Raw genomic sequence first — 72,089 nt, forward strand, 5'->3', positions numbered from 1 at the left:
AATCATGGTGTTTCCAGGAACGGAATACATAGGAAGCCTACTGCATATTTATTTTATCTGTATAAGCAGAAAAAAATCTGTCTCGAAAAACCAAAACCAAAACAAACAAAAAACAAAACAAAACAAAAAAAACAAACAAACAAAAATCTCAAACAAATGAGAGAAAGGCTACATTAGATGGTAAACGGCAATCTCGGCCAGTGAATAAATTTCCAGATTTGAATCAGTTTGCAGATCCAGAAATCCTTGAATGCAGGGGTGGCCAGGTTCCACTGAGGAAGTATCTTGATAAGACACCTAAAGGTTATGCTGTTACCTTTCTCCAGTTCTTCCCCAGAGGGACCTTTTACAAGGGTAACTGTACAATGGGGAAAAAGAAATAATCAGACTTTTCAGGGTCTATTGGATACTGGTTCTAAATTGACACTGATCCCAGGAGATCCCAAGAAACATTGTGGCCCTCCAGTTAAAGTAGGGGCTTATGGATGGCAGGTGATTAATGGAGTTTTGACTGATGTCTGACTCACAGTAGGTCCAGTAGGTCACCGAAAACATCCTGTGTTCATTTCCCCAGTTCTAGAATGTATAATTGGGATAGATATACTCCGAAATTGTCAGAATTCTCATACTGGTCCTCTGAACTGTAGAGCAAGGGCTATTATGGTTGGAAAGGCTAGATGGAAGCCTTTAGAGTTGCCTCTGCCAAAGAAAATAGTGAATCAAAAACAGTATTGTATTCCTGGAGACATTGCAGATATTACTGCCACTATCAAGGACTTGAAAGATGCAGGGGTAGTAGGTCCCACCACATCTCCCTTTAAGTCTCCTATCTGCCCAGTGCAGAAAACAGATGGATCATGGAGAATGACAGTTGACTATTGAAAACTAAATCAGGGAGTAACTCCAATTGCAGCTGCTGTACCAGATGTAGTTTCGTTACTTGAGCAAATTAACACATCTCCTGGCACCTGGTATGAGGCTATTTATTTGGCAAATGCCTTCTTCTCAGTACCTGTCCATAAGGACAACTAGAAGCAATTTGCTTTCATTTGGCAAGGCCAACAGTAAACCTTCACAGTTTTGCCTCAAGGATATATTAACTCTCCTGCCCTGTGTTATAATTTAGTTAGAAGGGATCTTGATTGTTTGGCTCTTCCAGAAAATGTCACATTGGTGCACTATATGATTGGACCAAGTGAGCAGGAAGTAGCAACCACTTTGGACTCATTGGTAACACATATGCGTATCAGAGGATGGGAAATAAATCCAACCAAAATTCAAGGACCATCTAACTCAGTGAAATTCTTAGGAGTCCAGTGGTGTGGAGCATGTAGAGATATTCCTTTTAAGGTGAAAGATAAGTTATTGCACCTGGCCCCTCCTACAACCAAGAAAGAAGCACAACGTTTAGTGGGTCTATTTGGATTCTGGAGACAGCACATCCCTCACTTGGGTATGTTACTTAGGCCTATTTACCAAGTGACTCGGAAAGCTGCTAGCATTGTGTGGGGCCTGGAACAGGAGAAGGCCCTTCAACAAGTCCAGGCTGGTGTGCAGGCTGCTCTACCACTTGAACCATATGACCCAGCAGACCTGATGATACTTGAGGTGTCTGTGGCTGATAGAGATGGTGTTTGGAGCCTCTGGCAGGCCCCTGTAGTTGAATCACAGAAAAGACCTTTGGGACTTTGGAGCAAAGCTCTCCCATCATCTGCAGACAACTATTCTCCCTTTGAAAAACAGCTCTTGGCCTGCTATTGGGTCTTAGTGGAAACTGAACGTTTGACAATAGGACACAAAGTTACTATGCAACCTGAACTACCCATTATAAGCTGGGTACTATCAGACCCTGCAAGTCATAAAGTGGGATGCGCACAGCAGCAGTCTATTATTAAATGGAAGTGGTATATACGTGATCAGGCCAGAGTAGGTCCTCAAGGCACAAGCAAATTACATGAAGAAATTGTTCAAGTATCTATGGTTTCTACTCCTGTTACAATGCCATCTGCTGCCAAGCTTGCGCCTATAGCCTCATGGGGAGTTCCCTAAGATCGGCTGACCGAAGAGGAGAAGACTGGGCCTGGTTTACTGATGGCTCTGCAGGTTATGCAGGCACCACCCAGAAGTAGACAGCTGCAGCATTACAACCCCTTTCTGGGACAACCCTGAAAGACACAGGTGAAGGGAAATATTCACAGTGGGCAGAATTTCGGGCAGTACACGTGGTATTATAGTTTGTTTGTAAGAAGAAATGGCCAGATGTACGATTATTCACTGACTCATGGGCTGTAGCCAATAAATTGGCTGGATGGTCAGGGAGTTGGAAAGATCACAATTGGAAAATTGGTGAGAAAGACATCTGGGGAAGAAGTATGCGGATAGATCTCTCCAAATGGGCAAAAGATGTGAAGATATTTGTGTCCCATGTAAATGCTCACCAAAAGGTGACTTCAGCCGAGGAGGAGTTCAATAATCAAGTGGATAAGATGATACGTTCTGTGGACAGTTAGCCTCTCTCTCCAGCCATCCCTGTCATTGCTCAATGGGCACATGAACAAAGTGGTCATGGTGGTCGAGATGGAGGTTATGCTTGGGCTCAGCAATATGGACTTCCACTTACCAAGGCTGACCTGACTACAGTTGCTGCTGAATGCCAGATCTGCCAACAGCAGAAACCAACATTGAACCCCAGATATGGCACCATTACTCGAGGTGACCAGCCAGCAACCTGGTAGCAGGTTGACTACATTGGACCACTTCCTTCGTGGAAAGGACAGCGTTGTATTCTTACTGGAGTAGATGCTTATTATGGTTATGGATTTGCCTTTCCTGCACGTAATGCCTCTGCTAAAACCACCATCCACGGATTGACAGAATGCCTTATCTGTCGTCATGGTATTCCACACAGTATTGCTTCTGACCAAGGAACTCACTTCACAGCCAGAGAAGTGAGACAGTGGGCCCACGATCATGGAATTCACTGGTCTTACCACGTTCCCCATCATCCTGAAGCAGCTGGTCTGATAGAAAGATGGAATGGTCCTTTGAAGACACAGTTACAGCGCCAATTAGGTGGTAATACCATGAACGGCTAGGGCAGAGTTCTTCAGAAGGCAGTATATGCTTTGAATTAGCGTTTGATATATGGTACGGTTTCCCCCATAGACAGGATCCATGGGTCCAGGAATCAAGGGGTGGAAAAGGGAATAGTTCCACTCACTATCACTCCTAGTGACACTCTAGGAAAATTTTTGCTTCCTGTTCCCATAACTCTAGGTTCTGCAGGCCTAGAAGTTTTTGCTCCAGAGAGGGGAGTGCTCCTACCAGGAGCTACAACAAACATTCCATTGAACTGGAAGCTCAGACTTCCCCCTGGTCATTTTGGGCTTCTAATGCCCTTAAGCCAACAGGCTAAGAAAGGAATAACAGTGTTAGGAGGGGTGATAGATCCAGATTACCATGGGGAAATTGGATTACCTCTTCACAATGGAGGTAAGCAAGATTATATCTGGAATGCAGGAGATCCCTTAGGGCATCTCTTAGTACTACCATGTCCTGTGATTAAAGCCAATGGGAAACTACAACAGCCTAATCCAAGCAGGATGACAAAGGATGCAGACCCATCAGGTATGGGTCAATCCTCCAGGAAAAGAGCCAAGACCTGCTGAGGTGCTTGCCTATGGTGAAGGAAATACAGAATGGGTAGTAAAAGAAGGTATTTATAAATATCAATTAAGGCCACGTAACCATCTGCAGAAACGAGGATTATAAAGTAATATGAATGCCCCATCATAAATTTACAAATGCCTTTGCGATTGTATGAGAGATAGTTATATCATGTTAGGCATATTCACAACCTTGTTATTGTTTCATGTGAACATGAGATATTACTTGTGTCAAGTTGAGAAGGGGTGGATTGTAGTGGCTACTCCTGGTTGTCAACTTGACTATATTTGGAATGAACTACAATCCAGATTGGAAGGCTCACCAGTGATCCTTATCTGTAGGCTTGGAGATAGAAGTTTCTGATCTGGATCTTGGTATGGAGATGAGGCATAGTGGCTATGGATTCCAGAAGATTAAATCTCTGAGTTTTCAACTTGGGAAGGTTATTGACTCACTATTTCCTAAGTCTGCAACATCCCCCATCCCTGAATTTCTTGTAAACAGGATAAATTTAGGGTAAAAAGTTTTGTATTACACAACATGCCAAGACATAATTTACAAGTAATAGGAATTGAGGTAGAAGTGTCTTAGCTCCAAGACTAAAAAAATATTTTCAGCAAAATCAGGGAATAAAACTTTTCCAACTTAAAGAAAGAGATACCTATATACATTGTTTTCTAGAAGACTAATTAGGATGGACCAGAAAATACAACCTCCCACAACATAAAAATAACAACATAAAATTTACACAACAAAGTAAAAATATTAAAAGAGACATGGGAAAATGCCAGGTCACATACAAAGGCACCTCTATCAGAATTAAACACAAGTTTTAAACAGATATTCCAAACTCTAGAAGTGCCTGAATAGATTCTTTGAAGTATCTAATAATCCACATGTGTTATACTAGAATACTATACCTAGTAAAATTCTCAATCACCATACATGGAGAATACAAGATATTTCAAAAGAAATCCCAATTCAAATAATATTAATCCAGCCCTAAAGAAAATACTCAAAGGAAAATTCCAGCCCAACAAAGATAACTACATCTAAGACAATCTAGAAAATAAGAAATTTCATACAATGAAATTCAAGGGAAGCATGCCTGCACACACACACACACACACACACACACACACACACACACACACTTAAATTGACAATAACCGGTCATTGATATCTTTGAACATTAATGGACTTTATTCCCCCAGTTAAAAGATACAGGCTTAAACAGCAGATATGAAAGCAGGAACCTTCACTCTGATACATATAAACAACAGTAACAAAAAGTAGACATTACTTCAGAGTAAATGGGGCTGAACTTTTTTTTCCAAGCAAAAGGCACAAGAAGCAGGCTGAGGTAGCCATTCTTTTATCTAATAAAATAGATTTTCAACAAAAAGTTAATTAGAAGAGATAAGGAAGGAGACTTCATACCTATCAAAGTATTAATCTACCAAGAGTATATCTCAATTATGAACATCTATGCCCATAACACAAGGAAACCCACAATTATAATAGAAACATTCCTAAAATTAAAATTGTACATATAACCCCACACATTAGTAATGGGAGGCTTCAACACCACATTTTGACCTATTGACACATCCTCTTGAAAAATGCTAAAGAAAAATAATGAAATTAACAGACATCATGAATCAGAAGGACCTAAGAATATCTATAGAAAGTTTTATCCAAGCACAAAAGGATATACCTTTTTCTCAGCACCTCATAATTTTTCCCAAAAGTTGACCATATAGTCAGTCACTAAACAAGCCTCAACAAATACAAGAGATTTAATATAATGTCTTATGTTTTATCAGAACCCCTTGGATTAAAGTTGGACTCCAATAACAAAAGAAACATGTGTAAACCTAAAAACTAATTGGAAGATATTTTTACCAGCTACATGTTGTGGATTGCCCTGGTGTTGCCTGTATTTTGATGTCAATTTCTTTTCAGAGGAGGGGTTGTTTTGAATAAGGAGTGAATCACAGATAGAGGTGATTTCTTGTGAACCTTCCTCAGAATGAAAAAAAGAACCAATCACTGTGAAAGTAGGTAGGACTTCTGGGTTGGATGAAAGAAGAGTAGAAGCAGGAGAGAGTTATGGACTTTTAGACAGGGATAGCATAAGGACAAGATGTTCCTGATAGTGTCTCCAGATTTCAATGGGGGATCTGCTAGGATTCACCACTGTAAAATATAGATTTAATGTGACTTAAAAGATTAGATTCTAGTTGTTGGGCCCAGTGACTGAGTTTCCATTATTTCTAAACTAAGTTTGTGTGTGTGTGTTTACTATTTTTGGTTTCACTGGGTTCCAGAGAGAAAGGTGTGTTGGAAAAGCATTGATTTTCCAGGTTTGCACCACAAAAGCCATGGGTGTTTTGTAGTTTGGGGCTTGAATGGCAGCTACTCACAAGTGGGAACTTAGCTAGGTGGGTGGAGAGATTTCTGGAGCTGGGCCAGGGCATCTGCCTAGATGGGAACACTACACTGGTGGCAGGTAGCCTGCTTGTGCTAGGCAAAGTGCAGGATATTGCCATTCTTTTTGATATTTCCAGCAACAGCTAAACACATGACCAAGTGATAATTTCCAAAATATATAATGAAGTCAAGAACCCAGAAACCAATAAACCAAATAACTCGATTTCTAAACAAAAAATTTAGAGTGAACTACCCTCTGGATAAAAAGATAGAAAGGGAATATAAATGACAAACTGAAATTGTTTGAAAACTCTCACAAAAAATTCCCCATTTTTAAAAGCTACCAAAAATTTTCTAAAATTGACAGGAATGGCCAACCAGATGTCTTATCTAGTTAGAACAATTGTTTCCAGTACAATGGTTGCAACATTTACCAGTCATCATTTTTTAAAATTAACCATTCAACTCCATTATATCTAAAATGATATTTCCCTTCAAAGTTAGCCCTTCCACCAATCCCCCGTCCCATATCTGCCCTTTTCCTATGTGTTTGCCTTCATGAAAGTGCTTCCATACCCACCCACACTCTCCAGCCCCACATCACCATCATTTCCCTTCTCTGGGGCATCAGATCATAAGGTTCAGACCATAAACACTGAGTCCGGGCCACCTCCTGTGCTGCTTTTCATCACTCCCCTTTGATGTTACACTGCCTGCTACCTGCCATGAGGCCAAACCAGATTTTCCGGAGTTAACTCTGAATTTGGGGAGTTTCTCCTAAAAGACTGTTCTGACAACTTCACATCTCTACATCAGGAAACTTAGCATGACTGGGGATGGGTTTCCCTCTTTATAAGTGCAGATTTTATTATTATACATTTGAACCTTGAACAGACTAGCATGTCTTGATTCCATTATTTCTCGACCCACGTAGATTCCTTCTTCTCTTTCAGGTCCAGGATGCCACCCAGGCTCAAACCCGGACAAGAGAGCTGCAGGCCGGCCCCATCAATTTGGTGTCCGACTCGGGGCCTGGGAATGACAGAAGAAGCTGGAAGAAACACTGCTGGTATGGAGCTCCACAGGTAGGAAATAATTAGAAAATTTGTACAGGGACAGGGAGAAGCAATGGGCAAAAGGTTGCTAAGGTATGGTACGGACTGAGCTGGAACAGTGTGCTGACCCGTGCGCTAGATTCGCTCAGGTTCAGCAGTGATATCAGGATCTAGGAACATAACAGGCAGTCGGCCACAGCTTCCAGTAGCTGCTTTTTAGGCGAGAGAAATAAAAGAGTTTGGATTAAATAATCAGGCGGATGGCCGCAGTCGGAAACTGCATCAGGCGGGAGGAAAATGGATTTTGAAATTCTCCCAAAGGCAGAGAGAAATCTTGTGGGACGCCCTGCCTTTTTCTCTCTAGCCCTTACAGCAGAAGTTCTCTGCTCTCTTTGTTTTCTTTAAAGTCTAATGTCTGGTGCACCGGTCTGTTAATGTGTTCAATTCATGTGAGTTCATGTCTGGTCATCTGAATGACTGAATGTTCTGTGTTTCATGTTGGAAAATAAAAGATGGCTAAAACTTTCTCTGCTGGTATAGCAAAGCTGAGAGTGAGAGTGGCTCACACTTTGATTGAGAATCAGGCACAGCAGGAGGGCCCCTGCTTGGAAACACTGTTTTTTTAAGAAAAGGAGTCTGCAGCCTCATAGTTTTTGGGAAAAAAAAAAAAAAAAAAAACAAAAAAAAAAACAAAAAAAAAAAAAACAAACAAACAAAAAAAACTGATAGATGGATTTTTTTTTCCTAAGAAAGTTCTCTGCAATCATGATTATTGGGTTTAGCTAATGACAAAGTGCCACAGACCCTCTGGGTCCCTGAATCTGTGTAGAAAGGGTTCTCTTAAGCAGATGGGCAAAGAGTTGGATGAAGTGACAGACAAACACGCAAGAGTGGTGTTGGATCTGAATGGAATTTTCTAGTCGAGCCTCAGACTTTTTATAATACAGAGTAAATTGCAAATCATAACAGAATAAGGCACATTTTTCCAGGTGCAAAAGAAGTGACTTCAAAAGGAACCAGATAAATGTTTAACACTAGAGATTAGCACAGATGCAAGGGGAGTGACTTCAAAGGGAATTTGTAGGGACCAGATAAATGTTTACATTTGAGATTAGCACCTTCTGCCAGGCAAGAGTTTTACACTTAGTGTTAATAGCACCAGGGTTGTTAACTCTTGACACGCCTCAAGAATAATGTAGTGTCACTGACCCCAAAATTCTCTAGGCCTTGTTAAATTATCTTGTCTGAAGGATCCTCATTTATCAGTATAGTATATTAATTTGCTCTTGGCATGGAATGTAGTCTGTAATATGAATTTCTATCTCAGTGAGAATTTTAGACTCTTTCTGCAGACAACTGAATTAATGGCTAGTGCTTTATTGTTTTATGGTAGTGCTTAATTAGTTACTGAAAAGGTTAAACTCCTTGCTGCTAACTGGAATCTAAGAACACTGGGAAAAGGCTTTAGCTATGTTAGAATACAATCTTAAAAGGCATTACAATAAGGTAATACTATGTAGAGTCCATACACTAGACTAATGTGGATTTGGAAAATTAATTTTATGGGTTAGGGGAATAGCCAAAGATCCAGGAGTAAGTTTCCTTGAAACTCTTTCCTCATGAGAAAGCTTTCAGACTTTCATCTGTCAAGCTGACTCCACTGGAGTCCCGTGGCAACAAAGTGCTTTTTATTTTTATAATTATAAGTAGAAAAATTAAAATTCTCTGATTGGTGTAAGTGTAGCCACTTCATTTGGTTTTTTACTGGTAATGTGCTCTGCATGTCTTCACAAGAGTATCAGCTCATAAATTATTAGTTAGGATTAAATTATTATAACATTGGTAACAGAAGGTTAGCTTTAAATTGGCAACTCAGGAGACTTTTCAAACATGTGACATAAGCAAGCCAAAAGTCTGGGCCTCCTAAGATACTTCTAGCTGAGATAATATTTAATGTGATTCTTATCCTAGAAAGTAGAATTAAGATAAGATTTAAAGCAATGTCTCTTTGATGAAGCATTAAAGCTTGCACTGTCATGCATTCATAGGTATAAATTGACAGCCAAATCTCGCAATGTGGTAGTGAAGATTTGATGTTGATTTTAAAGTGATATATTGCTTTGAAATTGGGTATTATTTTCCCAAGGCTGTAGATGTTATTCTAATGTTGCACAAGAAACTTTAAAAATCATGGTTAAAACTTGCCAGTGTTCCTTTAACTGCAGCTGGCAGTTTGATTGCAAATTTAAGATTTTATACTCACCCATATATTGTTAATTAAGATAATTACAAGAGTAATCATCTTATGAGAGCACTAACACAGCTCTCTGTGGCTATACAGCAATACAAAGCTCAGGGCAGCCTCAGTGAGGTTTGTGTGACTTTCTTTTGTTTTGCAAACGGTGTGCCTAAGGAAGTTCTTGAAACTTGCCTCTCCTTGTCTCTCAAGGGATGTTTACTTTAAATCTTTGCTCTCACACAAGGAGCTTTTAAGTTCTGGGGAGTAGCTGTTGCTCCAGAAAAGATTCAGAAGCAATATCTTTTTAATACTTAGGGTTTTAATTTACTACAGAAGACTTTGCAGAAAATAAAGAAAGCTTTTATAATTGCTATCAATTATAATCAATGATAATTAAATATTAAATGTGCCCACAGCATTTCTTTAGTAGGCTGCATTGCATACTTGCAGCGAGTTGGTGAATTCTCTGACATTGGAGATTCTCCACAGATACTTAAAAGTTATGCTCATACAGGAATTTATCAAAGCCTAGGAAAGATTGAGGTTGTGGTATTGCATTATTAGTCACAAGTTCTGCTAGAGCAGAACCCCCGGTGCTAGCTTTCACAAGGCTCACAGGAGTAGCACAAAATTGTGACTAGGGTGTGAAAACCTTAGCTGTCATTAAGCTGACCTTAAGCAGAGCCACTTTATCTTTATTGTAAACATTTATCTGGTTTCTGTAAGTCCTTTTGTAGTCATTCCTTTGTTTTGTGTCAGGTAACTTCAATGTACTTTGCCTGCTGTGACTTCCTACTCCCTTTATTTTCTGTATTCTTTGACAAGAGAAAACATTATCCTTCTGGCCAGCCAGCTTCTGGCTGCTGCTGGGTAGGGCCTTGGGGCCCTGAGCTTTCCCTGAGTATGGTGGTGCGGGAGGCCTCCAGAAAGTATGCGGCTTTGTAGCTAACTCAGGGAAGGGACATGCTCACCATTGTCCCCATGAGCATCAGCCTGTCCCCGCCTGGATAGCCATATTTTTCCAGCTAAGACTCGGGGTTCTCTGCTGCCCTCAGTTGGGCATTTTGGCCTAAAACAGATTGGGCCACCTTCAGCTTCTTCCAACTGAGAGGAAGGCCAATGGTGGGTGAGGCTGAGGTGGTGCTCACCTCAAAGCACAGTTTCAGCATCCTATTAAAACTACTGTGGTGCTAATAAAGAATTATAAGATATATTCGTGTATGTTGGAAAACCCATAACAAAAATTGTGTCTTAAGAACCTGACAAAGTGTCTGTTACTTGTTCTAAACAACAATTAATTTGGTTATTACAGACTATTAATAATTGATCTATTGCATACCATCATTTTAAATAAAATTGACAATCAATATCCCAAAGATAAGTTAAAAAATTGATTTAATGCATGCTTTTGTGTCTTCTATAAACTCATGCGTGCGTGCATCCCAATTATTGTGCTTAAAAACAACACCTCTATGGGAAATAAGTAGATGTGAATTAGATCACATGTTTATTCCTTTGAGTTTCCTCCTGTTTCAGCACAGAAAATTAAGTTCTGTGCTGTGGATGATGTTTTAAAATGCTGAACAATCAAACATTAATTAGTATATTAATAGTCAATGTTATATCTCAGAGCTTACAATTGCTTAAGATTGTTCGTCCCTCTGATGCTATTAATTCTTGAATTTGCAATTGCTTATGCATATACAACTCATAAGTAAAATTGGTGGATTTATATATCAGGTAGTCTATAGGTCCTACATATAAGATGGATAGGATATATAATCTTGTTCTTTATATAATCAAAACAGTTATGGTTTAAGATAATATTTTAGTATTCTTAGAAATTGTGCATGTCAAATTGTAAAAAAAAAAATTTGCTCTTAGTGTCCTCAGTTACTACTTGTTTCCACATAATAGTGTTAATTCTTGAGGAATTATACTTAATAAATTGCTGCAAATAAATATTCTTACTTCTGACTTAATAAATAAATAAAATATACACTTGATTATTAATAACTTTTTAAGCTTTCCGGTTACAACCACTTTTTAAGAGAAACAATTGAAAGTACCATTAGTCACTGCCCATGTTACATTAATACTGACTATAACAGTCAAGTATTTTAGATGTTTTGTCAACAAATTATTAATTCTCAAGGACAAGGTATTGTGAAACTTTAAAACTTTAGATTCTTAAAAGGCAAAGAAGGGGAAAATTATATCCCCATGCGTATTATTTAATGTATTCCCATGCACATTATTTAAATCATACTTGTATTTTAGAATTTTGAAATTTAGATGTCATAGAACTTAATAAATGCCTTATAGTGTCTTAAAAGGATCTACTTATTGGCATATGGCTTGATCCTGAACAGCTACCTTATTAGGAAAGGGAGAAGCATAGGTTCTCTCCACAGAATGCTGCAGAAGCATGATGGCTAATTTGTGTGACAAGCTGAAAGGTGAGTTTGCTCATTGTCCTGACTGTAGTGACAAAGAAGCTGAATTGGGTACATGTTTTTGACCCATCCTTGCTTGCCATTTTTCCAGTTTTGACAAGCGAAGCTGCCTTGCTTCAAGCTTTTTAACCTTATGGTAAAAAGAACATCAGAGACTGTGTAATCTGACTTAGAAAGATTAGTCATATAAAAGAGTTATTGTGATTCTTCTCTTTCCATCTTCTGACCAGGTATTCTAACTCAATCTTAGACTGGTCTAGTAATAATTCCAATATTAGAGATTCCTATTGAAGATAGCTAAGAATCTTAATTACCTAGCAAAGCTAATTTGGAGCACAGCCTCCACTTCCAGAGAATCTCTGACTTTTCTGCTAATTCTCAAAGCCAGCTCCCCCACAACGGGAGGCCAGAGCCTGAGCTTGATCATTGCTAACTTGCAACTGAATAAAGTACCTAGGTTTCCACAAAGAAGCTTTTATACTGTTGCTTTTCACTGGCCCACCTTTGTTTCTCAAGCAGGTCAGCCACACCGCCGTTCAGCCTGACTGCAGCAGATGTAAAGCCTCGCCTCCAACAGTGCAGGTGGCATTTATTAATCTTCATCAAGAAGCATTTTAAGTATATATTGTGGCCTTTGTCTGATTTGGGAATAAGGTGTGCTATGAGGGCCAGTTAGTCAATGACAGGCAACCAGATTCCGGAGCCATACCAATCTAAGAGAGACGTACATGCCAAAAGGCCTTGGCTGTTGATAATACACCACAGAGCCATGTCTTGTGTGAAATATAACACAAACTAGCTGCACGTAGCCTCCAAGACAGAATTGGATGATACGGAAAAATCTGAGATCCAAGGACAGGCACAGCCGCTTGCCACCATAACTCCCAGGCAGGACTATAGAGCATAAATAAATTTTATGCCTCAGTCCATTTTTGTTTATTATTTAAAGGGGGCAAAATGTAACCTCCTACAGCCTAGGCAGGCTGATTCAGACTGTAAGCCACTGAGTCCAGGACACCTGCTATGCTGCTTCTTATTACACTCCTTTGATATTACACTGCCTGCCACCTGCCATGGAGCCAAACCAGTTCTCCAAAATTTTCCGGAGTTAACTGCAAACTCTGAATTTGGCGAGTTTCTGCTAAAAGGCTGTTCTGACAACTTCATATCTCTACATCAAGAAACTTAGCATGACTCGGGATGGGTTTCCCTCTTTATAAGCACAGATTTTATTATTAAACATTTGAACCTTGTACAGACTAGCATGTCTTTGTTCCATTATTTCTCGACTCTCCCAGATTCCCTCTTCTCTTTCAGCTCCAGGATGCCTCCTAGGCTCAAACCCGGATATGAGAGCCACAGGCAGGCCCCACAAGACTTCCTCAGTACCTCTCTCATATCTCTAGTATCTGATATTGCCACACTTACTTCCTGCCCCTCCATTCACTCTCCTAGTCTCCATTCCTTCTACTTTCCATAATTGTCCTATTCTCCACTCAGTGCAAGAATGAAGCATCTACTCACTGGACTTCTTTCAACACTCCATATGGTCTCTAGATTGAATCATAGGCATTGTGAGCTTTTGGGTTGGTATCCACTTATTAGTGAGTACATATTCACAACTATTGTTATTTCTTTAAGATCAGTCTATCTCTTTCTTTATATTATGGGGACATATTACATGCCTGTATACTTGTCTATTGTGAGGGGAGAAGAATAAGTTAGTGATGATGGATGATATGCAGTCTTGATGGGGGGGGTAAAATTTGTCATACATTTACACTATTATCTCAGATTAGCTTGATAGGTAAGTGTCTAATTTTTTGTTTTTATGAAAAAAAGATTCTCACTAAAGAAGAAGGGAGAAAAGTGATTATTGGGTTTAGAATTGCATGTTGTTATACGTCATGACAAATAGGTTAAGGATGAAGGTCCTTAAACATATCAACAGTTAAGAGGACACAGAGATCACTGTCCTACCACAGTATTCTTCACTTTTGCCTTAGACAGAAAATTTGTTGTAGACTGTCTTCCTTCCTATGTTACTCATCATCAATAGACCTACCACAGTTTGTTATCAATGACTCTGTAGCCAAAACAGTTGACTTTGGTTAGTGTATAATACTCATTACTTCTTCCCTCTATTCAGATGTACTGTAATGATATATCTTGCCTCAGACAGTCCCAGTCTATCTGCACATCTCCCTCTAGTTCCATAACCAGCTGTAAACTTCCATAAGAAAGTATGTATTGGACAAATGTCATAGGATGAAATAATGAAACTAAAGTTTAAATTTGTCATCTCCCCTATATGCTGCTGTGTGCTATTTTGAAACACACAATTTATATCTTATTGCACTGTGATAAATGTTAGTAATAGATGTGAATCCCACCCCAGTGGATAGAAAATGAGATTCAAAGACAATGTTTCCTGGAATATGTAAGAGATGTGAAAAGAGCACACAGAACTTATGAATGTAGTTCATCAGAGAAATATTAGGAAATTCATTTCTTACTATTACCAGACTGTGAGACTTGCTCTGGACCCCACAAAAATGAAATGAGCTATTTATTCTGTCAGTCATGGGGAGACTATTCTAGAGAACAACTTGAAAAATTAATGCCTGATATGACAGAGTGATATACTCTAAATTTAACTGCACGTAACACTTTAAAAGGAGCAATTCTAATGAGTGAAACAAGATTTCCAATGTATCGGGAAAAAAAAATTTGGTGAACTATAAGAGGTATAAATGCTAAAATGGGATCTGGGACCAAAATTAAAATTAGAATTATCTGGAGTTGGGATTGAGAACATACTAAATACCAGGACTGATGTAATAATAATTTCACATGACTCAGGGAATTCAACTTATCCACCTCATAAAGTGTCTGCATTTCTGATGAGAATTGGGATATTCCCTCACATAAAACAAAGATTAAAATATATTAAATGTATTGGTCCAGAAGGTCAGGTTTTGAGATGAAATTTATATGTGGCAGATATACCCTTGGAATTAGGTGGAAGGAATCTATCTACAATAGGAGAAACATACCAATGTTTCCTCAACTTCATATAGAAGCCACAAAGTGGGGAATCGAGATTGTTCCTAATAGAGATAGTTCCTAATAGAGATTGAAATCTGTTATCCAAAACAATTAAACACAGTCCATCGGAAGGATAAGGCATGTTTCGACTCTTCAAATGTTTGAAGTGGGTCATTGACCAATAACATTAAAGTGGGTACCTAACAAATATGGTCATATAGAATAATGACCCTTAAGTAAGAAAAAGTTTTCGGCCCTAGAAGAGCTGGGCCAAGAAGAGCAGAAAACTTAACGTATAGGTGCTTAGAAGTCTCCTGTATTTAACATTAAAACTGTTTCATAAAATGATGAATTAAATTAGAAGTTATAAATAAATTCATCCTATTTTTATATGCAATATGATTCATCTTTAACTTTTTTGGTGTCTAAATTATGGTTTATTTCAGGGATTAAGTTAAAAGATTGATTAAAAAAAACGTATCTTTAAGAGACCAGGACAAATAAAAATACTCTTAACTGTGCCCACAAAATAAAGTGATACAAATGAAAAGTTTTAGCATAAGATTTTTTTAATCATTTAGCCATTCTTTTTATAACAATTTTTAAAGCAGATATTGGGAATAATAATAAAAAGTTTTCCAGATCTATATCTTATCATGCAATGGATAAGATACTATAGGATAATTAAAATAATGATACCTTTAAAATTACTAATTGAAGTAAAATAATTTTGTCTTTCTTAAGATTGCAATTGTTTTCCTAAAAAAATAAAGCTGCTTAGCATATACGACATGTCTTCAGAAAATTCAATAACATAAAATACAGATTAGACAAGATTACAGGGCTCCCAATGGAGGAGCTAGAGAAAGTACCCAAGGAGCTAAAGGGATCTTCAACCCTATAGGTGGAACAACATTATGAACTAACCAGTACCCCTGAGCTCTTGACTCTAGCTGCATATGTATCAAAAGATGGCCTAGTCGGCCATCACTGGAAAGAGAGGCCCATTGGACACGCAGACTTTGTGTGCCCCGGTACAGGGGAACGCCAGGGCCAAAGGGGGGGAGTGGGTGGGTAGGGGAGTGGGGGTGGGTGGGTAAGGGGGACTTTTGGTATAGCATTGGAAATGTAAATGAGCTAAATACCTAATAAAAAATGGAAAAAAAAAAGATTAATTATAAACTGTTAATTATTTTAGAAAATTACTGGAAGATATTAATTGGTTTCGGCTCAACTTTGAATTAAATCCTTAAGAATTAGTGATGGCTATAGTGAGAATACCTTTACACATTAAACCTGACAGTGCTCTGGTTTATGTATGTGGTAAAATTAAACAATATTTAAATATTATAACATAAATCATATTATGGTGATTCTGTACAATCCTACAGAGCAAACTATTGTAGAAAAATCTAATTGTACCATAAGTGAGATAATAATAAAAGTAAACAGGGATATGAGATCTCTTAGAGATTCATTTCATAATTATTTATTAACCTAAAAACTTTTGAATGTCAGTGAGAGAGTCTTAAAGCTCTTGAATCCTACCATGGAAAGTACAAAGGGGAAGACAAAGAAGACAGCAAAGCAGATGAAAATCTGAAAGTTCAACCCATTACATGGGAGTAGCTCAAAAGAAAAAGAGGTGAAAAACCTTTAAATGCTTAAAACTTTATCCTGGTTATGGTATTTATATTAACTATACATGTCATAATGCTTTTTTTGTCCAGAACACCTCCAACTATCATTGGAAGGAAACATAACCATCTCTACAGTAGCTAATGAAGCTTCTTGATAACCTGTTTTTCTTGATTTACTGTTGCATGTCATTCATTCATAAGGCACATTTGGGGATATGACCCACTATTACAGTTTCTTTATGCAGTCAAAAATGGCTTAAAAAGATGTACAGATGCCATTCACATGCTCATGCATAGAGCATAGCTATCATTAGTTTCTTTGCCCATACCACACTTTTCATAAATATGTAAATACAAAAAAAGTCCAATAATGTTACTTTTAAAACATTGTTGATTTTCAAAACAAAACCACCAGACAACAAGAAAGTTAATATCATCCTGACAATATTCTCTTCTAAGATGGTAAGACCAACATCTCTTCCAGAGTTCTGCCTGGTAGAGGTGTTTCCTCAAAATCTGCATCCAAGACCATTTCAAAGACACTAGCCATAGATGTTCCAGACTTAATGACTGCATCAGGTAGGCTTTTTGATTTTCTGTTACAGATGTTCCCAAAAGGCTTGTACACTGAATGAAGGAGCTAGCTCTCCCAAGAGTTGGCCAATATCCTTATTTTTCTTAGTGTCTACAAATATGTTTTTGGTGTTGTTGACACCTAAGAGGAATCTTTCTGTGGAGAACAATTCTTTCATTACTATGAGACGTGTTGAGGATGGTTGCTGTTGCCAGATTTTGGTCATATAGGAAGGTTGGTTGCAGTTTTCAGATGGTGAAGGCTGAAAAAAAATATTCATGGATCTCTTTGTGTGTGTGTGTCTCTCTCTTCTCTCTCCTTTCTCTTCTGTCTAGTGTTAGGGTGTGAAACTAAGGATAATCATGTGGGTCAAAGGAAAAAAAATGTAGAATGTTTTATCTCCTTTTAAAATATAAAATAAAAGTGATATAAGTCTGAAATATCTTAGGTTAGTAATGATTTTGTAAGATGATTGAAAAGTTATTGTCATAAAATTCTAACTGAATTAACAATAATTGATTTAAGATGTATGTTTAACTACTTATGTCTTTGAGATCTGTTAATCAACAAGCTGTTAAATATGTTACATGAATAAAAACATAGGGTTGTTTTTTGTTTGTTTGTTTGTTTGTTTGTTTTGTTTGTTTGTTTGGTTTTTTTTTTTGGTTCCCAAGAAAATCCATTCCCAAATCAGTGATTTAGACAGGAGACCCAATCCATCAGAAGGTTTAAGGAGGTAGCTTCTGCTAAAATGAGAGTAATTCTCATTATCTCTGGGAAGAGAAACTTGTGTCCCTTCAACTAATATAGGACTTGTACTTATTGCCATGTCAAAGTCAAATCTGGATACAAGAATTTATGTATAATTTCCTGGAAGAGAGTTTTGGCAAATTAGAATTTCCCTTTTCCATTTAACACATGAAGTGACTATTTTGGTTTCTTCCTTCCTTCCTTCCTTCCTTCCTTCCTTCCTTCCTTCCTTCCTTCCTTCCTTCCTTTCTTTCTTTCTTTCTCTCTCTCTCTCTCTCTCTCTCTCTCTCTCTCTCTCTCTCTCTCTCTCTCTCTCTCTTTTGCTTTTTGAGACAGGGTTTCTCTGTGTAGCCCTGGGTGTCCTGGAACTCATTCTGTAGTCCGGGCTGGCCTCGAACTCAGAAATATGCTTGCCTCTGCCTCCCAAGTGCTGGTATTAAAGGTGTGAGCCACCATGCCCGGTTATTTTGGTTTCTTTATTGTGCCTGTTTTCATGTTCATTTAAGTGACCTGTGTCCTTATAGGTTTTGTCTATGATTACATGGTTAAAGTGATAATAAAAGAGCTTGAATTTAAAATCGTTAAAAAGCTACAATTATAAACTGTTAGTAATAACTAAGAAATTCTTGTTTCAAGTCAGTTATCTTACAAATGATAAAATCCTTTATTGCATTAAGAACAAACACTGTGGGCTGGAGAGATGGCTCAGCGGGTAAGAGCACTGACTGATCTTCCGAAGGTCCTGAGTTCAAATCCCAGCAACCACATGGTGGCTCACCACCATCCGTAATGAGATCTGGCTCCCTCTTCTGGAGTGTCTGAAGACGGCTACAGTGTACTTATAATAAATAAAATAAATGTTTAAAAAACAAACGAACAAACAAACAAACACTGTGACCATGCTCAGAATTGAAACACTTAAATATGTGGATAAGCCTAAAATTATCTGCTGTACATATAATGCGGCTTAAGCTTAGAATAACTAACAAGCAAAAAGCAAAGGGTTTTTTTTTTTGTTTGTTTGTTTTTTGTTTTTTGGTTTTTTTGTTTTTTGTTTTTTGTTTTGATAGACATTATAAAGATAGGTAGTTCTCACACACTCAGAGACCTTGAGAATGTGGCATTTAAGATATTTTAATACACTCAGGATGCAGAGGCAGACAGATTTCTGAGTTTGAGGCCAGCCAGGTCTACAAAGTGAGTTCTAGGACAGCCAAGGCTATACAGAGAAACCAAAAAACAAAAGAAAACAAAACAAAAGCAAAAACATAAAAACAAACAAAAAACCAACCAAACAAAAAAGATATTTTAATAAAAGAGCTTTTTGTGATAGCCAAATCAAATGAGGCAGCATTCTGTATCTGCTCCAAACAAAATTATGGGCCAAGTTCAATTTTCTCTTGAGTTTGCTACAAATGTGTGAAAACTAGCCACTAGGCTATAAAGTGCCCTTTATCTTGACTAATGAAAGTATACAGTCCAAATTGTGGACAAGCAATTTGCAGTTACCCCCATATTTCCTAGAAAACGTAGGTGATTCCTAAAAATGTCTGCTTCACAGTCCGAAGTTCTGGGCATGGCTGCCAAAATGGATGTCTGCACTGACACAGATAAACTTTGGGTGACTGTCCCAGGAGTCATTATGTCTCTTTCTGTTTATATAAAACAGAAGCTACTTGGTCAAAACATCCTTCTTACTCAGGTGAAAATTTTCCCTCACAGGTATTTGATGGGTTTGAAAAGTAGATACATGATAAAGATTCCTAAATCCAGAGTTAACATTATTCAGTGAAGTTCTGATAATATCATGCTCACAGACCTAAAAACTAACATTTCCTTAGGTTGTCTTCTAAGTATGAACTTGAAATGCAGTTTAATTTTGATCATTTTCCATAATCCCTTTTCAGAGCTTTGAACCAAATAAGATAGAATAGAATTAATTTACTGAAAGTTATAAATACAAATCAAGTAGACATTGTAATCGTAATTCTTACCTTGACAATTCTCATAAGTTTAATTATTGTGTAAAATTTAAAGGTATTAGAGATAAATTCCCTTTCTTGGACTAAAAGGAGAAAAAGTTGGGAAAACATAAAACAATGCATATTGTACCAAATGTCTTGGAAGTTGTTTCCTATAATTCACACTTTTTTGTTGCCACCAAAAGCTCTGCAATGTATTAATTTTGAGTGGTTATACCTGCAATGCTTTCTTTTAGCCTTTTCATTTTTCAGTTAGTTGGCTTCCTATGAGGTAACCTGTGGGGAACAGCTTAAATTGTTTTTCATATTAAAGGTTTCTTGATTCATATGTTTCCCCAATTCATCCCAAGAGAAGATCAACCCTGAGCTCTTGCTGTCTGTAGTCTTTGCTGAAGTCATAGTGCCTTTGGCTAGTGAAGAATGTGAACAAACATAATTCCAAACTTTTTTTGCAGGTAAATAGAAGGACTCAGCAGCAGAGTCCACGTGAAAAAACAGTTTCAAAATTCCCAAAGTCATTCTAAATCCAATGGAATAATTAGTGTCCCAGACTGAGTCATCAACAAACACAAAACATACATAGTTACAAAAACATGAACCAAGCATATATGTACTGGACACTATTTGGTCTCCATGAAGCAGACCCATGAACTAAGAGGATGTTCTCTTGGATTTTTATCTTCTGGTTCTTGCAAATAAACAAATTTGTCTCTGCTGCTAACTACATTATAAGTAGTTGTTATTACAAAATCTCTGAAGAATTTCACCATGAAGGAGATGTTGTGATTGGAGCATTTTTACCACTTCACACATTCCACACTGGGAAGAAAAAGCCACATTCAACTATCCCATATTACTATTTGGACAATAAAATACAGTAAGTTAAATTATTTATTTTCGACCTCACAATGCTTATATCTTAGATGGTATAGTCATTAAAATTTACTAATCTTTTATATTTTATTTTGACAAATTCACTCTTAAAATTTCTAAAATCTTTTCATAAGTTTTCTTTTCTTTTCAGATTATTTTCCTTACTCAGTGGGATCGGAAATGGTAACTTCAACTGTGTTCACGTTAGTTTCTTCTTTGATTGTTAGCCATAATCTCTTATTTGTTATTGTTTTTATGCTTCAATGACTGAAGAATTTTCATTGTTATCAATTCAAGTAAAAATGATTTATTCTAAGCCTGTCCTTCTTGTTCTTAGCATTTTGGAAGTACTGATTGTACCAGTGGTATTAGATGATGTCACTAAATGCTCTAAGTTCTATGTGAATGTTGTAAAACTTGGGTGAAGAGGTTATGTGTATTACATGCAGCTGATTCCAGAGTTAACAGCATCACATTTAGAAGTGGCAAATACTTCTATGCTACATACATATTTCATCTATCTCATGATTTTTTTATAAGTGTTTGTTTGATAATTTAAATTTTAATCTCAGAGAGCTTACCTGTGTTTACCTGTTTACTCCATTGGTTTGCAGCATTTATTCTCATTTTTATACATGTGTCTACCAAGACTTTGTGACTATAAGAGTTTCATCTTGGTGCTATTTCTTAGCTTTAGTTAAATAATCCAGGTTAATGGATAATGTCAGACAGGTATTGCTGAGTTGGTCAAAAACATTCTTGTATGTTTCTTAATAAATTAAATAAGATGTTTTTATCCTAGCCAGAATTCCTTTCCTAAGAATACATTCTTATGTATGTATGGAATAGTTAGTGTTGCATGGAAATAGAACAAGACTTCTTATGTATCTCTGTGAACACAAGAAGAAATATGTTAGAAATCGAGAAGCAGAAAATGACCAAAAGAAATACAGGAAAGATTTTAGAATCACTAAAAGAGAGTTTGTCAAAATAACAATTAAAAACATCAAATAAAGTGTAAAGGTGAATTATGCTCTATGAGACAATACTCTGTGCTTGGTAAAATCCTTTGAGGTATTAAGCTATTAAATCAAAGACAGTGGAGAGAAAAAAATGTTTAAATATAAATTAAAACTTAATTGTTTTTTTTTGTTGGACACATTAATTTTGAATCATTTAAACATATCAAATATGGGTACATAAAATGTGTTATTTGGATAAAATATTTAATGGTATTTCTAAGTTTTTAGGGAATCATATGTTGACTCAAAAGAAATCATACTATTTTCTCATATACTTAGTTAATGGGGAAACTTTAGTTGTTTGTTAGGCCCTTTTCTATTTAGTCATATTTAATGCTCCTTATAAATCCACGTTTCTGGTGCCCATTACTCTCAGCAGTTTAGGTATCAATGTATATGGTTATCCATTTCTCATATTTGGTGCAGCAGCAAGCACTTCACTGAAAAGGCTGTACTTCTGGATATGTGAGCAACTAGTCTGGTTTTACTCTTCATAGTTTGATAACATTCTAGGCAATATTGTTTTTAAACGATTTTATTATTTTACTGGTTCTATGCATCATTGTGTGCAATTTTCATATAAAAGACAAGCCCATTTTCTTGAACATTTCTCATGTAGGTAATGTCATTCTGGGTTTTCTACCCTGTATTTTCTCATGTATATGAGCAGTAAATATAGCCCCATTCCTAAATATGTTGTGATTCTGAAATGGCTTTATAATTGATTTCACTCTACCTATGAATTTCAGAAATGCAGTTTTTCAGTACAAAACATTGATTTTTAATGCAAACACAATTCCTTCATGGCCTCATTTTATTTGAATTAACTACAAAAGTTCTTTCTTGGTGCCTACCCTGTTGTAACCTCTTGCCTTCATTCATTGCATTTGTACTTGTCCTTGGCAGTAATATCTTCTTTATGCGATTTCTTTTTCTCTGTGTGTAGTCTAAGGAAGACATAATCTGCACTGTTATAGTCAATCAGGTTTAAAAATACAAACAAAAGCAGCTCATAGCATATATTTCAGGCTTGTGGCATACATTTGTGTGTCAAGTTCTCGTTGTGGTAAGGAGTGATGGCTCTTTTTGCCAGCACTGTAAGGTTTATTTTACCATTCATCTTCTAGAAGTGGGTGTGTGCTTCTAACTAAAACATTCTCAATCTGTATCTAATAAGACAGATGTGGAGTGATTTTACATAAAGTCTTTCATGGGGAAAATTATAGTCTTTCCTGTGGAAGAATATTAAACATTGTATAAACTATTTCACAGCATTCATTAGCTACCTACAATTGTCTGTGTGTGTGTGTGTGTGTATGCAGTCAAAGGGATGCTTCTGTTTGTTTGTGTGTGTGTGAGGATACATGTATATTTGTGTGTATGTTTAAGTTTGTGTGGGTATACATGTGAGTGGGCATTTGCATGTATGTGTATGCATGAGTAGTAAGTTCAAGTCCTCTTGGGCAGTTAATGGAATAAGACTCCATGAAATTAAAATGAAAAAGGAAATGTATAATAATTTGCATAAAGAGAATAAAAGGGGGAAATTATGCAATAATTTTATAATCCCAAGAATATAAATGATAAAAATAGTTTTCATTTTGAAAATATATTTATGATAAAGTATGTGATTTAAAAATTAGGTGTGCAAAAGTGAGTGATCACGTCTGTTTTACTGAAGTTGACTCTAATCATTGTCCTGCGACTGTAGATATTGAGTTAATCTGCTCAATTTGTAGTGATTGTTATTTAATTCTCTGCATATATACCGAATTCTGAAAAATAATATGTATCTTTAAATTTTTATATGTATTCATTTGAATATATAGAGTTTCTACATGAGAAAATGTCATTGATCTGGTTTCTCAAAGTAAACATCCCAATTATCAATTCCTCCCTCCAGAATATATAACTTCATTTACATTTTAACTGTCTGCTTTCTTTTAAAATTTACATTTGTTAATTTTTATCATTTTAGATTTTTTTATTTTTATTATGTTTTTCCTCATTTACATTTCCAATGCTATCGCCCATACCCTCCCCCCTACTCCCCTACCCACCAACTCCCACTTTTTGGCCCTGGTGTTCCCCTGTACTGGGGCATATAAAGTTTGCAAGTCCAATGGGCCTCTCTTCCCAGTGATGGCCGACTAGGCCATCTTTTGATACATATGTAGCTAGAGTCAAGAGCTCCGGGGTACTGGTTAGTTTATAATGTTGTTCCAATTATAGGGTTGCAGATCCCTTTAGCTCCTTGGGTACTTTCTCTAGCTTTTCCATTGGGGACCCTGTAATATATCCAATAGATGACTGTGAGCATCCACTTCTGTGTTTGCTAGACCCCGGCATAGTCTCATAAGAGACAGCTCTATCTGGGTGCTTTCAGCAAAATCTTCCTAGTGTATGCAATGGTGTGAGCGTTTGGAAGGTGATTATGGATTGGATCCCCGGATATGACAGTCTCTAGATGGTTCACCCTTTCGTGACAGCTCCAAAATTTGTATCTGTAACTCCTTCCATGGGTGTTTTGTTCCCAATTCTAAGAAGGGGCAAAGTGTCCACACTTTGGTCTTCGTTCTTCTTGAGTTTCATGCATTTAGCAAATTGTATCTTATATCTTGGGTATCCTAAGTTTCTGGGCTAATATCCACTTATCAGTGAGTACATATTGTGCGAGTTCTTTTGTGATTGGGTTACCTCACTCAGGATGATGCCCTCCAGGTCCATCCATTTGGCTAGGAATTTCATAAATTCATTCTTTTTAATAGCTGAGTAGTACTCCATTGTGTAGATGTACCACATTTTCTGTATCCATTCCTCTGTTGAGGGGCATCTGGGTTCTTTCCAGCTTTTGGCTATTATAAATAAGGTTGCTATGAACATAGTGGAGCATGAGTCCTTCTTACCGGTTCGAGCATCTTCTGGATATATGCCCAGGAGAGGTATTGTGGGATCCTCCAGTAGTACTATGTCCAATTTTCTGAGGAACCGCCAGACTGATTTCCAGAGTGGTTGTACAAGCTTGCAATCCCACCACCAATGGAGGAGTGTTCCTCTTTCTCCACATCTTTGCCAGAATCTGCTGTCACCTGAATTTTTGATCTTAGCCATTCTGACTGTTGTGAGGAGGAATCTCAAGGTTATTTTGATTTGCATTTCCCTGATGATTAAGGATGTTGAACATATTTCAGGTGCTTCTCTGCCATTCAGTATTCCTCTGGTGAGAATTCTTTGTTCAGCTCTGAGCCCCATTTTTAAGGGGGTTATTTGATTTTCTGGAGTCCACCTTCTTGAGTTCTTTTTATATATTGGATATTAGTCCCCTATCTGATTTAGGATAAGTAAAGATTCTTTCCAATCTGTTGGTGGTCTTTTTGTCTTATTGACGGTGTCTTTTGCATTGCAGAAGCTTTGAAATTTTATGAGGTCCCATTTGTTGTGCTTACAGCACAAGCCATTGATGTTCTATTCAGGAATTTTTCCCCTGTACCCATATCTTCAAGGCTTTTCCCTACTTTCTCCTCTATAAGTTTCAGTGTCTCTGGTTTTATGTGGAGTTTTTTAATCCACTTGTTTTTCCTGGTATTAGTAAGCATACATAACAATCAATATATATTTGCACATTTCTGTGAGCAGATCTGTACAGATCTAGGAATGTGGACTGTCTTGCAGTGATGCTATATATAATCAAATGGATGATGTCTTAATTCTTTACAATGATCCTATTAAAATTCTTAGAATTAAATTTGCCTTTATCAATTTTTTTTATAGTTGGACTTTTATTCAGTCCATTTCTGATACTCATAAGTGCAAGGAGCTTCTACATAGTAACTAGACTTGCTTTTACTCAGAGCACATTCCAAGAGTTTGTAAAACAGTTAAGCAGCTGGGCTGTGGTGGCACATGCCTTTAATCCCAGCACTTGGGAGTCAGAGGCAGGCAGATTTCTGACGCCGAGGCCAGCCTGGTCTACAAAGTGAGTGTCAGGACACCCAGGGCTACACAGAGAAACCCTGTCTTGAAAACAAACGAAGAAACAAACAAACAAACAAACAAAAAAAAAACCAAAAAAAAAAAAAAACAAACAAAGAAACAAACAAAAACAAAAGCAAAAGCAAAAAAAAAAAAAAAGTTTAGCAAAGGTCATAAAAAGGGAACTATGTTTTAGTATAGGTGCTAGGACAGAAGATAAAATATTTACTGAATTTATCTATGCAAAACTTTACTAATAAATTAGCTATGTTTTTTTAAAATTTTCATAAGGTGTGACAGATGATTCTGACAGAGAGTTCTTTGCAGATGTTATTAAGCATACTCTTAAAGAAAATGGACATTAACTTTAGAACTAGCCAGGTGATTGACTTTCTTCAGTTTGTACAAATGGTTAGTACTTGGTTTCCAGGAAGGAAACTTTAGATGTGAATGTTTAGTCAGATAAATATTCCTAATGGAGATGCATGTAAAATATGCTCTGTTGTGAACTTCTGATTGCATTTATTATTTGATTTTATGTGAGAACATATGCTGGAAATTTTAACATGTGCTCATGTACTTTGAAAGATGTATAACTGCTGAGGACCAAGAGAAGTGTCAGAGGAACTGAGGAGATTTTTGTTTTGTGTTTTTGTTGTTGTTGTTGTTGTTGTTGTTTTTTGACAGAACACTTCTTAGACAAAGAAGAGAAGGAATAAAATTTTTTTTTACATCTGCCCACTTCGGATCTTTATGCTTTTCTCTATTTTTTAGATAATTTTCATCAGAAATGTTTTACAATGTAGAAATAAAAATATCTAAAATCACTTTTCAACATGTCCCTTTTTCTTCCTGAGACATCCAACTAGCAGACTAAAAGTTAGAGCTATGTAGTTCCTGCGGAGATAGACCAAAGTCCTCATTACTTAACCATTTGGGGCCAGACTACAGATGCCATTCTTCTAAAAATACAGCCTTTTACCCTCAGAAAGAGCAAGAAAGATTTTTAGGACTTTTAAGAAGTTATCATCTGCATTTCAGCATAGATGGAAAGCTACAATGTCCAGATACCCTCAGCTTTAAAACCACACTAGAGTCCTACTTTGTACCCTGTCTACACCCTCTCTAGTTCAAGATGTTCCATAATCTAAATTGGCTCCTTGGAGCAAGAATTTTGAGGAAGGTATGTCAACACAGATAGGACTCTCAACTGGAACTTGTAAACCCCTTGATCATGGAGTGTATGGTTATGGAGGATGAGAAATAGGAGTTGATATTGTCTAATGCCAAAAACAGAGGCTGATATTGGGTACAATCATCACATGCTTCATACCATGAGCCATCAGCACTGACTTGAAATTGCCTGCTGCCATCAGCATAAGCCCATAGTAGGTGCCATCAGAATCTGGTTGTGTTAGTTGATGTGATGGTTTGTATACTCTTGGACCAGGGAGTGGCACCATTTGGAGGTGTGGCCTTGTTGGAATAAGTGTGACCTGGTTTGTGTAGGTGTGTCACGGTGAGTGTGAGCTTAAGATTCTCACCACAGTTGCCTGGAAGTCAGTCTTCCACTAGCAGCCTTTGGATGAAGATGTAGAACTTTCAGCTCTGTCTTTGCCATGCCTGCCTACATGCTGCCATGCTCTCACCTTGATGATAATGGACTGAACCTCTGAACCTGTAAGCCAGCCCCAATTAAATGTTGTTTCTTATAAGACTTGCCTTGGTCATGGTGTCTGTTCACAGTAGTAAAACCCTAACTAAGACAGTTGAGTACCATCAGTGCCCACAGTAGGCCAAGAGCCATCAACTCTGGCCTTAATTGCCTGCTCTCACCAGGCAGTTCTCCAAGCGGTTCTATTGGGATTTGTCAGCATCAACCTTAGATCAGGAGCCATCAGAGCTTGGTTGTGAGCATTTCATGTATCTCTCAGGGTGGAACAAAGTGACTCTGCCAACAGAAAATTGTTACAGATGTTATTAAGAATACTTTTAAAGGAAAAAAGGATTAAGGTTAGCACCAGTCACCTGACTGACTTTCTTCAGTTTGTAAAAGTGGTCAATCCTTGGTTTCCAGGAAGGAAACTTCAGATATGGATGCATGGGAGAAAACAGAGTTAGATATTAACAACAGGATTACAGAGAATGGAGGACTAGGTGTGCCCCTTAAAGCATTTGGCATTTAGACTGTGCTTAGGAAGGAATTGACAGATGACAAAAAAAAAAAAAAAAAAAGCCATACGTGCTCAGGAGTCATTACATTCACCTTTTTGTGAGAGGAATTGATTACTACTGTCTCCATCAGGATCTAAGAACAATGTTTATTCCTAGACCTAAAAGTCTGAAAAAAGCAGCTCATGACAGGCTAGTGATAAATCAAAAAAGGAAAATCAACCTCTGAACAGGAAACTGATCCAGAAATGAAACTATCAAAATATAGAAAACATAAGTGGCTGACACTGAAGCATTTAAATATATACATATTTAAAAGGCTGGATAAAATAATAAAGAAACCAAATAATATATTGAGTACAACTCTGTTGCTCAACAGACAGAGGCTCTGAAGCAAAAGAAATTGTTTAAAAACATACATTCTTTGAAAATGCTACAATTTGACAATTTCTTCTAAAGACAATGTAAACGTCTTGAAATTTATTTAAAGCATTTGCTGAGATTTCTACTTCATATTTTCAAGGTATATTCATTACCACAGCTGACCTAACTAAAGAAGAATTTTTAATCTCTCTCTCTCTCTCTCTCTCTCTCTCTCTCTATATATATATATATATATATATATATATATATATACATATGAACTAGGCTTAAAAAGTTTTATCTAAGATGTCTGAAAAAATATGAGAATATATTAATATATAAAATGTCCATGAGAATGGGGGAATATTTTGAAGAAACAACTCACAAAAAAAGTGATAAAGGAAGTTCTAGTTGCAAATTAGAGCTGCAAATGAAGAAGCATGGAGATGCTTGCCAAGTAGAGATACAAATTTCCAAAGGGCTGCATAAAATAATAAAGAAACCAAATAATATATTGAGTACAACTCTGTTGCTCAACTGACAGAGGCTCTGAAGCCAAAGAAATTGTTTAAAAACATACATTCTTTGAAAATGCTACAACAATTTGACAATTTCTTCTAAAGACAATTTAAAACTCTTGAAATTTATTTAAAGCATTTGATGAGATTTGTACTTCATATTTTCAAGGTATATTCATTACAACCACCTCAGGAGGCCAGAACTCTATCAAAAATCTTATTAATCAAAGACAGAAAAAATTTGCTAAATCAGGCTTGGCTCACAACATTATTTAGGAAGAAAGCTTGGACATAACAGTAAACAATGTCTCAGTAAGGCAAGAGGTCCCATAAATTTTAATGCTCCTGGCCACACTCAGAACAGAAATCAAACTGGATATCCACCCGGCAGGAAAGGGTACCACTGGCATAAAGAGTGCCAAACTAGCTTTCATAAAAATGTCACTGCCTTATTTGGTGCTACTGTAATTCCTAATAATATAGGAATCTTATCAAACCAGGGAAACTGTGAGGAACCTACCTCAGGCCCTTCAAACAATATTGGTAATTCAACACCCTCAGGCAACCAATCCATTTGACAATGGAAAACTATCCAACAGCTGCATGAAGCAACCCCTGCAGTACAAGACTTAACCTCCACAGAGATATTTATACCTGACTCCTCAAACAGCTTACCTCAATTATTAAGAACTTAAAATGATTTTACTCACACAAGAATCATTTACATACCCAATGGAGCTTATGACAGTGGTTCTTGGCTTTTAAATACTAAGGACAAGCCTGTTTTAAAAAGTCTGTGTCACCTTTTAATAGCTGTTTTGCAATTTTAGCTCAAACTTTCAGAATTACAAATCTTGCTTCAATTTAGCAATTGTCTTTTCTCTATTGGACACGTTCAAGTTCCTACTATGCTTTCTGGTCCAGGGCATGAAGCTAAGGATAAAATTAACCCATTAACAAAATACTTTTGATATTTTTAGGAAGGTAAATTAGAAAAATCTTACAACATAATGAAATCACCTCTACACTCAGAAAAACTGCGCCTGACAAAGTTTAATACAATTCTTAATCAAGATCACTGTGTATTCCTTTGATATCGTTGACAGTCAGCCATCCCAGAATAAGATTTGTCCAGAAGAAATAACATTATTGAAGAAACATGACTCTGCTTCCAGAAGTTATCAAATAGCAATATTTTTATGCTGTTAGTACAAATGGGCCCCAGAGATTCATGTATGTGAATGCCTGGCCCATACTGAGTGGCCTTGTAGGAGTATGTGTGGCCTTTGTAGAGTTATTGTGTCCCTATAAAATGGTGATTTATAACTCAAGAAGCTCAGTTTTGTCCAGGGCTTTCACTTCTGCTTCTTGTGGATAAAAATATATAACTCTCAGCTCCTTGTCCAAGACCATTTCTGCCTGCCTAATGCAGTGCTTCCCACCAGAATTAAATGGACAAGATCTCGGAAAGTGTAAGTTTTCCTTCATCAGATATATAATGGTCGTTGTGGTCTCCACATCCACCAAATGCAAGGAAGACAAATGTTGATACTAGAGAAAGGGTTATTACTTGGAGGAGCTGTGTTATTGTTTTTTGGTTTATTTATTTATTTATTTGCTTACTTATGTATTTTTGAGGAACATTGACTTTGGGATTTTTTTTAAAGGAAAGCAATGAAATACTTTAATTGCTGCTTAATGAGCCAACCAAGGAAGTATGTGGAAAAAAATGTTGCTGAGTGTACTTTGATCTCTGCTTTGTTGACTCAAGTAGACAAAGAGGGGATGAGTATTACTGTTTTTCTTTATATATGTTGGAAAAGAATGATGCTTCATTTTGACTTTCAGAACATGACCCTGAAGCTAAAGTGTAGAGTTATTGATTAATTCCAATGGCATAGAAAATCTGAGCATAGCCTTTTATTGAATTGTCATGTGGTCATTAATATTTAATATAAAGATACATAAAGAAATGTACAATTCTGAGTAACAAAAATTCACAATATACAGATTGAGGAGAAAATAGTACTAAAAATGGCTATTGACCTAATTCCTTTGTTCAGACACAGAGGTATTAAAGGAAAGCCTAATGTAAAATGAGAAAAAAAAAGGGGTTGAAAATATCTGGGCAAAATTCTTCCCATCTATGCTTCATACTTGTGAAAAGGAGTTTAAGGCCACCAATCTTGTTTACAGATAGTGTTTCAAGATATACAAATTTAGAAAGTAAAATAAAGCAACAAGAAAAGAAAACTGGTAAAGATTTAATTTTCCAAGGGAGCTATGTTATTGCGTTAGCAAGGAATGTAATTTAGCAGGTTCAGCCATGTGGTTCTGGCATTAAGAGTCAAGGATTTAAAAAAGGTATTCTGGCATCTTTCTCTGTGACTAAGAACATTTGTTAAGGCCAGTATTATAACAGAGATGTCTGTGTAAGGAGACATAGAGTATTCATTTTGTCAAACTCCAAAGGAGAAACCTGAATGTTGAAGATGACAGAGCTGTGGCATAAATGCCCAGAGGCAATAATAACAGGGAATGGAAAAAGCCCAAGAGAAAGAAGTGTTATGAAGTCAATAGAGATGAAAGAATTGGAGATGTAAAGATAAATTATAATCAGATATGGACTTGCGGTGTTTGGAGATTGCTCAGCTTGTATTTGATCTTGCTTTGGTTCATTATTTTCTGACTAGGTTCTTTTTTCTCAAATTCAAATGGTATCATGTTCCATTTTACATTGGAAGTATGTGATCTACATTTTTATTTTTATTTTTCAGGTGATTATATTGCATTGTTACATAAGTTTCAGAAGAAACTTTGAACTTTGGACTTCAAACAAATTTGAGGCTATTTTAGATTATTGGAAATTAAAGTGGACTAAATCTATTTCCTACCATTTTGTGGCTATAATACTAGCATGGTCAAGGAATAGAATGTAGTGGCTTGTACAGGAATGGCTCCATAGACTATTCTGTTTAGATATTTGACCATGCTGTATGTCACTATTAGGATATGTGACCTTGTTGGAGTAGGCAAGGACTTGTTAGAGCAAGTGTGTCACTTTGTTGGTGGAGTTACACTTCTGAGAAAAACAAGTCTAGTCAGTGTGCTCCAGTTTCTGCTTTTGGTGCCAGTGGTTTAGGATGTAAAACTGTCCGTTGAATTTTGAAGACCATTTCTGCAGGAACGCAGTCACAGTTCCCACCAAGACAATAATAGACTAAAACTCTGAAATTGTAATCTAACTCCAGTTAAATGTTTTCCTTTATGAAAATAGCCATGCTCATTATGTTTCTGCACAGCAATAAATCACTAAGAATTCTCAGATAGGGTTTAGACTTCATGCTGACCTCCATTTTCTTTGCTAGTGTTTTGATTCACTTGAACATTCACAGATAATTGCATGCTATTATATTTAGGATTAGATCCCAAGTATAACTTCCCTCTTGTCTTGTGAATTCATTTTCCACGAGGTTATTGTTAATCTCTGGTTTTTGCCAAGGACAGGTCCCAGTTGCCGCCTCCCCTCAATCCCTGGGAATCAGGGGTTCGGACAGATGGGCAAAGAGTCGGCGGGAATTGAAAGACACACTCAGACATGAGACTGTGCTGGATTATCTGAATGTAATCTGTCAAATCGAGTATCAAACTTTTTATACAAAAGCAAATAGGGAAGTTAGGTGACACATCAGCAAGGTACAAAGAGGTTACTGGATTGTTACACAAAACAGAGGAATACAAACACAGAAGGACAGGCAGGAACCAACTGGGATCAAAAACAGCTCCACCTAAGGTCCATTTAATCTTAGAAGCCAGGGGCAAGGGCTTCATGCCCTTGCCATAGTTCCTATTCTAGTCTATTTTATAGTTCACCTTCTAGGCCATTGTAAATACTTACATATGGGTGTAACTCAGCCATCTATAGTTTAAGTATCTACTCTGGTTCCTCCTTAGATCACAAACTTCCTTCTTCCTAGATAATGGTAAATTCCTGTGTAGGGCAGTGACTTAGCTATCCATGCCCAGGGTTGGCTCAAAGACTGCCTAGAATCTAACTTAGCTATATGTCCAATAGAGGCACTTATAATAAAGCAATATTAAGGGAAATTACACAGGTCCGTTTACCAACTAAAGCAAGGACATTGGAGCATTCGTTATACAGGATGCCATGATTCTAGGAGACTAAGATTTCTGTGAACTTTTCACTTCAGTACAGCACCGAGGTTTTGGGGGCCTGTCGTGCTTGTCTTACTGGAGTGGATGTAGCAGATTCTTAGTTTCTTTCCACAGCTTTTGACCTAAATTTTTATCACTGGGAGAGAAGTAAAAATTATATAATGAAAACTTAATGACTTTTTTTTTCTGTGATCCACCTTGGCAGATACATTAAGTAATACTTTTTTTATAGGTGTGGATTTGGTGCCTTTCAGTGTAAAGGGTATTTTCAACAAAACTTAATTAAACAGATAATGAGATGATTCAGAAAAATAAAAAAACACCAATTGTGAGGAACTGATTTCATACCTGCCAAAAGAATATGAGTACATGCCTTTAATCCAGTGATCATAAAGAGGGTAGGAGAGTGAATCAAGAGAATCTCTACAGGTTTCCTATGATTATATCTAGGCATGTGTGGTAAGAAAATAAAGAAATATAGGAGGCAAATATGGCAGTATAAGACTTTATTCCCAGTAGTCTAGAAAAGGAGACTGGTGGGTATTTCTGAATTCAAGATCAATTGTGATTTGCACAACAACTTACAGTCAAGTCATAGACACTGTGTTACTGAGTAAACCAAGGAAGCAACTAAACATTAAATGAGTGAAATGCATAAGCACATCTATCTATCTATCTATTCATCTATCATCTATCATCTATCTATCTATCTATCTATCTATCTATCTATCTATCTATCTATCTATCATCTATCTATCTATCTATCTATCTATCTATCTATCCATCTATCTATCTATCTATCTATCTATCTATCTACCTATCATCTATCTATCTATCTATCATCTATCTATCTATCTATCTATCTATCTATCTATCCATCCATCCATCTATCCATCTATCTATCATCTATCTATCTATCTATCTATCTATCTATCTATCTACCTATCATCTATCTATCTATCTATCTATCTATCTATCTATCTATCTATCATCTATCTATCTATCATCTATCTATCTATCTATCTATCTATCTATCTATCTATCTATCTATCATCTATCTATCTATCTATCATCTATCTATCTATCTATCATCTATCTATTTATCTATCTATCTATCTATCTATCTATCTATCTATCTATCTATCTATCTATCATCTATCTATCTATCATCTATCTATCATCTATCTATCTATCTATCTATCTATCATCTATCTATCTATCATCTATCTATCTATCTATCTATCTATCTATCTATCTATCATCTATCATCTATCTATCTATCTATCTTATCATCTATCTATCTATCTATCTATCATCTATCTATCTATCATCTATCTATCTATCTATCTATCTATCTATCTATCATCTATCTATCTATCTATCTATCTATCATCTATCTATCTATCATCTATCTATCTATCTATCTATCTATCTATCTATCTATCTATCTATCATCTATCTATCTATCATCTATCTATCTATCATCTATCTATCTATCTATCTATCTATCATCTATCTATCTATCTATCTATCTATCTATCTATCTATCTATCTATCATCTATCTATCATCTATCTATCTATCTACTTATCTATTATCTATCTATCTATCATCTATCTATCTATCTATCATCTATCTATCTATCATCTATCTATCTATCATCTATCTATCTACTTATCTATTATCTATCTATCTATCTATCTATCATCTATCTATCTATCTATCTATCCATCTTTACAAACAAATAACATATACTTTAAGTAAGTCAAAAAAAAAATAAAATTGTAGTTGTCTTAACTTGAATTTATTCTTTCTAAACTTCATGAAACTCTACATTCGAAGAAACATGTGTGAATGCAGTCACACATAAAAACATCATAAATATCCAGGCATGGTGGCGCATGCCTTTAATCCCAGCACTCAGGAGGCAGAGGCAGGCGGATTTCTGAGTTCGAGGCCAGCCTGGTCTACAAGGTCAGTTCCAGGACAGCCAGGGCCATACAGAGAAACCCTGTCTTGAAAAAAAAAAAAAAACCACAAAACTAAAAACAAAAACAAAAGCAAGCAAGCAAGCAAACAAACAAAAAACATCATAAATAGAATGCTAAAAATATAAAGGGCATGGTACTGTACCATTTAATGTCATCTATTCACATACAGAAGTAGGCTTTCCTTTGTTTCTCTAAGACATTAGTAAATGCATGCTGTAATACTCAAAAAATTATATCAGAGAAATAGTTTCCATGGTCATATGCCATGAAATGCACTTCAGAACATTACTTAATTAAGATAATGTTTATAAAACTTGTTGGGTTGATAGTAAAATAGTGGGTTTTCATATGTGAAGACCCTAGAAACCCAAAGATCTACATTCCAACAAATATGGTATTTGGGGGAAAATGATTCCTGACAAATAAACAAAATGTGTAAAGAATCAATCTATGAAATATAAATAATATATGCTTTGAGGATCAATAAATTCTGAGTAGTAAAGGTAAAGGAGCCGGCTTAAACCTAATGTATTTACCTAATCCAGTTCATCTGTTCAAGTTGAAAAAATTAAATTACATATTTCATACATTCAAAATTAAATTATATGATTTACTGTACTAAATGTGTAGATGTGTATGGTAAAGTTGATCATTGTCTTATTGTTTTTATGCCACTTAAACAGGTATAACTTTAAGAACTACCAGTATATTCTCGCTCTGCAATTTGCCATTGAGGAGATCAATGGCAACCCCAATCTGTTACCCAACATATCTCTTGGATTTGACTTTTACAATGTCAGATTCACTGGGAAGTACATTCTTGACATTACTTTTAATTGGCTCACAGCTCTTGGTGATGGAAATCATATACCTAATTACAACTGTAAAAAGAGAAATTTCACTGCTGCACTCAGAGGAACATCATGGATAACATCTGCCCAAATTGGGACATTGCTTCAACTCTTTAAATTTCCACAGGTGAGAAAATTTGGACTTTGGGAACTGAGAATCAGTTCTCTTTGTTTATATTTTTGGTTTCTTTAGACTAAAAGAATAGTTGATCAATTCTCCAAACATCAAAGCAATACTCAGAACATGGAGTGCAATCGGAGTTTCTCTTGCTTGTAAGAGAAATATTAATGTAGTAAATGAAGCCACCTAAGTCCTTGAAACTTAGAGGCCTAATAAAAATTTCTGTTAAATGTAGTTTATGTAATGTCCCTTTAAAATATTCTCTTGTCTTCTATTCCTTCAGGAATAAAATATATTTAGATGTTAATATTCTTTTTCTTCTTTCCAATTTGCTTCAGATTACATTTGGACCTTATGATCTTCTCTTGAGTGACCATGGTCAGTATCCTTCTCTCTACCAGATGGCCCCCAAGGACACATCTCTTTCACTTGCCATTGTTTCATTGATGGTTCATTTTAGGTGGTCATGGGTTGGTCTCATCCTCCCCGATGACCACAAAGGTAATAAAATTCTATCAGATTTTAGGGAGGAGATGGAGAGAAAAGATATCTGCCTAGCTTTTGTAAAAATGACCTCAGAAACATGGACTTCATATTTTTATAAATTCTGGGAAAATATCGATGAGACAAATGTAACAATTATTTATGGTGACATTGATTCACTAGAAGGTGTAATGAGGAATATTGAGCAAAGGTTATTGACATGGAATATATGGATCATGAACATTGAACATCATGTTATTGACAGAGCTGACTATTTCATGTTAGACTCATTCCATGGAAGCCTAATTTTTAAGCACCATTATAGGGAGAATTTTGAGTTTACCAAATTTATTCAAAGAGTTAATCCCAATAAATACCCAGAAGATATTTATCTTCCTAAGCTGTGGTATTTGTTCTTCAAGTGCTCATTTTCTGCCACTAATTGTCATGTTTTGGAAAACTGTCAAACCAATGCTTCTTTGGATGTATTCCCTCGTCACATATTTGATGTGGCAATGAATGCAGAGAGCACAAGTATTTACAATGGTGTGTATGCTGTGGCTCACAGTCTCCATGAGATGAGACTTCAGCAACTTCAAATGCAACCATATGAAAATGGCAAAGGGATGGTGTTCTTTCCATGGCAGGTAATAACCTTTCTAATGTATTTTATTGTCAGCATTCTGGCATAAGAAACTTGCAACAACACTAACTTAGGCAAAGTAAAATTCAGTTATCTTGTCCACAATCAAAAACCGTTTGTGTTCTAATCTTACCTAGCAGTCAAGATAGTTTCAAATGTATGATGTTTTAAAATCATGTGCAAGATACCAGGAGCAAATATGGTTTTTCAAATTCAAGTTCTTTTCATCTATATCTATCTGTACAGCCTTCTTACAGTAATAGAGGCAATTAATATCCTCATTGCTTTATATATTAATTACAAGCAAAATTTGAACAGGGACACTTATATGAAACAATGATGGTTGGGTTATATAGAAATGATGCCTTTTATTGTATTTCTTGACATCAGTATTCTCTTTTTTTTTTTTGGACATGGTAACTCCAAACATATTCTAAAAGTAAATAAGTCTAGCTAGGTTTCAAAATTTTATCTTTTCATAGATCAATTGTCATTGATTGCTTACTTGAGCTTGGTTCTAAGTTTTCACTTGAAGATCAATAATAATGGTATTCTGAACATCCTTTCAACTAAGTCATCATTAATGGAATCTTCATTAATGTTGATGTTCACAGCAGAATTTATTCTACCCTTATGCACAATGAAATATAAAACTATGTTTCTCTTTAAGCTTAATACTTTCCTGAAGCATATTGAAGTGAGAGACAAAAAGAGTTTAGATTGGAGACAGAAAATAGATACAGAGTATGACATTCTTAACATTTGGAATTTACCAAAGGGTCTTGGATTAAAAGTGAAAATAGGATCCTTTTCTGCAAATGCTCCCCAGGGTCAACAGTTGTCTTTATCTGAACAAATGATACAATGGCCAGCAATATTTTCAGAGGTGGGTTATGTATTACCTAAATGCTTTGTGCATATATTTTTAAAACAATTCTGTTCTCAGATATGATGATTGACTCAAGTTCCATTATACTTAAGCGTATCAGTATAAAATAGTTTAAAGGAACTCTAGTATACTGTCTTTTATTTTCCTTGATTAAGATCAATGGAAGAATACAGTGTTCAATAAGTCCCCAATTGTTCACTCATATGAGAATTAGGTTTCCTCCATTTGTCACAATTTGGGGATGGGTCACACAGAAAGAAGAAATTTTCAGCTTCAAATGACTCGGGTGTTAACGTACTGGAGGAAAATCTCTTTTGGGGATTAATATCATAAAACAATATTAAATTTACTTTTTATTGTTCATTCAAATACCGTGAACAAAAATGACTTTTATATGGCAGACTATATTTTGTTTTATGGTTCAAGAAGTATTCATGTCTACAAAGGATAGAATAACAACAAATGTTCATGCTGGACAGATGCTTAGAAAATGGAAAGACAATGTTTCTATCCACAAGTATTAACAGTAAATAAAATTAGTATCTTAGAATTAAGGAAAATATTTCATTTTTCTCTTCCCAATAACTATGTCCTAATTTCATCACCAAGTCTGAATCCCCTAAAGAATCAGTAACTTCCCTTATAATGTCACCAAAATGTAAATAAGCATAAAAATGATTATATGGAATATTTTTCTTTAAAAATATCATTAATCATATCATTTAAAATATCATTTAAAAATATCCATTAGCCATCCTTACTGTCCTTTGGTTCTCAATATGTGCTATCTCATCGAATGTTTAATAATAACTTGAAAGACGTTCCGGACCTATGTGAGAGTGCAGGGCATTGTATTTTAATGTGCATGGTTTTCATATGAAAAAGAATAAAAATGACATATCATCCTCTGAATGCAGGAAGCACTAAATACTGCAGCTCTCTTCTCTCTCTCTGCAACTGTTACATTCTTAAAATAAGTAGTGACATTACATTTTAACTGAGAGTTTTCATCTTAGCTAAATCTATATTTTCTTCCTACAAGTATGTTTATGTGCTTCCATAATAATTTTAAATCCTCTCAAAATTGACAGTCAACATTCACAATAATGGTGGAAGTTTTGATGCTCAACACAGGTGTCAGAAAGTACAAATTTAGTGTTAGGCTAGATTCACCCCATAGACTACAATATCATGTTCCTAGTCACTAATGTTTCACAAATATATCCTTAATTCATTAAGATTCCAATTTTTTTTAACACTGTGATAATTGTCTGAACTAAATTTAAACACTCTTGCCTTCTCATAGGCATTATCTTTTAATTTTTTTAAATGTCTTTTTTTAAATTTTATTGGTTATTTTATATATTTACATTTCAAATATTATATCCCTTCACGGTTTCTCATCTGCAAACTCCCTTTCATATCCTCCATCTTCAGCTTCCATTAGGGTGCTCATCTTATTCCCATATTCCTGCCTCATCATCCTAGCTGTCATTTCCCTTTGCTGGACAACAAGTGCCTTTCAGAGGACCAAGGCACTCTCCTTCAATTGAAGCCAGATATGGTCTGTTCTCCTACATATACTGCTGGAGCCATGGATCCCTCCATGTTTATTCTTTTGTTGGTGGTTTATTCCCTGAGAGCTCTGGGGATTCTATTTCATTGATATTGCTGTTTACCTAAGGGGTTGCAAACCTGTTCAGCTCCTTCAGTTTTTAACTATCCCATTGGAGTCCCTATACTTAGTCAGTCAGTTGACTGCAAGCATCCTCATCTGTATTGGTAAGGCACTGGCAGAGCCTCTCAGGAGACAACAGCTATCTGACTCCTGTCTTCACGCATTTCTTGGCATAAGCAATGGTGTCTTCTTTGGTGATTGGAATGTATCACCAGGTAGGACAGTCTCTGTATGACCTTTCTGTAAGTCTCTGCTCAACTCTTTGACCCTGTATTTTCTTTATATAGGAGCAAATTTTGGTTAATATTATTGTGATGGCTTGGTTCACCAATCCTTCAACCAGTGGCCTTTCATAACCTATGGATATGGGCTCTAAAGATTCTCTCTCTGCTTTTTGGGTTATATCAACTAATGTCATCTTCAATGGATCCTAAGAGTCTCTTACTCTTCAGGCATCTGGGAAGATTTGTTAGCTACCCCAGTTCCCCATCACTTTTTACTACAAATACTCCTATAAATAAGTATAGTTATTAATAAAAATATTTGCTTTTTAGTGTATGATCTTCAAAAAATATTTTTTCATTTTTCATAAAACCCTAAGAATTAAATAACATTATTCATTCTTCTCAGATCCCCCAATCTGTGTGCAGTGAAAGTTGTGGGCTTGGATTCAGGAAAGTAACCATGAAGGGCAAGGCCATCTGTTGTTACAAGTGCACTCCTTGTGCAGTCAATGAGATTTCAAATGAAACAGGTAAATGCATATTTTATGGTTAACATCTATTTATCCATTTTATTCCACAATGTGCTAGCAAATGGAAAACATCTGTGGGAAAGTGAGATATAATTTTTAAAATTATTTTTAAAGGAATTTAAATGTTATAACTCATCATTATCCCTTCAGAGAGTTCACCACAACCATTACAAATCATTCCTGATTTATATTTTTAATCCAGTGCCAATATCGATATTGGAAGATACAGTATATTCCCCTGAAATTTTCACTGGTTTCCAATTTATTCTTCCTTTTAACACATTTTAATTAAGTGTCACAGATTTTTTAAAAATGTATTCCAATGATTTTTAAGAACAATATAAGGCTCAGACCTGTTGCATCATCATAGAGATAATTAATAGCTCATTCCTCATTTTTATTTGTTTGATAATTTCATACAATATGTTTTCTTCACATTCACCCCTCAAACTCTTCCAAGATTTATTTTCCCCTTCCCTCATTCTCAAAATGTGTAATTAAACTATGTAATACAGTTCATGATACTAATGTAAACTTACATGTGTGCATATCACTTAATGGTTGTTAACCAACCATGTTCTACACACTGAAATATAAAGCTGATCATTTTCCCTGTAGCTATCATTTGCTAATACCTCATTTTCTGTAGATGGGGGATTCTTAATGACTACCTCCAATATGTATATTGAAATTTGCCTGTGTAAAGGCAGCATACATGTGAAGTATTTTCTTGTATCTTATGAGTTTATGGGAACAATTTGTAATCAAAAAACAGAATTGTTTTGTGTTATTCTGTATAGTGAAGAGTTTGGTAACTTTCTGGCTTTCCTTGGATTAGAATTTTGCAGAGCTTTTTGTGTTGTTACTGGGCTGATTAGGAAAGAGTTGGGATTGAGGTGTTTTAGGGGAAGGTGCACATCTAGGGACTGGCTTTAGGTTTGAAAAGTCAATGTGACATCTGGGCCTTTTTTTTTTTTTTTTTTTTCTGCTAGTGCCTTCAAATAAAATTTTATCCCTGGCTGCTTTTATGCTTCCTTCTATTAGGTAAATAAACAAATACTCTAAATCTAAAACATTACCATATTTAATGAATTCATTTATTTATTTACAATCTAATCATAGTTCCCACTCTGTGGCAACCCTTCCACAGTTCCTTATCTCATTCCTTCACCCTTATCTTGGCCTTTCTGCTTCCTAAACTTCTGTAACTCTGTGGGATATATCCTAGGTGTTGTGTGCTTTATGACTAATATTAAATTACTAGTGAGAACATATGATGTATGTCATTTTGGGTCTAGGTTACCACACTCAGGATGGTATTTTGTAGTTTCATACATTATTCTTCAATTCTCATAATGCCCTTAATCTTAATAACTGAGTAATAGTGCATTGTGTAAATGTGCCACATGTTCTGCATCCATTCTTCTGTTATAGGACATGTGCTGCTTCCAGCTTTTGGGCTCTTAAAAATAAGGCCACTATAAACATAGATGAGAATGTGTCCCTTGATATGTTGGGCCATTTTTTTGGATGTATATCTAAAAGTAATATAGCTTGGGTAGGCCTATTTCCAATTTTCTGAGGAACAGCCAGATTTATTTCAAGAGTGGTTATACCAGTTTGAAATTCCAAAATTATGGGATAAATTCCTATGTGGAGCAGTCTCTGGAGCATTTCACTGATCAATAAGGACTTTAGTTCTTAAGTGCCTTTTAGCCATTTAATTCTTTGGTTTTTATTGAGTTCCTTGATCTACTTAGTGTTGAGTATTCTGCAAGGTGATAATTATAGATCTATATTCATATTCCTAAATATAAACTGTTAATTAGACCAACATCATTCATGGAATATGCTTGCTTGCTTCTTTTCCTTTTTCCTTTTGTTCTCTCTCTTTCTTTCCTTCTTTATTTTTAATTTTATGTTTTTGAATTCTTTGCAACTATAAAATGTACATATGTACATGGACTTATTTCTTGGTCTTTACTTCTATTCCATTGAATGACCCATCTATATATCTACCAATAAAATGTTTTGTTTTGTTTTGTTTTTTATTTTTCACAATTGCTTTGTAGTACAGCTTAAGTTCAGGGCTGGTAATTCCTCCAGTAGTTCTTTCATGATAAGAATTGTGTTTTCTATGCTGGGTTTTTGTTTTTCTATATGAAATTGAGAATTGCTCTTTCAATGTTTGTGAAGAACTGTGTTGAAATCTTGATGGGGATTACATTGAATCTCTTGATCACTTTTGTTTGGATGGCCATATTTAACTATGTTGATCCTAAAAATCTGAGTATTGGAGTTCTCTCCATTCTCTTAGATCTTCTTCAATTGCTTTTTTGAAGGACTTGAAGTTATTTTCATATCGATCTTTCATTTACTTGTTAAGTATTACACCAAGATACTTAATACCACTTCTGCATTTTGTGAAGGGTGCTGTTTTTCTATTTTTTCTCATTCTTGTTATCCTTTGAGTAGAGGAAGGCTACTAATTTGTTTGATCAAAATTAATATCCAGCTACTTTGCTTAAGTTGTGTATTAGCTGTAGAAGAACTCTGGTGGATTTTTTGAGCTTGCTAATGTAAATTAACATATCTTCCACAAATAGTGATACCTTGACAATTTCTTTTCAAATGTTTGTCCTTTTGATCTGCTATTGTTGTCTCATTGCTCTCTCTAGAACTTCAAGTACTATATTGAATAGATATTGAAAGAAAGGACATCCTTTTCTTGTCCCGTAATTTAATAGGATTGTTTCAAGTATATCTCCATTTAATTTGAGCTTGGCTGATTGTTTGCTGTATATTGTTTTTATTATATTTATGTAAGGGCCTGATATGCTAACCTCTCCAATACTTTTAAAATGATGGGGTGTTGTATATTTTCAAATGCTTTTTCAGGTCTACTGAGATGTTTTCCATTGAGTTTGTTTATATACTGGATTATTTTAATATGATTTTGTAAATTAAACCATCTCTGCATTCCTGGAATTCTATAAGAGAATTCCTACAGCTGATATAACAACTCAAGAATGTGGCCAGATACAAAATTAACTCAAATAAATGAGTAGCCACCTGTACATAAGAAAAAACATGTCTGAGAAGGAAGTTAGACAAGCAATACTGTTCACAATAAACAAAAATTATATCTACTTAATGTACCTCTAACCAAGAAAGCAAAAAATCTGTTTGACACAAAGCTCAGGTCTCTGAATAGAGAAATTGAGGAAGATATCAAAAGATGAAAACATCTCCTGTGCTTATATATCAATATACTTAACATAGTTCAAATGGCCTCCTAACCAAAACAAATGTCGAATTTCAATGCAATCAACACCAAAATTCCAACAAATATCTTCACAAATTTTGAAACAACTATTACCAATTTCATATGGAGACTTCTGAGTCTTATGAAATGTCCACACTCTCTTCTATCAATAATAATAAATTTTACTTTTTATAATATTTCACACAAGTGAAATCCTTACATACCACACATACACACACACACACACACACACAAACACAAACACACACACACATTAATATATAAATGAATTTTTGAATGTATCCTGTGTATGCCTAAAAAGAGCCATTCATACACTAAGAACAAATCAGGCCAGTGTCTGTTAATTAATTGTATTGTTCAACCATATGCAGGTCAAAGAAATGCTAAACACTGTAAGTTTGAAATCATAGTTAATAGAAATTTGAACAATAAGATAATACTATTTTTATATTTTAAAATATCAATTCAATGTTATTAATGAAATAAAATAGATACTCTGATTATAAATTATATTTTTAGAAATATAGAAATATTGTGTAATACACTGTCGTAGGTTTTTAATGCTGTGAACAAATACCATGAAAAAGGCAACGCATAAAAGCATAACATTTAATTTGTGCTGGCTTAGAAGTTCAAAAGTCCTGTCAATTATCATCAAGGTAGGAGCATGGCTTCATCCAATCAGGCATAATGCAGAGAGGCTGAGAATTCTATATCTTCTTCTGAAGGCTGCTAGTAAAATATTGGTTTCTTGGCTCATAAGACAAGGGTTTTAAAGACCCTGTCCAAAATGAAACACTTTCTTCAACAAAACACACCTACAAATAGTGCCACACCCCAGGCCAAACATATTCAAACTAGGACATTCCACTTGCTTGGTGCCATAGGTATGTTTAATCACTTGAGTCTATAGAGACAATAGCTAGGTGTAGCATTTAAAAAAGTACATATTGTCCAACATATAACATACACATATTTTATAACAGTTTCAACAATGTTAAATATCCAAGTTCAAATCTCTTCGGAGATTAATTTAAACTCTTCAATGTAAGCCTCAAAGAAAGACAAGAGCCAGTTGAGCAAACTCCAAACTCTGGATTTCCATGTATGATGTCAAGGAGGTTTTTAGATCTTCATTAATTTTTAATCTTAGTTGACTGCAACACACTTCCTTCACCTGGGCTGATTCCAATCTCTGCTAGCAGCTTTCTTCAGCAGATATCCCATGGTTCTAGAATCTTGAACATTTTGGGGTTTTCAAGGCTATTTCAACATTATTTCTTCTTCTTCCAATCTGTGATCTTCACATGATCTTCTAGGCTCCTCCAAAAGTCTTGCATTATTTCCCCAGCACTGTGTTAGCACTCTAGAATCTGATTGACTACACTCTATTTTTGCACTTCATTTTAGTGATCAAACCATGCTATTGGCATCTGCAATACATTGGATTCTTCTGTAGCTAGCCTCTCATAGGCTCTATTCATGGTGCTAAGTCTCAACTTTTTTGGCACAATACCGCAATTCCTTTGACATAATTTCAAATGAGGTTTTATTTTTACTAATTCCATTTCTTGGCTTCTCACAATATCAACTATCAGCTACTCTCCATGACCCCTTCATACTTTCAAATCCAGTTACACCTGGGTGCCTCTAATACCAAGTTAAGCTGCTATTTGTGGTACAACATTGGGTGTCTCTGCAACACAGCTATTTTACTCACAGAAAACACTTCCCAGACTATTTTACCTCATTGATGCTGATCTATTCTTAATTATTGCTAATTTATTCTATCTAATCAGAATAAATTATTCTGGTAGTATCCTCTTTTTGACTCATAAGCCAGAGCCACATGGCCAATGCTCCCAAGTTCAGCTGCTTACTGGGGCTAGAATATTGCTCTCACCTATTTTATTTCCATCTTTTGTTTTACAACTCTGTAACTACATAAGCTTGGCTGTCTTTGGACTTTTACTGTAAATTGACCTTGAACTCACGATCTGTATGGCTCTGACTCCAGAATGCTGAGATGTAATGCATATACTAAAACCCCTAGATTTAAGTTTATCTCTACTTTGAACTTGGCCTGTCACATGCTGGCCTCGAACTCAGAGATCTGCTTGTCTTTGTCTCCTGGGAATAAAGGAGTGTACAATCATGCCTAGGTCTAAATTTCTCATGGCCACTGTTTGCCATGATCTGGGTCAAAAGCCTGTATCTTCCAGTCTCAAGGTCTCATTCACATGATGGCCCCCTATTTCTGGACTGTAGTTCACTCTATACTAAAATTCCAAATTATTCCCTTCTAAACTGCAAATACAAACAATAGTTTGGTTTGATGAGATCTTGCTCAGAGATCACTCTGTATTCTTTTTCTCTTTGGAACTAGCATTCAGCTTAATTTCATTTCCTGGTACCCCTTTATTTTACTAAAAACATATGTTTTCTATTTTTCCTTTGTAAGTTGCTATGCTTGTATGAAAATGCTCTTCATATAACTTGACCAGAGATCAAAGTATCTGTTCAGTTATATTGGACTTCCTTTGTTAATTCAGTTAATATAAACTTCTTTATCTTAGCATAAGTTAAGCTCTTTAGACAAGGGGAAAGGCATTCACACACTTCACCAAAATATGTCAAGAGTAGCCTCATATAAAAACCCTTTTCCTCTGAAACCTCTAGAACAAGGCTTCCACAGTTAAAATCACCCTTAGTGAGAAAGGTCCCCATATTCCTACAAGGATGGCACAATAAGCCTAACTTAAAACATTCTACTGCTTTCTAAATCCAAAATCTCAAAATCCAAATTCTTCCATCCAAAATCAAGGACAGGTCTATCACCAAAATGATACTTGACATACTAACTTATGTCTTAGTTAGGGTTTTAAGGTTGTAAACAGTCATTTTGACACAGTCAACTTTTATAAGGGCATTTCATTGGGACTGACTTATAGGTTCAGAGGTCCAGTAAACCATCCTCAAGTCGACAGTGTGACAGCATCCAGGCAGGCTAGGCACAGGAAGAGCTAAGAGTTCAATATATTCAGGTAAAACCTTCTAGGAAAAGGCTGACTTCCAGGTATCTAGGATGAGTTTCTTAATGCCCACTTCCACAGTGACATAATTCTTTCAAAAAGGCCACACTTTAAAACAGTGCCACTCTTTGCCCCAAGCATTTTCAAACTACCATACCAACATAAAGTATTTTATAAATTTTGCTGCATCTATTTTATGTTAATTATAGTATTTATGAAAATACTAAAAAGTTCTACAGCAGAGTATTTTTTCAAAAATCCCTCATATTTTCTAAGAATATTATATCTATGAAAATATGTGCTTGCTTTAAATGTTATCAAAACATTATTGGATGATTTTCAGCACTATCAAATGTAATAGCATCTATTTCATAAACTCCAGCAGAGAATGAATAGAATTTTAAAATACAAGGAATTTTAAAGAGAAACATAAATTTAGGATTCACATAAAAGAATGCATTATCTGAAAAATTTTGCAAAAATATTTCCTCTAAATTTCCCATAATCAAATTAAAGCAGATCTGTGAAATATCAGTACTATCGGGGTCATAGAAGGTTTTTACGATATATTTAGTATTGTAATTAATTTCAAAAGAGGTACAGCATTGTCAGTAAAGGCAGAGAAATATCACATGTACAGAGAACAAAAGCATTTACATAATAAAATTTAAATGACAAACATGAATATTTTATGAAATTTATTGGAAGATGAATTCTACCCCAAAATATACAATACTGTTCTTTACAAAGGTAGGGCTTGAAAGTATAAATATTTTCCCACTGAATCTACCCCAGTTGTGCAGACACTGGCTCATCTGAATGGACTCAGAAGTTATTCAAATGATGTAGGTAGATGTAAGGAGCTCAAGGAGTTTTGAGTAAAGACTGATGTTAGATAAGGGAAGGTGTGTGATGGTAGTATTTAAATAAAGCTTGTATCAAATCGTATAGTATGTGAATGTATATATGGAAAGAAATATGTAAGGAACAAGGAGCAATTTCTAAATCTAGATTTATGCATACCAGTGTACTAATTACTTTGTCCATGAGAAAACAAAATACAGTCACTTCTGTAACAGACCCTGTATTTAGAGATGTCTAATAATAAAAAATATCTTCATAGACTGAACTTCTAATCTCAAGATAACCTATATTTATGATCAGATGTAGACCAGTGTGTGAAGTGTCCAGAGAGTCATTATGCAAATACAGAGAAGAGTAACTGCTTCCAAAAATCTGTGAGCTTTCTGGCCTATGAAGACCCCTTGGGAATGGTATTAGTAAGCATAGCTTTGTGCTTATCTACACTCACTGTCTTTGTTATTGGCATCTTTGTGAAGCACAGAGAAACTCCTATTGTCAAGGCAAATAATCGAGCTCTGAGTTATATTTTGCTCGTCACACTTACCTTCTGTTTCTTATGTTCTTTGAACTTCATTGGTAAGCCAACCACAGCTGCTTGCATCCTTCAGCAGACCACCTTTGCAGTTGCTTTCACTGTGGCTCTTGCCACTGTGTTGGCCAAAGCCATCACTGTGGTCCTTGCCTTTAAGGTCAGTTTTCCAGGGAGAATGGTAAGGTGGCTAATGATATCAAGGGGTCCAAACTACATCATTCCTATCTGCACCCTGATCCAACTTCTTCTTTGTGGAATATGGATGGCAACTTCTCCACCATTCATTGACCAAGATGCTCATACTGAATATGGACACATCATCATTTTGTGCAATAAGGGCTCAGCTGTTGCATTCCACTCTGTCCTGGGATACCTCTGCTTCATGGCCCTTGGAAGTTATGCCATGGCCTTCTTGTCTAGGAATTTGCCAGATACATTCAATGAGTCCAAATTTCTGTCATTCAGTATGCTGGTGTTCTTCTGTGTCTGGATCACCTTTCTTCCTGTCTACCACAGCACTAAAGGGAAGGTCATGGTGGCTATGGAAATATTCTCTATCTTGGCTTCCAGCACAGCACTCCTTGCCTTCATATTTGGTCCCAAGTGTTACATTATCTTGTTGAGACCAGACAAGAATTCATTTAATCATATCAGGAAGTAAAAACCCTCTAGAAGGAAGAATTTTCCTGAGATATAGTTGAAAAAAATATAGCTTTTATTTTAACAACTTCATAAATGGCATCATTCACATATCATTCTATAATATGTTATACAGCTGCTCTGAGTCTAAGACCTGATGGCTCCATTCCTTGAGCATGTCAAATCTTTGTGTCCTTTCTTTGTTTTTTTGTTTGTTTGTTTTGTTTTATTTTCTTTGTTTTTTCATTGTTTTAATTTTGTTAAACTTCATGAGAATTCTTTCTTCTTCCTGAAATTTCAAAACATTATTTTAGAAAATCCATTGGAATGTAATTTCTGAATGTCTATTATTTAATCGTACTAACAATTTGATTGTCATATAATTTGTGATAAAATTTGTTACATATTTAATTTTCAATGTACCATATTTGAAAATGAACAACAAAGTAAAGAACATAGAGGGGCTTAACCTAGGCCTCCCTGCATATATGTAGCAGATGTGCAGCTTGGTGTTCATGTGTATAGGAACAAATGGTATAAAAGCTTTTGCCTATAAGTAGGAAAGGTTCTTCTTGTTGGGCTGACTTGTCTGGCCTCACAGAGACTTGTAGTGCTGTGATGGGAGTATATCCAGGGTACTTATACCTTTGCTAGGAAAAGTGGAGGGTGAGAGTGAGAGGGATTGTGGGAGAGGGTAACTGGGAAGGGACAGTAACAGTATCTAAAGTGAGTAATTCAAAATTGAAACAAGATAAATAAAAAAAGACTGATAAAATGAAACAAAACAAAACAAAAAAGAAACAGATCTTTACCTACAGAGTTTGATATAACTAATTAAAAAGAAACTCTGATTGTCAGGCAGTCAAGGTTGCAAAATTCTCCTAAATATATTGTCTAACTCATTTTTTTTCTTTCATTCTTATTACCTCTTCTCTGCTAACTACTGTCAGCTACTGATGCTTGCCTCAGGCACAACATTGTCTCAAAACATTTTAAATTGTGATGTTCATACTCACACATATATTTTGCTTCTTGCACTCATATGGCAATGTCTCTCTGTAACACATTCAGATTAAAGAAAACCACAGTCACTAAAAACTCAGAATTGGGAAGATCAAATTAATACTGATAAATTTGCAACACACTAAAAAAACAAGGGCTCAGGGTTAATTGGTAAAACGTGGGCAGAAAATTACAAGAGTCATGAAAACAGAACATTTGGTAAGAGTTTGTATCTCTGAATAGGAAGCAGCTACTTGTAAAATTATATAAAATATCACCAACATGACTGTCAATGTATGACGAGAAACAGAGCAGCAATATATACATGCATCTGTCAATTTAGAAATCTAATGAGACAATATATAAAGAGCTACAAACCAATAAGTAATGTTCAGAAAGCAATAAGCAGCCATGTTAGGATATTAAATCTAAATAGAAGAAAACACATTCTGGTCAAAATTGAATGAAAATAGGCAGTGGTAAAGATTATTGTTCATTAAACCACATATGGTCCCGTCATTTGCATCTATGTTACTTACTTTCTTTTGGGCGTGTTTAGAATACTATGTTTACTTTCATTTTGACTTGGTTACTCATGGAGCACTGTTGAAAATCTCAGCACTTAGGATATTTTCTCTGTGGACTTGATTCTAGTGACTTTTCTTTCCTTGGTTTAAGAATTTATTTTGACTTGCCTTTCTCTAATTTTTAACTTTTTAACTTTTAACTTTTAATAACTGAGGACATTTAACATTTCTTTAAGTGTTTCTTGTCCCTTGAGATTCCTCTGGTGGGAACAAAATTTAAAAAGGGGGGGGGGTGCCTGGGGCACTGGGGAAGAGTGGAAGGAAAAAGATGCCTACCCCCTGCCAGAGTTTCCCTATTCTCTGGTCAGTCAGGCATGAGAGGGCTGCTATCTACCCTATCCACTCATCCCTAGGTGGGCATTCCTCTATCTCCCCTTTTTTATGGTTTTCATTGTTGCTAGGTGGTCAAGGGGCAGCCCTGCTTGTGGACCCCCCCCCCCCGACACACACACACACACACACACACACACACACACACACACACACACACACTGAGCTACTTTTCTAAAGCCACCAGGGTTGTGGGAGAGAGGGAAGAGGGAAGAAGTTTCCAACACTGACCATAGTGTGCAGGGAACTTGAAGTAGCAGAGCAAAGACTCTATTATTTTAGAGCTTTAGTATAGAAATGCAGGGGAAAGAGAGAAGGTAGCGAGGAGGGAGGGAGAGAGAGAGAGAAGAAAGAAGAAGCAAAGAGAAAGGGAAGAGTAGAGAGAAGTTAGAGGTGAGAGGACAAAGGAATAAGAGAGCGAGGTGTGGACTGAGCACCCCTTTTTATGGTCTTCACTGTTGCTAGGTAACTGGGAAAGAATTTAGCCTGAAAGTCAGAAGCTTGGGCCATTGCTTATGTAACTACTGACCATGGTTCTCTTGTGGGGTCTGTGGGAGATGGTACCTTAGTCAGGTGCCAGAAATCCAGGAGCATGAGGGAACACCTACTGTGTCATGTAGGTGAATTATGACCATTGGGGTTCAGACCTCAGCTCGACTAGAGACCAGCCTGAAATTCCCCACAATTCCTCCACTTTTTTTATTAGAAAAAATTGGGGGTGGGTGGGTTCACTGATGTGACTGTCAATAATTGTGAAAATCTAGATTGGATGAAAGTATCAGAAGAAAATATATAACCTAGAGAAATATCAGAACAAGTCAAGAGTAGTAAGGAGAGTTAAGGGTAAGAGTTAAGAAGGCAAGAGATTGAGTTGAGAAGGCAAAAGATTGTACAATCAGTCAATTGTTTCATGGGTAGTACAATTTGAGGGGAAAAATCCATTTTTAAACAGCAATCAATTAATCTAGATAGACATTATGCTTTCCTCACTATCATATAACTTTCCCCAAAGTTCAATAGACATTTGGCTGTAGCAAAAAGAGTTCATTTGTAGCTGAAAGGTCTGAGGTCTGTCTTCTATAGGGTTCAGCACTTGTCTAGGGATCCTTCAGTCAGATGAGATTTTTGGAGGAAGGCAGCTTTTGTCTGTAAGTCTCAGTAGATGGTGCTGTCTCAGGTGGAGCTGTGGTAGCAGGCCTCGTGTGGATATAGACCTGTAGTAATTATAACAAAGAAGCAGAACACCAGCAGAGAATATCTGCATAGTGTGGATAGCTGGGCCTTATCTGGAGTAAGGAAGGCTACAGAAGTCAGAAAACCAACTCTCTTGTAGTTAAACCTGTAACAAAGAATGGGAAGGGGACCTCACACCAGCTGTAGAGGGCCAAGGTTAAAGCCCAAAGCTAGAGGGGAGGGGCTACAGAGCTGTCCAGGAACACTTTGGAAAGAGAGAGAAAAGTAAAAGGTCAAATTTTTGAACTGGATCACTCACTGTCTTGGGAAACTTGGAGATCTGTAGGTCTCTGTACAAAGCATTCTTCAGCTGGTTCTGTCTCACGTGAATGCCATAACCATCCCTCTATGACCAGCTGTTGGAAACAAAATAAAAAAAAAGGAGGGGGGCATGTCCAGGGGCCCTGGGGAAGAACGGAAGGAAAAAGATGCCCACACCCCACCAGAGTTTCCCTCTTATCTGGTCAGTCATGCGTGAGAGGGTTAATATCTACCCTATCCACTCATGCCTGGGTGGGCATTCTGCTATCCCCCTCTTCAGGGGGTAGTCAAGTGGTAGCCCTGCCTGGGGAGCCCCCCCCCCCAACTAGCTACTTTGCTAAAGCCACCAGGGTTGTTGGAGAGAGGGAAGGGGGAAGAAGTTCCCAACACTGACCAGAGTGTAAGTGGAACTTGAAGGAGCAGAGCAGAGACTCTACGGTTTTAGAGCTTTATTATAGAAATGCAGGGGAAAGAGAGAAGTTAGAGAGGAGGGAGAGAGAGAGAGACACACACACACACAGAGAGAGACAGACAGAGAGAGACAGAGAGAGAGAGATAGGAAAGAAGAAGACAAAGAGAAAGGAAAGAGTAGAGAGAAGTGAGAGGTGAGAGGACAAAGGAATAAGAGAGCAAGGTGCGGACTGAGCACCCCTTTTTATGGTCTTCACTGTAGCTAGGTAACTGGGGAAGAATTTAGCCTGAAGGTCAGAAGCTTGGGCCATTGCTTATGTAACTACTGACCATGGTTCTCTTGTGGGGGCTGTGGGAGGTGGTACCTTAGGCAGAGTCTGGATTCCAGGAGCATGCGGGAACACCTACTGTGTCATGTAGGTGAATTATGACCATTGGGGTTCAGACCTCAGTTTGACTGGCGACCAGCCTGCAATTCCCCATGCATCCCCTAAGAAAGTACCTAACTCTCACACAATTAATTATATATTTATTGAGAGAAGTCTAGCATAACTGTCCTTTGAGAGGCTCAAAACAGCAACTGACACAGACAGAGGCAGACATCTACAGTCAAAAGATATATGGAGCTATGGAAGAACAGGAGAAAGGTCTGGGGTATCTAATTGGAAAGGATATCAACAGGAAGACAAACAGAGTTAACTAATCTCTACCCTTGCACATCTCAAAGACTGAATCACAAAATAAAGAATATTCATGGGCTGGAAGTAGGCCTCCCTGTACATGTGTAACAAATGAAATGCTTTGTCTCTATGTGTCCCCCAACAAGTGAAATGGGGGCTCTCCCTAAAGCTATTGCCAGTCATTGGAATATGTTCTAAATGCTGGAATGCCTTGTGTAGTCTCAGTGGCAGAGGGTGTACCCAGCCTCACAGAGATTCTATATGCCAGGGTGGGTGCATACCCAGGAAGGCCTCCACCATTTAGAGAAGAATGGTAGGGAGGATAGGGGGAAGGATTGTTGAGGGGGAAATAATAACAATAATAAACTTAAAAAAGGATCTTATTTTCCTCATTGTCTGTTTCTCTTACTGTTATTATAGGTCTTTCAGGTTTCTCTGCAGATGTGAATGTCTATGCATATGTGAATGTATGCATATTTGTATGTCTAGATGTCTGTATGTAAGTATGTATGTATGCATGTGTGTATGCATGTATGTATATGTAATTTATCAGCCTTGTACATATCTATCTCTGTGCTGCCTCTCTCTCCCTAAGTATCTAATATATCATATTACATGTCTCTTTCTATCTCTCTACTTATTTTTGACTCTCTGTCTTTGATCTGTCTCTTTCTGATTTTTTTTTCTGTCTATCACCCATTCATCATCTATCTCTTCCTCTGTATTTTTTCCTATCCAAGCTATATGTATATATCACAGATACTGGGGACACATGATATAGAGTTGTTTTAGATAGTCATTCTATCAAGGCAGAGAAAGAGTAATGGAAGGATCCAACTAAAAAGAGGGTTATTTTTTGTTGTTTTTTTTTCTCTTTTTTAAAATATTTTTTATTATTATGTATTTTCCTCAATTACATTTAGAATGCTATCCCAAAAGTCCCCCATACCCTCCCCCCCACTTCCCTACCCACCCATTCCCACTTTTTGGCCCTGGCGTTCCCCTGTACTGGGGCATATAAAGTTTGCAAGTCCAATGGGCCTCTCTTTCCAGTGATGGCCGACTAGGCCATCTTTTGATACATACGCAGCTAGAGTCAAGAGCTCCGGGGTACTGGTTAGTTCATAATGTTGTTCCACCAACAGGGTTGAAGATCCCTTTAGCTCCTAACTCCTCATGTTACTGAGAATGAGGATATATAATATCAATTTATAGCTAAATTTATACAATTTATAGCTAAATTGGCTATAAGCAAAATATAAAAAAAAAGTCAATGCTTCCTGACTATTTGTTGCTGTCCCTTCAATATTCAAAGATCTCAATTTTTCTAAAATATTCAAAACGGCAACATGTAGGGAAAAAATCTGAAGTTCAAAATAAATAGCATATATCAAGGCAAGTACCCAACTAGCACACCAAATATATTTGTTCTAATTACACAGCTCCATACCTCTCAGTTGTTGGAGACCAACACTGAGCCATAATCAAAAGCTCCCCTCCCTTCTTGAGAAACTTCTAACCTTTTGAAATAACAGCTGACAGAACATCAAGATCAGATAATAGTACCTGCAAACTTCCTGAGAAAAACCACAGAATGTTCCCTGAGCTAAGAGTAGATAGCATCTTATGCAGAAGCACCCCTGCCCTGGGCTGAGGCATGGGCAAGTTTTTCCCTCTTTACTTCCTGCTTCTTACCACTTATATTCTTTAACCTTGCTCACAATAAACAGAACTTGACAATCATTACTTGGTCTTGCCCCTTCTTTCTTGCCCATTTCTATTTCAGGCATGGTACCCCTCGGACCCCTCGGACCCCCTCCCCTCCCCTCCCTGCGGGTCAGGACAAGTGGCGCGCAAAAGTGGGGTCCAAAGTACGGACCCACACTGGATGGAACCCATTTTCCTGAGGTCACCATGACAAGCTATGAAGTCGCTTTGAGGAGCGCTCTCAGCACTCATGAGGGAATGAGTTTACATTTCTCCATCCTCTAAAATGGGCTGAAAACTTTCTAAAGAGGCAAGCTTCATTAAGGATCTCAAAGCCTCTCTAAGGGAAAGAGGAGTTAGAGTTAAAAAGAAAATTTGACAAATTTTTAATCTTGGGATTGCCAAACAATAACCAGCTCAACTTGAGACCCATCCCCTGCCTAACTCTCACACAATTAATTATATATTTACTGACAGGAGTCTAGCATAACTGTCCCTTTAAAGTGTCAAAACAGCAACTGACTCAGACAGATGTAGACATCCACATCCAAACCATATTTGGTGCTATGGAAGAGGAGGAGGAAGGTTTTCAGAATCTAATGGGAAAGGATATCATCAGGAAGACAAACAGAGTTAACTAATCTCTACCTTTACAGATCTCAAAGACTGAATCAAAAACTAAGGAATATTAATGGACTGGAAGTTGGCCTCCCTGTACATGTGTAACAGATGAAAAGCTTTGTCTCCATGTGTCCCTCAAACAAATGAAGGGGGGGTTATCCCTAGATCTATTGCTTGTCAGTGGAATATGTTCTAAATGCTGGAATGCCTTGTGTGTGGCAGAAGGCATATTCAGCCTCACAGAGACTTTATACACCAGGGTGGTTGCATACCCAGGAAGGCCTCCACCATTTAGAGAAGAATGGTAGGGAGCATAGGGGGAAGGATTGTTGAGGGGGAAATAATAACAATAATAAACTTAAAAAGGATCTTATTTTCTTCATTGTCTGTTTCTCTTTCTCTGTTATCAGTCTCTCTGCTTTCTCTGTATGTAAATATGCATAAGTGAAGGTATACATATTTGTATATCTATATGTCTGTATGTAATTATGAATGTATGCATGTGTGTATGCATATACATATATGTCATTTATCAGCCCTCTATGTATCTATCTGTGTGCTGCCTCCATCTCCCTAAATATCTAATATATCAAATTACATGTCTCTTCCTCTCTCTCTACTTATCTCCGACTCTCTGTCTTTGATCTGTCTCTTTCTGACTTTTTTTCTATCTATCATCCATTCATCATCTATCTCTTCCTCTGTATTTTGCATATCTAAAATATATGAATCTGGGCATGGTGGCACACGCTTTTAATCCCAGCACTCTGGAGGCAGAGGCAGGCGGATTTCTGAGTTCGAGGCCAGCCTGGTCTACAAAGTGAGTTCCAGGACAGCCAGGGCTATACAGAGAAACTCTGTCTCGAAAAACAAAAAAGTATGTATGTATATAGGTACACACACACACACACACACACACACACACACACACACACACACACATATATTTATATGTATATATCAGAGATACTGGGGACACATGAACTAATTATTCCACAACAATATTGTTTAAGTTTAGACCCACACTTACTAGGAAAGAATAAAAATGGATACTATTGTCAATATTTTTTTTGAATACAAAACTCTGATCAATATATCAGTTCACCGTTATATGAGTTGTCCCATACTTTAATAAATATTCTATATTTAGATTATTTATGTCTCTCTCAGTCATGAGAAATGAACTCATATAAAGCACTTAAGAGGACAATAGTATTTCATTTAGTTGTTTTAGATCGATTTCAGTCTATCAAGGCAGAGAAAGAGTAATGGAAGGATCAGACTAAAAAGAGTGTTTTCACCTCCTTACCTCATAGAGAATGAGAAGCAGGTAAATTGTCTGTAAGCAAAATATAAAAAAATTGTCAATGCTTTCTGACTATTGATTGTTGTCCCCTCAATATTTAAAGATCTCAAAGTTTTTAAATATTCAAAACAGCAACATGTTGGTAAAAAGTCTGAAGTGCAAAATATATAGCATATATCAAGGCAAGTACCCAACTAGCGTATATGAAATATTTGTTACAGTTAGATAGCCTCATGCTTCTAAGTACTATAATACTTATTATCTCTGTCTTGGTCAATACCCAATCTTAAGTATATCTTTCTTTGTAGTACATTTCTGTACAACACAAGTCCTATCCAGGCCTTGTTGCAGGCAATTTGAGTTTGCTTTGTACTGCAGTCAGAGTGTCTAACTGAATTCTTAGTAGAAGCTTCTACATATCCCTCAATAAAGTTTCATTTCTGCCTGTTGCGTACTACCTTGTTGATGATTCTACCCCAATTTGCTGGCAACTGAAATCGTTTTCTAATTCCATATACTGTATTTGAAGTTTCTACTATGTGATAAGTCATAAAAAATATTTTCTTAGTTTTTCCATAGCATGAACACTTGACCATTACTCAATGCTTGCTGTACCTCTCTCTAATAAAAATTATGATTTTACTTTCTTGAGTCATCTATGTGTTTCTACCAGCAACAGACTTTTGCTATTTATTGAATCTGTACAAAAAATTCTTTTCTCTTTTCTTTTCTTTTCTTTTCTTTTCTTTTCTTTTCTTTTCTTTTTTTTTCTTTTCTTTTCTTTTCTTTTCTTTTCCTTTTTCTCTTCTCTTCTCCTTTTCTTTTCTCTTCCTTTCTTTTCTCTTCTTTTCTTTTGTCTCATTTTTTTCATTCATCTTCACTTTCTTATTTTCTTTCATTCATTTTTCTTGTTTCTTCTTCCCTGTCTTTATTCTTTCATTCTTTCTTTCATTTGAAAAACTAATGATTTTATTGGGATTTTCTGCAGACATATGGGTAAGGACTAACTTACAGGAGTAGAGACATCAGCTAAACACTGAAAAGCCTACCTCAGAATGGTAAGACATCATGAAAGTTATATCATTGGAAATCACTCTAAAATAATCACATAACTCACCACATCTTTTAAGTCTCCTCTTTACCTGAAAGTTCTTACTGTTTTTTGACCACAAGGTATATATATTTTTCATATTTTTATTAATTTAGGGACTTTCAGACTCTTGTGAGTTGTTTAATTCTGAGTCTAAAGGAGTTACTCTGTGTAATGGAATATTTCAAAGTGGTAATTTCTGAGTCATGAAGAACTTCTCCCCAGGATGAAAAAGATTTAGTATAGAAGGCTAGGACTACCCTATATCAACTGTTCTATGTGTTCTGTAAACATCCTTTACTTTTTGAAACTACAGAATCTGTTATCCCAGGAAGCAAAACAAATTACACAATATTCCACCGTGTGGATATGGGGATAACTATTAGTTGTAAGAACAATGTGCTTCTCATAATATATAGGATTTAAGATGGTATACAATTCTGTTGCCAATCTATTTACAGATATGACAAGTGTTTTTAGATTTCTTTGTTTCTATCATGAGCTGAAAAATTAAAGCCAGTTAACTTGTTAGGATAAGCTACTTCAAGTTTTCTCTGCTGTTGCATTCCCCTTTTAAACAATTGTTATTCATTCATCCTAAATTTGAATCCAGGCACCCCAATTCTACCCATCTCCCTGTCCATTTATATCACTTCCTCCCATGAAACATTCCTCCTAAATTCAATAAAAGGAACAAAAATATCTTTGTGGAAGTAATAGCCTGTTCACATGTCTCACTGCATATAGTTGCCTGCAGCCACAGGTTACTTGGTTCCTGAAAGGAAAGGTGTGGTTTTTGGATGGGAGAAGCTGCTGGAGAAATAAAGAGCCAACACAAAGTTTTCTAATCAGGGCCAACGTTTATATAAGAGTTTCAGCCTATAAAGGGGGGAACCCATCCTCCATCATTGCTTTGTCAGAATCACTGCTTTATGTCAGGAAAACAGGTTCAGTTTCTCAGCATGTAGTGGCATCTTGGAGGATAGCTGCCGATGTGGCAGGACAATATACTACCTAGGTCTGAAAACTACTCTCTAGGTGGACTATCAGGTGTGGCAAGCTAGGTCTTAGCCAGCATGCTCAAGGCTGGGGGACCGGCAAAACTGCATACCACTTTGCCCACATTCCTTTACTTACACATGTTCATTGTATTGATGCTTTTATTTAGTCTGAGTCCTATGGCTTATGACACACTATCAATATTGGATACTTACTAGAACTGGTCTACAATATCAAATTCTAGACTGGTGTCATTGACATCCTGCAGCTTTGGAACTGCAGGTCTGGGCCTTTCATGTACTCCAGCAGATAAAAAAGTAAATGTGTGGGAGGATCAACTGGGTAGTTGTTGAGTCATACCCATTCTGACAGAGTGAGCTCCACAGCTATGTCCTGGCTACCTTATCTAATGCTGCAACCAGCAATAGACAGATACAACACTCCTCCTCTCATGCTCTAAGGGCTATCCATTTCACAATATGAAGGGCCAGGACCAACTCTACTGGGATCACAAGGATAGATGGTGGCCATGCTCTTCCAAGTGTTGTAGCCAGGCAGAGACAGAAACATCTTGCTCTCATTATCTCAGGCCAGCTCTCTTGTCTGACATAGTTGGTGGGAAGGAAGGAGGTTATTGACAGACCTCCATGGCCCACAACAAGGCAAAGCAAATAAATTTTAGGGCCAATGACATGTAATCACACTATCACAGGCTACTCAACTTTGTCCACACCAACAGCATTATCTCTACTGTGATAATCATGTGAAATACAGGTTCTTCTTTCCAGAGTGCTTTAGTCAGTAAACGGTAGGGCATGCTCTGCTGTTGTCATCATCATTGAAATAGCTCCCCAGCTTATTGAAGGAAGTGAATAACTGTGCTTTTCTTTTGTATTCTTTGTTTTATTACAAATGCCTTTTAATTTATTAACGAACTGATTGGAAAAACATACTTGAAACAATGATATCATTTTATAGGGTTATTCTCTTTCTTCTTTGGCATTATATTTTATTGGTTAAATTATATAACATCTATGTCCTGATTACAGCTTCCCCTGCCTCCTCTCTTCTCAGTCTCCATATCTTACCTTCTTTCCTCCATTGACCATGCCTGCCATCCTCCTCTGGAATGGGGAGGATTTACATGCATTTCAAAGAAAATTGGCATATTAAGTTGCGATATGATTAATTGCATTTTCCTCTGTTGAATTTAGAAATAACTCCCCATTCAGAGGAAAGCTAACCAAATGAAGGTGATGTAGATTAATTTTCTTTTCAATGGTATTGATTTCTGTTACATTTTCAATGATTTGGCTGAAACATTGTTTGTGAATCTCAAATTCCTTAGTCTCTTATTTCATTGACTTTCTTTGCGCATACAATATATGGGAACAAGTTTGTTTTATCTGTAGTCTTGAATCATAACAATCAGAAGTAAATATTACCTGATTAAGGTTCTGACTCTTCTGTAAATTGTTCCTTCAATTGTTTAATGTTCACTGTGCTTCAGTTTACTAGGAAAAGGATAGAATGCAACGGAATCTATGGTGAGGTCCTGACTGTGAAAGACTGGAAAATTAAGTTCTACTCAAAGAAACCATATAAGCATGTAAGGAGTAGCTGGTGGGTACATAGTTGTTTACTGGCCTCTATGTATGTGACATGTGCATACACACACACACACACACACACACTGTTGTCTTATGGACACTTACAGAAGAATATTTTTGTGACTTAGGTGGAAAATTTTTGCCACCACCTCAATCACTTTTCCTAAGAAATTTTGTAATGACTGTCTAGTAACAAACAGATAAGTAGTGTATCTTCTAGATTTCCTTCTTGTCTTTCCTGAAAGCTCTGATCACTGTTTCTTAGTTACCCTCCAGATGTCTGACCTGGTCATAAGTGTTATGTGCCAGGTCAATGTCATTTTGTTTTCCAGATATTTCTCACAGGCTACTCAAAGCTTTAATAACAATTTTCAATTGATCCTGCCCTTTTTACTAGTATTTTTCTACCTTTGGTTGTGTTAAAAATAGTATGGATTCTGAAAACAATTTTCCATGACCAGAGTAATGTGGTCCCTGTTCTCTTAAATACTTCTTCAATAGTATAACTGTTTCTAAAATACATCTTCTAAAGGGTCCATGTAGCTCAGAGATCCAAATAGAGATTTAAACCTCCTCCTTGAGTACCCCTTTCCAGACAGAACTCCACAAACATTTACTAGCTTAGTATAAACATTTGTTCCTGTTTTGCGCACATTCTAATTTATTCTTATGAGATACAGATTTCAATACGTTTGGGAGTCTGTGCCTCCTCCCCAAAGTTAAAGTTTCACATGACTTGAAATTGTGACTGTGGACACCAGGAAATTTCTTATTAGCACAAGTTTCAGTGAGAGACCATGTCTCAAAATTCACATGAACAGCGACAGTTTCCACATTTTAGGATTAAATCAAAAACATACCTTGACACCAATACACTTTGCTCAAGAATCACTGACAAAACTATTCATCTGCATGGAGAATTATATTATTGGTGTATCTTTCAACAAGTACATAGAAACATTCAAATTCAAGTAGAGATATTCACTCCATGTCTGAAACATAAATTTCCTTGAAAAAAACAAACAAACAAACAAGCACATGGCATATACATCACCTTTCAGATATAAACTCCCTGAAAAAGATTTTAGCAACTATTGAATGATTTTCAAAACACCAACAAATGAGACTTCATGAAATTATTTTATTCACACAAAGGAAATTGTTCGCATAGTGACTAAACAACCTAAAAAATTAGAGAAAATGATGTAAAAGTCTATGTCTCATTTTGTTTCCTATCTAGAATATATAGCAAAATGTCTAAGCCAAATAGCTCTGACAATAACTTGCTCATAAAAAGTTCTGAAATTTAATGTAAAGACTTTTCTAAAACGAAGAAACATTAAGGCCAATAATTATTTTTTGAAATAAATTCAATCAATACTATCTTAATATCTCATTTCATCAGTGTAGAAAAGTCTAGTTCAACGACAGCACTGAGAACAGATTGAAAGTTTCCTGTTAGAATATCAGAGAATTTTTCCAGTTCTAGTGTACTTTATGATTACAAAGCCACTATTGAAACTTTAGTGGAAATTCCTAAAAACATTACAACAGGACAGGGAGCCTTATCATTTTTGAGTAAAAAAAAAAACATTGTATTCTTCATCCAACTTAGGAAAACTTACTTAGCTATGTTCACTGCTACAAAATTTCTATTCATAAAGCTAGGATTGTGTTGCCAAGCTGATATTCATTAAAAATTCAGTGGTTAAGAAAACTAGTATATGTAATCAAAGTAATTTTTGTTGTGTTCAAAATGAATTCAAGAACCCTATATCAGGACTCAATATTCCATGCCAAATATCACAGTGATTTTTGGAGACAATGCCAGCACCACAGGCTCAATTAATGACCCTATTATATGCCAAAACTCCCATTAAAGTAGACCCAATAGGCTTAAATTCTACCCCAAAACCTGGGCCCCAAATTATGCCCCACAAATTTATCATATGACCTTAGCAATCAAGAAGGCTATAGTGAATTTCAGAATCCCAGAGGCAGCATTGGTAACTAAAAACAACAGGAAATGTATGTCAAAACAAAACATAACAAACACAAAACAAAACCCAGTGGAGCCACCCAAGTGGACCTGTAGATTAACTAATTCTGAAAAGCATGGGGTATGAAGGCCAGAGAAAAAGAAAAGGAAAACAAACAAACAATAACAAACAAACAAAAACTAAAAAAAAAAAAAAAACCCAAAACCAAAAACCAAAACAAAAAACCAGAAAGCAATAAAGACAGAAATTACTACAGCAAACTGGAAGCAAGTGAGATATCCCTCAACTTAAGAATGGATGAAGAAAGTATACTTCATCTATAGAATGGAATACTTTCCAGCTATTAAAAAAACCAAAGACATGGTATACAACTAAACTGAGATTTCATAACTGAAAAATCGTGAATGGCAGAGAAGCACCTAAAGGAATGTTCAAAATCCTTAGTTATTAGAAAATTAAAATGAAAATGACCCTGAGATAATACCTTACACCAATTAGAATGGCTAACTACAGGTATCAACACATGTTTACAGGTTGTGAACAAAGATGAACACTCCTCCATTGCTGGTGGGATTACAAACTGGTAAACCCACTCTAGAAATCAATCTATAGGTTGCTCAGAAATTTGGAAATAGACCTACCTGAAGACCCAGCTTTACCACTCTTGGGAATATACCCAAAGGATGTTCTACCATGCCACTGAGCATCGTGTTCGACTATGTTCATATAGGGCTTATTTTTGATAGCTGATCACTAGAAACAACCTAGATGTCCCACTACAGAAGAATGGATACAGAAAATGCCATTCATTTACACGATGGAATTCTACTCAGCATTAAGAAACAGGACATCCTCGGTTTTGCAGGAAAATGGATGGAACTAGAAAATATCATCCTGAGTGAGGTAACTCAGACCCAAAAGGACATACATGGTATGTATTCACTAATAAGTGGATATTAACATCCCCCTCCCCCCAAAAGCAAAGAATACCTAAGATGCAGTTGACAGAACTCAAAAAGGTCACCAAGCTGAAGAGACCAAATGATGACAACTTAGTCTCACTTTAGAGGGAGAAGAAAACAATTTATGGAGGGAAGGTGAGACCTGGGAAGGAAAGTGGATGGGGATAGTGGAATGGTGAGGACAGGATGAAATTGATATGATATCAGGTGGGAGAAAATGACTGAAGTTGTGAGTGCCAGCAGAAAGAAAGGAAACAGTCAACCTTAGGAGATAGGAGGTTGGTCATGGAAATTCCAGAATGTACTAGAATCCTGGGAGGTGAGAGACAGTCAGCACTCAAAGGAAGGGACCTTAAATGAAATGGCCATCTGTAGGGAGAGGGAACTACTTGAGCCCACCTCCAGCAGGAAGACAGGGCATCAAATGAGGGAGAGGGGGACCGTCCAATACTCACAAATCTGACTCAGAATTATTCCTTTCTGAAAGAATTACAAGGATGGAAATGGTGAGGAGCCTGAAGAAAAGAAGATCCAGACGCAGGACCAAAGTAGGATGCAGCTCAAAGGGTGGTCCCAAGGCCTGACACTATTTCTGAGGCTATGGAGCATTCACACAAAAAACGACCTAGCCTTTCTGCACTGCAGAAGACCCAACAAACAGCTGAAAGAGTCAGATGCAAATATTTCTAACCAACCAATTTACTGAACTAGCTGACCCCCACTGTTGAATTTGAGAAGGCTAATAGAACTTGAGTTAAATGTAACCTTGTAGGAGAACCAACAGTCTCAATTAATCTGGCCCTGGAACCCCCTCCCCCCGAGATTTCTCAAATACTGGATCACCAAATCGGTAGTATACTCCAGCTGATATGAGGCCCCCAACACACATAGAGTAGTGGACTGCTGGGTTTGTGTTCATTCACAGATGGTGCACCTAAACCTCATGAGACTTGAGGCAACATGGAGATTAGAAGTAAGGTGAGTTCAAGGGTTGGGAACATCCACATGGAGACAGGGGTTGGGGAATAGGTTTGGGATGTAAAAAATGGGAGGGTGCATGGAGGAATTAAAATATACAATGTAAAAAAATTAATTAATTAATTAAAAAACTAAAGAATCTAAACAAAACAAAAACCAAAGACATCATAAAATTGTCAGCCAAATCAGTGAAATTTGAATGTATTATCCTGAGTGCAGTAACACAGATTTAAAATGACATGAATGCTATGTAATTATTAATAAGTTGGAATTAGCCTTTTAATAAAGGATAACCATGCTTTACTTCACAGATGCAAACGTGCAAAATAGAATTGGATGTCTATGCAATGATGCTTGAAATCTCACTTAGAAGGGGGGATAAAATTGTTATCAGAGGCAGATCGTGGGAGGCAACTGGGCTTTTGAAGAACCAGGGCAGGACTGATGGTCCTTTCAGGATGAGGTGAGGGAAGAGACATGGGATATGGCCAGATGGCCATGAGACTAAATGGAAAAGTGAAACTTGCTGGGGTGGGAGGAGTTAAGAGGATGTGCCAGAGATGTGGTATAGGGGAGGCTACCAAGAATTAGTGTGAATGACCTTAGGTGAGACTCACAGCAGAGGAGATATGGACCATCAAGATAGGTGGAACAACATTATGAACTAACCAGTACCCCGGAGCTCTTGACTCTAGCTGCATATATATCAAAAGATGGCCTAGTCGGCCATCACTGGAAAGAGAGGCCCATTGGACTTGCAAACTTTATATGCCCCAGTACAGGGGAACACCAGGGCCAAAAAGGGGGAGTGGGTGGGCAGGGGAGTGGGGGTGGGTGGATATGGGGGACTTTTGGTATAGCATTGGAAATGTAAATGAGCTAACTACCTAATAAAAAATGGAAAAAAAAAAAGTCACCTTCTATAGCCAGGCTCGAGTTTCAGTAAAACAAGAGGGACTCAAACCTACTCCCAAAACTTTTGCTACAAATTTTTTTTCTGCCTACACGAAATCCTGAGTTAGTTGATGGAGTTGTGCCTGAGTGAATGGTCATGCAATAAGTAACCCTGTTAGAGTCCTATAACATTGATATGCATTAATCCATGACACTAATAATTAGGCTCTCTTATTCTTGCAAATAAGACACTGGCATGGCTCTCCTTAGAGAAGCTCCACCCAGCAGTTGACACAGAGAGTTCCAGAAAACCACAGAGGACATCCTCATCGACTAAATATAAGTTACAGAAGAGATAATATCAGGTTAAATGGTACCATAGAAGAAATTGATACATTGATCAAAGAAAAAATATGTAAAACGTTTCTGAAAGAAAAGAAAAACATTGAGGAAACCTGGGACACTATGAAAAGAGAAGACCTGAGACATGTAGATCTATGGCCCAGAAAATATTCTCACTAAAACCATAGAATAAAATTTCTCTAATGTTAATAAAGTGATGAGTATTAACCTACAAGGAGATTACAGAATATGAAATAGATTGTACCAGACATGAAATTCTATTCATAACAAAATAATCACAGAAAAATATACAGAAAAAGGAAAGGACACTAGAAGGTACAGAGGAAATAGGCCACACAGCATACAAAGTCAGACCTCTAAAAATTACTCCTGACTTCTGAAGAGAAATTCTTAAATACCAAAGGGTCTTTACAGATATCTTGCTGTGTGAAGGAGATACAGACACCAGTCATGTCTCATTGAACCAACAACACTTTTCATTACAATAGGCTAAGTAATCAAGGCATTCCATGACAAAATAAAAATTTAAAATTATACATCTACAAATTTCCCCCTCCATTAGATACTAGAAGAAAAATTTCCAATTCAGGAGGTTATCTAAAATCAAGAAAATATGGGAAATAAAAAATTTCACACCAGTAAAACCAAATGAAGGGACATATACACTTACAGAGACAAAGGCACACACACACACAACATGACCAACAACATCAACAACAGGAATATAACAATTAACTATTAGTGTTCATTTACACAACTCAACTTAGTCTTAAATCTCAACTTATGAAAAATTACTAAAAGGAAAACTGGATCAATATTTCTGCTGTATCCAAGAAACAAACCTAAAAGTTAAGGATAGACATTGCCACAGAACATAGGTTTGAAAATTATTTTTCAAGCAAATGAACCCAAGAAACAAGTTTAGGTAGCAATTGGATTTCCTAACAAAATAGTCACTCAAACAAAATTAATCAAAGGAGATGGAAAGACATTTCCCCTCATCAAATGTAATATTCACCAAAAACTTCTTTCTTGTAAATATCTAAGTTCAAAATGCAAGGGAATACAAATTTATAAAAAGAGACACGTCTATAAAGAAAACTACTAAAGCTTAAAGCACACAAACATCAATACTTTCACATTAATAATACGACACTTGGACACTCCATACTCACAAATGGACAGGTCATATAGAGAGCTTATAAAAGACATAAAGGGACTAAGATATAAAATTTTTGAATCAAATGAACCAAATGGATACTTTCAGAAGATTTCACCCATAAACAAAGGAATATGTCTTCTCAGCACCTCAAATAACTTTCTCCAAAACTCTAATTAGATACAAGAAGTTTGACATAATACTTTGCATCTCATCAGAGCACCATAGATATAAGCTGTACATCAATGAAAACAGAAACTAAAGAGTGTCAAACAATACATTTTAACTTAACAATGCTCTAATCAATGAAGAAACATGGAAGGAAATTAAAGACTTCCTAAAAGTTAATGAAAGTGAATGCAGAGCATACCCAAACTGATGGCACACAGTGAAAGCAGTTATAAGATCAAAGTTCAAAGCATTAGCAGCCTTAAAAAAAGAAAAAGAAAAGGAAAAGAAAAGAAAAGAAAAGTAAAGAAAAGAAAAGAAAAAAGAAAGACCTATACTAGCAACTTGATGATATCTCTAAAAGGTGTAGAATGAAAATTGTCAAACAATTTCCAGAGAAATCGATCAAAATCAGGGCTAAAATAAATAAAATGGAGACAAAGAGAATAAAACAAAGAATCAAACAAACAATAGGCTGGTTCTTTGAGGAAAATCAACAAGATACATCAATCTTTGCCCAAACTAATTTAAATAATAGAGACAAAAATCAAAACTATCAAGATCAGAAAACTTGTAACAGAGCAAGGGACACAAAGGATATCCTACATCCTACAATACTTTGGATATTATAGTTCACACATTAGGAGAATATGTAAAAATTGGGCAATTTTATTTGTAGATAACTCTAATGGTTTGTATATGCTTGGCGCAGGGAGTGGCACTATTAGGAGTTGTGGCCTTTTTGAGTTGGTGTGTCACTATGAGCATGGACTTTAACATCTTAGTCCTATCTGCCTGAAAGACAGTACTCTGCAAACAGTCTTCAGATGAAATTATAAAACTCTTAGCTTTGCTTGAACCGTGCCAGCCTAGATGCTTCCATGTTCCTGCCTTAATGATAATGGACTGAAACTCTGAATCTGTTATCCAAACTCAATTAAATGTTGTTTTAATAAGTGCAGCCTTCAGCTAATATTCACTTAGTGAGTACAAACAATGAATGTTGTTTTGCATCTGGATTACCTCATTGTGGTGGTTTCTATAGGCTCAGCCCATGAAGTGGCACAATTATAAGGAGTGAACTGTTAGAGTAGGTCTTTCACTGTGAGTGTAAGCAATAACACCCTCATCCTAGCTTCTTTGAAGGCAGTATATAGCTAGTAGCCTTTAGATGAAAATGTAGAACTCTCAGCTCCTTCTGTACCATGGATGCCTGAATGATGCCTTTTAAGATTATGGACTTAACCTCTGAATCTGTAAAGCAGACCCAATCAAATGTTGTTTTATAAGAGTTGTCTAGGTCATGGTGCCTGTTCACAGCAGTAAAACCAAAACTAAGACAGAAGTTAGTTTCAGATTGGGGTATTGCTATGATAGGCCTGGCCATGCTTTTCTCTGGAAGAATGTGGATTTTGGGAATTTAAATTTGGAAAGCACTAGAATGCTTTAAGTGAAGCTTAATGGGCTATCTACGTAAAAATGTGAAAAACTTTAATTGCTGAGATTGATTTGAATGATGCAGGCCTGGTCCAAGATGGTTCAGTGGGGAAGAATTTCAGTATGTGACCTAGTAACTGTTTTTTTGTTATTATGTTGATGAATTTGCATGTGTTCTGCTCTTGTCTGAGGAGTCTAAGACTAGGTTGAAGAAGTTTATTTTATTTGCATTGACAAAGGAAATCTCAGAAAATCCCAGGAGAAACATTGTTCTTTGGTTAACTCTCATTAAGAGCATTTTGAATAAGCATAGCAAAATTAGAATTTAAAAATATAAAATATATAATTTGAGTCTTTAAAAGGCACAAGGAAGTGAAATGGAGATGAATTCTCTGTGCAAGGATATTAAATTGAAGCAAGGTATTGGTGACCTTGGGGCAAGATCCCACCCAGGTAAATTTTGGAACAGGAAACGTAGGACAACCTCTTATTTCTAGGAGACTGAGGAAAACAGATGTAAGTTCAAAGTAATTCTGGGACAGAGAAAGTTTCAGGTCCAGGCATAGGGTAACACACCTTCAATCCCAGCACTTAGAAAACAGGCCTGAAGCATGTTGACGTCAGAGGTTTATTCTTTAAAGTTTTGTGTAGACTATTGTTCACCTTTGGCTTTAACTCATTTCTAATGTAGTTTAATTTTATTTGTTTCTGAAAAACTTTGTAGATAGGCAATTTTTATACTAATAACACTGTTTATTTGTGAGTCAATATATTATAAAATGGTGTGCTTATATTTTGTAAAAGAAGAAGAAGGAGGAGGAGGAGGAGGAGAAGGAGAAGAAGAAAAGGAAGAGGAAGAGGAAGAAGAAGACCGGCATGAGATCAAAATCAATCTACAGAGCAAGTTCCAGCACATCTAAGGTTATTTAGTGGTAAAATAGGACAACAGAAAGCTGTTGATAATATACAATAGCAAGGGGGACATGTTCCAGCCCCAGGAAGCAGCAGAACTAAGCAGTATTGGACATTTGGCTCTGAGTTTATAGTGAAAAAAAGGAGGAGATTACTGGCACAATTGAGACTAGTTAGCTGTACCTAAGAATTTAGTGCTGATTGAGAAGAGATTAGCATCACCCATATGAAAACTTCTGGGAAGTATTTTCTAAGAATACAAAGAAGCTATGCTCCAGGGACACACAAGGTTGCAACTCATGCTACAGACATACAGGGTAATGAGTAAGAGTCACCAAGGTTGTACTGGTTTTGAAGGAAGGAAGGAGACTTGAAGAGCAGCTGTCCCTTGGAATTTTAAAAAGCAATAGAAGGACACTGGTGAAGATGTAGCCTCAGTTGCACTTGATATCCCAAGAATGAAGTTCTAATGCAAAGAAGTTGAGGTTTGGCATGGCAACAATAGTCTATTGGTGATGCCTGTTTGCATCAGTAGAAACCAGCTGTCTTAGTCAGGGTTTCTATTCCTGCACAAACATTGTGACCAAGAAACAAGTTGGGGAGGAAAGGTTTTATTTGGCTTACACGTCCATACTGCTGTTTATCACCAAGGAAGTCAGGACTGGAACTCAAGCAGGTCAGAAGCAGGAGATGATGCAGAGGCCACGGAGGGATGTTTCTTTCTGGCTTGATTTCCCTGGCTTGCTCCACCTGATCTCTTATAGAACCCAGACTACCAGCCCAGAGATGGTCCCACCCACAAGGTGTGTTTCCCCCTTGATCACTAATTGAGAAAATGCCTTACAGTTGGATCTCATGGAGGCATTTCCTCAACTGAAGCTCCTTTCTCTGTGGTAACTACAGCTGTCTCAAGTTGATACAAAATTAGCCAGTACACCAGCTTATTGTACAAGTCAGTTTAATGGGATGTTCACCAAGAACAGCAGCTGTGGAATGGACTAACCTGAGTTTAGAGTGCTATGGGGGCAGAGGGGAGCAGAGCTCAAGAAGAAAAAAATTTTGAGGCCCCCAAAAAACACATATGCATCTGAAACATTAAAAAAAAATAGATGTAACACTGAGGTTGGCTTGGAGACACCAAGATGATAGAGATGCCAGACATAGGCTATCTGCTAAGAAAGGCTGCTAACACAGGGTATATCTAGCCCAGGAGAAAGATGTGTATGGCAGTCAACAAATTTTAAAATGGACTTGTTTATCTAAACTCTGCTTTGACATCAGACATAGAGATGCAGAGACTAGAGAATTCCTATTTGGTTTCCTGTCTTGATTTGTCTATCACAGTGATTGGATGAATCTCAGAAGAGACTTTGAGCTTTTAACATTATTGAGGATGCTTTAGACTTTTGAAGTTAAATTAAATGTATTTTTTATTATGGTATGCTTAGCTATGGCCTCTATAGACTCATATGTTTGAACAAGCCTATTTGAAGGCCAGGGATTTGAATGGGATGGTTTCTATATAATTGCCCAGGGAGTGGCACTATTAGGAGATGTGGCCTTGTTGGAGTAGGTGTGGCGTTGTTGAAGCTGGTGTGTCACTAAGTACTTTGGCATTGATACCCTAGTTTTGGTTCTCTGAAAGTCAATATTCTGCTAGCAGCCTTCAGATGAAGATGTAGAACTCTCAACTCTGCCTGTACATTTCTTGCCTGGATGTTGCCATGATCCTGCCTTTATGATAATGAACTGAATCTCTGAACCTGTAGTTGAGCCCCATTTTGGTGCTTTCTTAAGAGTTTTCTTAGTCTTAATGCCTGTTCACAGAAGGAAAAACCAAACTAAGACAGTCACACTTAAGAAATTTAAATCAAGATCAGATAAGCAGTAAAAATAGACCTATAATTTGTAAGATAATCTAATTATTCATTAAAAGTAGTCATCCAAGAAAAATCCATGGCAAAATGGTTTTAGCACACAATGCTACTCGACTTTCAAAGAAACTATAATTCCATACTACACACATGAATGATAAAAGAGAAACCAAAGGAATTTTGCCAATATAATTTTATGAATTTACGTTTACACTGATATCTTAATAACCAAGGACTCAAGAAAATAAGAGACTTTCACATCAATTTTACTTATGAAAATTGTCCCAAAATACTCAAACGATCTGACAAACACAATCTAAGAACATATCAAAAAGACCATCTACTATAATCAAGTATGTTTCCTTATTATGGATATACAAGTTGTAAAAAAAAAAAAATCTCCCAATGTAATCCAACATATAAATTAGTTTGAGAAAATAGCCATCTCATTTTTCATACTGAAAAATGTTTTTAGAAAATCAAATCCACTTTATCATAAATGTCTTGGAGTCATTAGGGACACAATTTATTTACCTAATATAAGTAAAGTCAATATAAATTAGCCAATAGCACATATCAAATTAAAGGGAGAGAAACTTAAAGGGTGTCCATCAAAATTAGGCATAAGACAAGTCTTTTCACTCTATATGAATTCAATATAGAAATTTAGGTTTTTGTTAGAGCAATAAGACCAGTGAGATACAAACTGGAAAAAAATATGTCAAATTAAGTTGCAGGTGGCATAATAGAATAAATAAGCAAAAGCAAAAATCCAACAAGGGAAATCCCACATCTGAAAAATAT

At 36.4% G+C, this 72,089-nt stretch overlaps 1 protein-coding gene across 1 annotated transcript; it reads left to right on the forward strand.

The window, feature by feature from the left end:
- Positions 1–20,502: 20,502 nt before the first annotated feature.
- Positions 20,503–48,723, forward strand: Vmn2r95 (vomeronasal 2, receptor 95). Its single transcript, NM_001102581.1, has 6 exons — positions 20,503–20,720; positions 35,613–35,907; positions 36,240–37,031; positions 37,698–37,913; positions 40,225–40,348; positions 47,831–48,723. The coding sequence occupies exons 1-6, from the start codon at positions 20,503–20,505 to the stop codon at positions 48,721–48,723; spliced, it is 2,538 nt and encodes an 845-aa protein (NP_001096051.1).
- The last annotated feature ends 23,366 nt before the right edge of the window (positions 48,724–72,089 follow it).

The sequence above is a fragment of the Mus musculus genome, chromosome 17 (assembly GCF_000001635.26).
Source record: "Mus musculus strain C57BL/6J chromosome 17, GRCm38.p6 C57BL/6J".
NCBI lineage: Eukaryota > Metazoa > Chordata > Mammalia > Rodentia > Muridae > Mus > Mus musculus.

Excerpts from the sequence above, each read along its gene's own strand:
- Vmn2r95 (NM_001102581.1), top strand. The coding sequence starts at position 20,503 with ATGTTCTCTTGGATTTTTATCTTCTGGTTCTTGCAAATAAACAAATTT. Across the intron at positions 37,914-40,224 it reads GGCCAGCAATATTTTCAGAG|ATCCCCCAATCTGTGTGCAG; the intron begins GTGGGTTATGTA and ends CATTCTTCTCAG. Across the intron at positions 40,349-47,830 it reads TGAGATTTCAAATGAAACAG|ATGTAGACCAGTGTGTGAAG; the intron begins GTAAATGCATAT and ends ATTTATGATCAG.